The sequence below is a fragment of the Quercus robur genome, chromosome 2, assembly GCF_932294415.1.
Source record: "Quercus robur chromosome 2, dhQueRobu3.1, whole genome shotgun sequence".
In the NCBI taxonomy this organism is placed as follows: domain Eukaryota; kingdom Viridiplantae; phylum Streptophyta; class Magnoliopsida; order Fagales; family Fagaceae; genus Quercus; species Quercus robur.
In genome coordinates, this window is record NC_065535.1 from 3,535,093 (window position 1) to 3,607,181 (window position 72,089).

The 72,089-nt window shown below is 36.0% G+C and overlaps 1 protein-coding gene across 2 annotated transcripts; it reads left to right on the forward strand.

Annotated features, from left to right (window-relative positions):
• Nucleotides 1-21,008: 21,008 nt before the first annotated feature.
• LOC126709934 (putative receptor protein kinase ZmPK1) lies at nucleotides 21,009-46,605 on the forward strand. 2 transcript variants are annotated; one of them, XM_050410317.1, is made up of 2 exons: nucleotides 21,009-22,682; nucleotides 45,694-46,605. In XM_050410317.1, exons 1-2 carry the CDS (start codon nucleotides 21,128-21,130, stop codon nucleotides 46,449-46,451), a joined length of 2,313 nt encoding a protein of 770 aa, XP_050266274.1. In that variant the 5' UTR covers nucleotides 21,009-21,127; the 3' UTR covers nucleotides 46,452-46,605. The 2 variants fall into 2 exon arrangements, with proteins under 2 accessions (XP_050266274.1, XP_050266268.1); XM_050410311.1 differs by lacking the exon at nucleotides 21,009-22,682 and having other exon boundaries at nucleotides 44,014-46,605.
• The last annotated feature ends 25,484 nt before the right edge of the window (nucleotides 46,606-72,089 follow it).

Consider the following 72,089-nt stretch of genomic DNA (forward strand, 5'->3'; position numbering starts at 1 on the left):
TTGGAATTTTCTCTTATCATCAAATTTTCCATTGTTTTTGAATTTCAAAAACTTTCTGAAATTTTTAACAAGATAGGCTACATCCTTGTCCACCATATCTTCTCCCGATGAGCCTTGATCTTCCACCTTCTCATTAATGGTCTTTAGAGCAAGGGATTTACTCTTCCGTTGATTTGGCAGCGACATCTCATAAGTCTGTAGAGAACCAACCAGCTCCTGTACCTTGATGTCGTCAAGATCCTTGCTCTCTTCAATAGCTGTCACCTTAGCACGAAAACTTTCCGGCAATGATCGAAGGATCTTCCTCACAATCTTTGAGTCCTCCGTTTTCTCCCCCAAGTTAAACTTACTAACAACCACCTCATTTAGCTTCCCATAGAAAGAGTCAAAAGACTCATCCTCACTCATTTTAAGTTCCTCAAACCGAGTGGTCAGCATTTGTAACTTGGTGTCTTTCACTCTCTTCGTGCCTTCATAAGTTGTTTCCAGAATCTCCCATGCTTCTTTGGCAATGGTAATGTGAGAAATCCTGTGAAATTCATCTAGAGACACACCACAGAAAATAGCATTTAGTGCTTTACTGTTAGCATTAGATGCAGCAAGTGCTGCCTTATCCCATGTGGATTTGGCTGCCTCAGGTTTGGTCCAACCAATCTCAACAGCATCCCACACGGATTCATCAATAGAGCATAAAAAAGCTCTCATACGAACCTTCCAAAACGCATAATTACTTCCATCAAAATATGGAGGTGCATTAAGGGATTGAGACCTATCCATCTCAAAAAGGGAGTCAAGGATCACACAATGGTAATGAAACCAAACAGCTGTGTACCCGCTCTGATACCAATTGAAAGTTCAAAAACGTGTACAAAAACACTTTTGAAAGTTTAGACCCCCAAAAACCAACTTAACCAACACAAGCAATATGTCAAACAACTAGTGTGCGGAAACTTAACATATGCTATAATACGAAATTGGTTAAACAACTATCTAAGCCATAACAAAATAAACCACAGCAGATAATGTAAAGGCAGAGATAGAGAGGAAGGAAGATGCAAACACAGAGATAACACCCGATGTGTTATCGAAGAGGAAACCGAAGACCTCGGCGAAAAACCTCTCTGCCGCCCTCCAAGCGGTAATCAATCCACTAGAAAATACAGTTGGGATACAAGGACAGCAATAGACCCTCCAAGCCTAATCTACCCAATGCACCTAAGCCCTCCAAGCTTCTTGCTCCAACGAGGTTGCGCCGAACCTTTTTCTTTTCTAGCTTTCCGGATTCCGCTACTACACCGTAGCATCAACCAATGAAGATTGGCTCCTTCCTAACTGCTTCCCAGAACTCCAAACGACTGTCTCACAGAGATGATGATGGTGAGAACCAGGTTTGGTATAATGCCTCTCAAGGATTTGACAATGGAGAGGAAGAGAGTGAGGGAATTTGATGAGACTCTAAGGTAGAGATTGTGGGTGAAACAATCTGGTTTTTCTTTAGGGTTTCTCTCTCAAAATTCTCTCTGGGAGCTCTCTTTCAATCGTGGGTTAAAAGGGTATTTATACTGGAGTGAAGAGGAATGTGAAACGTCAGGTTTTTCCAAAACAGGGGTGGCTCGCGGCTTGACCTCGCGGCTTGACCAAGTCGCGAGATCCAGTCGCGAGTTAACCGTATGGCCAGTTGTCCTGTTTTGTCCTGTAGTGCTCCAGCTAGCATGACTGTTCATCTTCCAGCATGCTTGGCACGTGTGCAGCTTCTGGCGACTTGCAGCCGCGAGTCCACCCGCGAGTCCCAGCCGCGACACTCTGTTTTCTTGCACACTCTTGAGCAATCTTCACTCTATCTCACTCACTACCCTTACAACAATCCCACCTAAATACAGGGTTACTAAATGCTGAATTACAAGCAAATTTGGCACGAAATAAAGCCAATTAGATGGTTGAATAAATTCAACCTTACAGCTTTGTTGTTCTCGTCGCATCGTGTTTATGTGTTGGACATGCATACATCCTTATGCTATTGTGCTTTATTGGTTGCATGTTCGGATGATCATTTGCTTTACTATATGATTATTGTTGTCATTTCTGTCTGACTATTTTTTGTTTGGTTAAGTTGCTCATATGGTTCACAACTTGTTTACTTGATCATTTTTTACTTGTTAATATTATACTTGTCCTTTTATTACTTGTTTTACCTTGAGGGTCTAATGTATTTTGTGCAAGTGTTTCACGATACAAATATTGTGTTCCAAGTTCATCACAGGTTTTAGATTTAGGTGTAAGTGAGTTTTGCCATTGTTCCTAAACTCATGTTTAAGTCTAGAGTCTGTTATAGAGTATTTTTGTCGTGGAATAGCCAAAGGGGGAGATTGTAAAGTTGTGATTTACAACTATGTTTTATGTTGGCTTTATTTCATGAAAAAAGGTATTGTAATTGCATTATTTTTGTTCTTTGTATTTTGTGAGATTTTATTGTATTAGGTTTAGTATTAAGTTGGTGAAGAATCAAGCATGCAATGAAGATCAATGCAGTTTCGTGACTAGCTCGTAAGAAGCTTGCAAGTAAAGGTTCCCATGAAAAGGCCATGTGAGAAGCACATGCTGGAAGCTGAAGAGCCAAGTGTCAAGTTACATTTCGCAAGTACTTCGCGAGAAAGGCCATCTCGTGAGTTACCTACGAAACTCTTTTCCTAAAGGAATTTAAGTACCCATATTATATATACTCTCATTACCCACAAAAGTAAACGAGGCTATTTAGAGAGAAAACCCTAGATAGGTTTCCTACAACATAACACATCTACCTTTTAGAGAGAGAGCTACTTACCCTTTAGTGAGAAATCATTGTGGTCTCTTCTCTTTCTTTCTCCCATTGTTATACCTAAACACAACCCATGCCTATTCAGAGTATAGAGAGTGTTTTGAAGTTTGGGAAGTTTTAGGGATTTACCAAAAGAAGCCGGTGAGACTTGGTGGATGCAATCAAGCGGTATTGCGGAATCCGGAAAGCTAGTGAAGACAAGACTCCGAGAAGTCCGTTGGTTGCAGGAGCTTGAAGGGCTCAAGTATATTGGGTATACTAGGTTTGGATGGTCTTTTGTTATTCGTGTACTCCAACTTATTCACTAGTGGATCGATTTCGACTTGGAGGGTTGTGGAGAGGTATTTCACTGAGTTTTTCAATTTCCTCTTCGATAACACATCTTGGTGTTATCTTGTGTTTGCATCTCTCTTCCCTTACTCTTTGTGCTTTACATTTATTGTTTATTGTTCATATTCGTGCATTAGAGTAGTTATGGTTTATTGTGCTTCATTTACTCTTGTTTCGAACTTAGATAATTTAGAGTAAAAGCAATTAAGCCGTAATTTTAAAATTGGGGGTCTAAACAAGCATTAGTGTTTCACACTAATTTGAGCTTTCATAGACTTTCTTGGACCAATTTTACAAGTGGAAGACCACTACAAACTCCTTTAATATAAAATTTAGAATTGAAGTATCAGTATGAAACAATTATGTGTGACAACAAATGACCTAATGGATGAAAGTGACATTTCATGTGTTCCTCCATTAATGTAATTCTTGAAACTCTAAAATGGGTTCTAGTTAGCTTAACTAGTAAACTCTGATGGTTAAATAAGAGATTTGAGGTTCAATCTCCACCTATACCAAAAATCAATTGGTGTCGTAGTCTGATGATAAAGAGCTATCATCAGGAGCGGACGCCATAGGTTGAAACTCTCTAAAAAAAGGAAAAAGAAAGAATCTCTAAATTCTAAGCAGGTAGGAAATTTTTGTATGGTACCAACTGTTAGGGACATATTTTACGTAATTGGCTAATCCTTTGAAAAAACGTACTTTACTTGTAATTAGATAGATCTAGGATGGGTTTAGTATTTCAAGAAATAAGTGTTCAAGTTAAGTATTGAAGCCATGAAGATTTGACCAAGAAACAAATGAAGAAAGCGCTATTCACTAAAACTCAACAGAAGTCTCGACATAATCCTTTCTATCGAGAATTAATGTTGAAGCTCGATAGATTCTTGACACAAGTTGTATTTGTCAAGAATTACAAAATTGGACTTTTCAAATCTGATTACACACATATTCCTATGTATCTGTATAGGGTTTCTTTTCTCACAACCTTAGACATATATATGGATTATTTTAAAGGCTGTCACAAAAAGATAATACGAAAATAATACATGCAGAAAGTGCCCTAGTTCATCATTCTCTCTAAAGAAGCTACTGCGTCTTTATGCCAAGGGTTTTGTGACCAAGGAGCTTCTGGATCTTCATTGTTGATGAACTGAAGAATTTTGCAGCCAACAACCTCTTCAAGTTTCTTGACTTAGTCATGTATTGGGATCCATGCATCATTGGTTAGTCACGTATTGGGATTTGTGCATTGAACAAAAAGATTGCCGATACAATACAAGTCCAATTGGGTATTAGGGTAAGGGTTCAACTGTAGGTTGGTATTTCAGGATAAGCCAAAGGTTTTGGTAAGATTCCTTATACTTGTAATTGTTTGTAATTAATAATAATGAATTATTGGAAGTAGTGACCTTAAAATCACCCGGTGGGGTTTTACCTTAGTAGTTTTCCCCATTCGTAAACAAATTACCCATGTCAAATTTATTTTCCGTTGCATTTAGTATGATTGGTGATTTGTTTGTGCTACCACATTATTGTATGTAATTGAACCTGATTAATTAACTTGGATAATTAATTAATTAATTGCAAGGGGTCAATTCATTTTAACCCAACACCAACATTTAAAACAGATGATAAATGAGAAAAAAAAAAAAAAAAAAACCAAAACAAAACAAGATTACCAGTGTTGTAGAGAGATAATTGAAAATTAAGACAAAATAACTTTTCTATTCTCTTATTTTCATTCTCAACTAGGGGAAAATATATATATATATATATATATATATATATTATCCAACATTTTACTTTCCGTCCTTTATTCTAAATATTCACGGTTTAAAATTAAAATAATTTTAACTTTTCTTTTCTCTAATCTAAACGGACTCTTTCTGACCGTATCTTCCTCGATAGGACTACTCTAACCTCTAAGGTGTCTTAGAACCTTTAGACAATTAGCCCACATCCTCAGCACAGTCACTGAGTCACATTTCACTCAACAAAAACATGTAACATATGGTGTTGGTGTGTGCTTATATTTAAGTTACTATTTTATTTTGACGTGCACTTGTCCAGCTTCATTAAACTCATCTCCCTTTTTCTTTTTTCTTTTTTGCTTTAAACTTCACCCGTCTCAGTATCTCACAGTAGTGAAGTAAATCTTAAGCATCCTTTGCAACTAGACACAACGATGATAGGAAGTCTAAATACAAAGTTGGAAATATCCAAAATTGACTTTCAACTTTCAAGCATATATTTTGGTTACCTACCCATTAGTAGGCAACATGTTATACCAGATTACCAAATCCTCACATTTGACGGTTCCATCCTCACATTGTGCAATTCCAACATCTCATGTGATAGTTCTTTTGTTACATTTAGTGATTCCCTTATTTTTTTTCTCACATTTAGTGGTTCCCTTTTTTTTTCCCCCCTCACATTTGATGGTTCCATTCTCACATTGTATAGTACCAACATTATCTCATCAAAACTCATGGTTCAAGCTCATGGCACATCATCTCATTTTTAGCTCATGATCCTAAACTCATGAGTCTCATCGGGAGAATTTTGGGAGTCGTGATTTGGAGGGCCAAGAAGTATGTTCAGTAAAGCTCCAACGATTCAAAATTGATAAAGGAAACATGTTGCTTGACATGTCTTCCCCAATTCCTTGAACTTTGACGAGTCAATGTGCAATAGGTAATATCTAGTAAGTTTCTCATATCACATAACACTTAAAATGATAAAATTCATCATTGCTCTTCACCTGAAACTTAATTATTTATGATATAATATAATTATATTATTTCATATAAATTATATAATTATAATTTTCATCAATCCCAAACACATGCCTAAAAGCTTATTGGCTATCTCTAAACATAAGATATCTATTTAATATTTCATCTAGCATTAAATGCCCTCCTTGCTTTCCAAGATTTGGTCATAGCACAAAGAGACTATAATTATATCTCTAAAGTTTCATCAAATATCAACCAATTAGTTTATTACATACCAAAATTACATTGTAATAAAACCATGGATTAATTATAGATTTCCAAGAAAGGAAATCTGTCTAGTTGAACATCAACAGTACCAGCATCAACTCCAATAGAAGCTATAGTAGCTCCAACAACAACTGCAATAGTTCTAGTAGCAACTTAGCTAGTTGACACATGTCCCAAAATGACATCATTAGCCCATTAATGGTCAATCCCAGCAACTACCTACTATACCAAAAGAATTAAGGATCCCATAAAAGAAATCCTACCATTTTAAGCCAAATCTTTAGTCTCCAGTTGCAATACCAAAAATAGGAGGATCCTATAAAAGTTATCTTACCATTTTCAACCAAACCCTTGAATTTAATGCTGAACATTTTCTCCAGCAGAAGACATCACCCAACTGAGTTGACATCATCCAGCTGTGTCAGGACAACTATTGCCATACAACTGTCAACTGTAGCAACTACTGTTGTACTGCTATGTCAGCTATTGTACAACTATAGAAGTAGACATAAATCTTCAAAATTCTTCTTTTGACTAAAAACCAAAAACCAGCTAAAGAAATCACTCATATTGCTAAAGATCTTTCCTTATTTGCTAATTTTCCCTTCAACTAATTCTAATCTAGTTACATACTTGGCTCTATATAAAGAGGACCAAGCTATGCACAACCCACCATCACCCATCTCTCCCACACTCTATTATTCTGAAATATCGTCATCTTGTTGCCCATAAACACATCTCCATATCTTTCTTCATTTCTTTTACAAAATCTCTCTTCTTAGAAAGTAACATAACTCATGATATAATATGAAAAACCACTCTAGCAGTAACTATAAGTTCATATATTTACTTTACAAACACATTCCTCACAAACTATTCATACATATTTCTCACATATATTTCTAATATATCTTACAAACACCATATCTCACAAAACATATATATTTTTTACCATCTCCATACATCTTAAAACATAGTAAACACTCTTCCAAGAACATTTAATCAAAAACCCTTCTCATGGAAGATATATAATTATAATGCTAAAAATCCTTCTTATGAAAGGTACAAACTTATAATACTAAAAGCCCTTCTCATTGAAGGCAATATCACTTATATTTGACTAAAAACTAAAAGAGCATTACATAAGGAAAATCATTTAAGTGCATGATAAAGGGGATAAATTTAATCAACCTATGCACACTGTTAGACATATTCTCTCTCCCTCCAATTGCTCCCATTTTCCCCTTCAATCACGAAGTCACCATGAAAAGACTCATAATATCATACTGTACTGCTGGACTCATTTTATTATGCTGCTGAAATGTTACAAGTCCACTGATGTTATACGGTTGGAGCCACAAATCGCATAAAGTGACGCTATACGACTTAAGCCACAAATTATATAAAGTGATGCTATAGTTGGAACCACAAACCATACTAAGATAAGTCAACGTTAGTCTATCTTTGAAATCACATTATTAATTATATGTTAACTCATTATCACTATACTACTAAATGCAAGTTACTCTAATAATATCTTACTATTTAACAAACATGAATTCACTAATATTTCACTAATGAATATAAAAATATTGACAAATTGAATCCATCCCGTTATACATTATTTGGACATAGACCATTACTGAACATACCATATCATGTTGAACATGAACCATGAACCACAACTGGATATGAACTATTTTGGACTCATCCCATTATTGGACATATGACATTTAATTAATTATTCTCCAATATTGGATATCACTTAACACACATAATAATAATGTTCAACACATCATTTAATCAAAACTATTCAATTAAACATATTATTTATTTATTTTAACCGTCATCATGATTCTTAGACTTTGGGCTTTATCTATTTTGTAGGCTTAAAAATGCAACGGAAGCCATTGGTCCATGCGGCCCAATATTGAGTTTCGGATTGAACTCCCCAAAACAAATCCGGCCCTAGCAAAGGGATTTTTTTTTTTTTTTTTTAAATAACCCTTATGTTCAATTATTTCATTAGTTAACAATGTTTCCAAACTATTTAGGAAACTAAGCAAATTGAGTGTGAGAGAGTCGAATTCCACAGAAGTCGAGTATTGGAGATGCGATTTGTATGGAAATCAAGACCTTCAGACTCAAGTTCCCTAAAGCAGATCCGAAAAGAACGCAGCAACTCTAGCAACCTAGCACGCAACAAAAAACGCAGCAACAATGCAACCTAGAAAATGCAGATTGCCCACAACAAGAACACAGTAACGCAGCCTAGAAAACGTAGCAACGGTTTAGATTCTCTCTCTCTCTCTCTCTCTCTCTCTCTACCAGATTTGCAGAAACCCTAGCCTTTGGGTTTTGGGTATTTTCGTGATTTTGATTTGGGTAGAAAGAAAATCATATTCTCACTCTTTCTAAACCAGATTTGCAGAAATAGAGCCTTTGAGTTTTGGGTATTTTCAGAATTTTTGATTTGGGTCTTTGAGTTTTGGGTATTTTCAAAAAATTTTATTTGGGTCTTTGAGTTTTGGTTATTTTCTGAATTTTTTATTTGAGTTTTGAGTGGACTTTTCATAAGAATTGAGAATGTACTGTACTAGTCAAATTAAAAAAGTTTTTTATTTTTTATTTTTATTTAAAGCAAACCACAGTGTATGGTGGACTGGGGTTAAGAAGAATAATCCCTCACCAAATAAAATTCTTTGGACACCAAAAAAAAGTACGAATATTTGACTGTTAAATCTTTGGACACTAGAAAAATATCGGACATTTCAACTTTCCAATTAAATAAAAATATCATTGGAAGCTCAAAATATGAAAATATATGACAAACTCAGACTTATCTAGAAAAAATACCCTTGAATATTAATTATTTATTAACGTTTCATTTGTTACAACTTAACGAAGTGGTCAGAGAATGTTAAACCTCTCCCGGATTTTGCTCCGCAAAAGATGTTATGGGTAGAGAATGCTCATGTGGTTGAGAATTAATACTTAGATGTGTTTAGATACCGTTGATTTTGCTGAAAACTAAAAACTGAAAATACTGTAGTAAAATAATTTTTAAATGTGTGAATAGTACTGTGAGGCACAATTTTAAAGTTTTTTCCTGAATAAAGTACTTGTGGGTCCCATGAACAGTGCATGAGACCCATTGAACAGTACATAATCATGTGAAATGCTCTTTCCTAGCAAAAAGAAAAAAAAAAAAAGAAAATGCCAAAATGCAGACACTGGCAGCTGTATCCAAACGGCTACTTAGAGATTAGAAAAATCAGTGCTTTGCTTGGTCCAAAAAAGTATCTAGAATTTGCTTGGATTTACTATGGAAAAAATTAAAATAGACAAAATTCCCATACCAATTTCGATCATTCTTGCCAACCATGACTTATCAAAGTTTGTAACAAGTCACCAAAAAAAGAAAAGAAAAGAAAAGAAAAAAAAAAAAAAAAAAAAAAAAAAAAAAAACTCAAAATTTGATAGATGCATAATATTTTTGAAAAAATGGGTATAAAGCTACTACAAATTTATTATAAAAAACTTATAAATTGATGCAGCAATAAATTTAATTAGTACTGATAATATATGAATGTTTAAATTACTTTTATGTTCTGGACATATTAGTTTGCATGATTTGTATAATAAAATTTATAAGTTTTTAGCATCATTCTATTAAAAAAGAGTAATGTTACTTGTAGGGATAAAGGCCCAAGATCATATATTGGGCCTTGGGCTTTATTCGAGGACATTGGTAGGTCCGAGGAGGAACAAACAGCTATTAGGAGTTCCTAGTTAAAGTCTCATAAGTAGGGGACGAGTGAAGGGTGATCCAAGGAGGAACTCCTTCTCGGATATGATGAATGCAACTTAAGTATGTATTTCGGCAATTAGAGTGACCCTCCAAGAAACTCCCATGATAGGAATGTGCCTTACGAACATACTAGAAAGAAGGAAATCCAAAAATATTTAAGGGAAAGCTACTGCCACCACATTAAATGCACTGCAGCTACTTTTCTGGCAACATTTATGTGGAGAAGACCTCTGAACAGTGCTGTCTTGGCCACCACAACTCACAAAAAGCCAAAGAGAGTGTCTGATGGGATGGGTACTCAAGTAAGGGATCAGATGATCAACAAGTATAAGACTAAGATGACCTAATGGGAGCTATATAATGTGAGAAACCCTCCATGAGAAGGGGATCGGAAAAATAAAGAGAGAGCACTGTAGTAAGCTAAATTGTCTTTGTATCCATCTGTGATTAACTTATACAAAGGTAACGTCATCGGACTGAAAGTCTATTGAGATCAGAATCTATTACTCGTGTTTGATTGTCATTCAATTCAGTATTAGCCATTGTTCAATTCATTAGAGCCTAGTTCTTCGACCCATTCTCTATAAATTTATTGTATTGGGCTAATTGGACCAATATCCTATACGTTTTGGGCTTGGACTGTAAATCGAGACCCTACAATTGGCGTTGTCTGTGGGAAGAACTTGTGTGATTGTGAAAGCAACGGTCAACTATGGTAGGTTCAGGTTCACACCAGACAGAATCCATAGCATCCTAACGTGAAAATCCTTTCACCAACCTTGAACGTAGGAGAGATCAAGAGGGTAGCATGCACGCTATGCATGCAAGCAAAAGCCACTCTCGAGTTGGGAGTCATGTCTCTCAAGAGCAACATAATAAGGCTATGCAAAGGGAGATCGACCATCTAAAGAAGAAGTTACACCATGCACAACGAAGAAGGACTCCCACCCCATCTAATTCTTCTTCCGACAATGAGAAGGATAGCGATTATCGACATAGATCAAGGACTCCACCTAGTGAATCCTTCTCGTATGAAGAAGAGCACCACCGTAAATGCAGATGCAAGAGCCCAACTCACAGAGGGTTGGGAAATGATGCTATGAGCAAAGCTTTAAACCAAATTTCCAAGTCACCCTTCACGCATAGGATTGAAGAGGTGACTCTTTCTTGACGTTTCCATCAGCCAACATTCACAATCTATAATGGGTGAACGGACCCGGTGGAGCATGTGAGCCATTTTAGTCAGAGAATGGCCATCTATTCTAAGGACGAAGCCTTGATGTGCAAGGTGTTCGGAGTCTAGGACCTGTGGCAATGAGATGGTTCGATGGTCTAAGGGCAGTTTCTATAGGTTCCTTCAAGGAACTCACTCGGGCATTTGGCTCTCGTTTTATTACATGTACCAGGGTCCCTCAACCCTTAGACTCCTTACTGTCTTTATCCATGCAAGAAGGGGAGACCCTGAAAGCATACTCAGATAGGTACTGAAAGACGTATAATGTGATAGATGGTGACTTTGATGATATCGCCATTAGTACTTTTAAGAGTGGCCTCCCAATCGAGCATGGTTTAAGGAAGTCCCTAACAGGAAAGCTTGTCATCAACCTGCGCCAACTCATGGACCGGATTGACAAGTATAAAAAGGTTGAGGAAGACCAATAACTGGGTAAAGGAAAGGCTAAGGTTATCCCTCAGGAGAGGAGGGATTTCAGGTCAGACCAATTCAATAACAACCGACCTTGGAGAGATTTTGTTGGGCAATCAGGGTCTACCAACACCCAGACTGTTAATGCAGTATTTCGAGAACCGGTGCATTAGGTTCTAGAGAAGATTAAGAACAAGCCATTCTTCAAATGGCCGAACAAGATGGCTGGAAACCCCATAAGACGCAACCAGAGCCTTTATTGCCAATATCATCAAGACCAGGGGCACACTACAGAAGACTGCAGGAATTTGTGGGATCATCTAGACCAGTTGGTCTGAGAAGGGAAGCTGAAGCAGCTGTTGCACCATTCCAGTGGCTAAGTGGGGCAAACAGGTTCGGATCCTTGGAGAAATGCTTCTTCAAGACCTCCTCTAGGAATGATCAATGTCATCTTCGCTACCCCTGGTATGACCGATTCTTGTCCCTCCAGAGTGATGTATGTGGCTCGGCTATCCATCGAAGACAGCAATTCAGAGCCAAAAGAGCCAGAATAGAGGCCCCACTAGTTCTAGGCTTCTTGGCCGACAATAAGATCGAAACTATCCAACCCCATGACAATGCTTTGGTGGTCACACTCAGGATAGGGGGGTATGATGTGAAGAGAGTGTTGGTAGACTAGGGAGGTGCTACCGAAGTAATGTATCCTGACCTATACAAGGGGCTGAATTTGAAACCCGAAGACCTAACGGTGTACGATTCTCCTCTAATAAGTTTTGAGGGGCAGACTGTTACTCCAAAATGTCATATTAGATTGCCCATACAAACCGGTTCAGACATGGTGGAAGTGGACTTCATTGTAGTGAACGCTTATTCACCTTACATGGCTATTATGGCTAGACCTTGGCTTCATGCCTTAGAAGCCGTTTCTTCTACCCTGCACCAAAAAGTGAAATCTCAATCCGATGGCCAGGTTAAAGAGATTGTGGGGAATCAGTCTATGGCTAGGCAGTGCATGGTGGCTGCGATCTTACATCAGCCCAATGCTGAGTCCTCGGGCCTTTACTAAAAGGGGCTTATAGTAATCAAAAACTCTGGTATTGCCCAATAATGGATCAACTGAGGAAGTAAAGTACGAAGATTTAGAAAAGGTCATTGTTGGCAATGATCTGGAGAAGTTCTTCCAGGTCGGCTCCCAGATACCTCCCCAAGAGAGAGAAGAACTAATTGAGTTCCTCAGAAAGAATGTGGATGTATTTGTGTGGAGTGCTTATGAAGCTCGGGGGTGGACCTAAACTTCATTTTCCACCATTTGAATGTCAATCCATCTAGTACCCCCAAAAAACAACCTCCTCAGCGCTCATTTAGAGATCATTCTGATGCTGTCAAAGATGAGGTGACAAAGCTTAAGTTGGTAGGGGCTATCAAGGAAGTTTTCTACCTTGAGTGGCTGGCCAATACTGTGGTAGTGAAGAAAAAGAATGGGAAATGGTGAGTATGTGTGGATTTCATGGATTTGAACAAAACTTGCCCAAAAGATCCCTTCCCTATGCCTTGAATAGACCAGCTGGTGGATGCCTCTGTTGGCCATCCTCGGATGAGTTTCTTAAATGTCTTTCAAGGATACCATCAAATACCACTAACCTTGAATAATCAGGAAAAGACAGCCTTTGTCACTCCCACTAGAAACTACCATTACAAAGTAATGCCCTCTATTTTGAAAAATGCGGGATCCACTTATCAAAGGATGATGACTAAGATGTTTGAACCGCAGTTGGGCAAGAGTATTGAGGTATATATAGACGACATGGTGGTGAAGAGCAAGGTGATGTCTGAGCACGTGAGAGACCTCGAAAACATTTTTGAAATTCTGAGGAAACACAAGCTACACCTTAACGCTTCCAGGTGCTCTTTTGGTGTGGGATCAGGTAAGTTTCTAGGCTATATGGTGTATAATAACTCTCTCTTGCTGATACTTAGTTAGATTTCTTGAAATGTCAATAATTAATTACTGTTAGAACACATTGGAAATGGAGCAACAACAGTTCAAACTTGTTTGCAATAATAATAAGCATGAAAAGCATATAAAGTAAAGAAAAAATGAAGAGCATAAAAAGTAAAGACCCAGGAATAGAAGGAAAAGTTCATTCCTTAATTCAAAGGAATATATATTACAAGCAGTGGTAGAAGCCACAGGAAAAGAAAACAAAAGAAGGCACATAAAAGAAAAATCCTACAACTACTTCTTTGTTGGTTGAGGATCCTCCTTAGTATCAGCGGCCTTGGACTTAGCACTCCCAGCCTTGGTCTTCTCAGCTACCTTAGCCTGGGAGACTACATCCTTGATCATGAGGGTGTCCTCAGGCTGAGCATCTTTGGCAGGGGGCAGGTCCTCCTTGCCCTTACATGCCCCTATGGAAGCCTCAGCATCAAGAGTGAGATCTTGAATGCTGGAAACCTGCTCAGAAGGGGGCAGGGGTAGGGCAGTGGAGGGAAGTCAGTTGGAACTTCTCTGATGTGTTCAGGGAAAAACACGTTCTCAGCCCTCCTCAGCTCGGAGTTCGCAAGGACACTTGCACTGTTAAGAGCCTCCGTCCAAGTTATAGTGTAGTAATCCCTGCATACTTTGGCTACCTCCTCGGCTAGCCTTTGCTTTGTCTCAAGCCCCCCCCCCCCCCCCGGTGCTCATAGGCTAATTCCTCCGTGACTTTAGTAGCTTCCCTGGCCGTTTGGGCTTCATCTTTAGCTTTATGTGGTTTAGCCTTCTAACTTAGAACCATCGCTTTCTCAGTGGCCAGGTTCAGCTTAGTTGTGTAGAGTAGCTTGCGTTGGTCCTCGACTTGGGCCTTAGCAGTTTTGAGCCCCACCACAACATTCAAACACTCATGCTCTGATGTCTTCAGCTTCTTGGCTAGTTGTGTCTTCTCCTCCTTTATGGCCCTAAGCACTTTCTCAACCTCACGTCAAGAGTGGGACTCAGCTTCAAATTTATTATGGGCATTTCGAACCCACTCCTTGGCCACATAAACTTGTTTAGTGACCTGCATAAAAGTAGTGCAGGGGTTACATTTAAAAAAAATATATGAATGAAAAAGGCAATGAATTAAGGTATTGCTAGAAGCTTACTTACCATAGCAAGGTCTCTCTTTAGAGACATAAATAAATTAGGTTGCCTTGTCCACCTGAGGGCTTCCATGTCCCTAAGGAGGAGGAGAGGCTGCTCCAAAGCTTAAGCTAAATGGGTGGCATGCCCTCTGTTGGATTCCCTTATGGTAGAATCATAGGGGACGAGGGCTCCGTCCATCTCAATCACGGGAGCCCATGTGCGCTGCTGTTGGGGCACCTCAGCGTCATCCCTGCTATCAACAGACTTAGCCCTCTTATCCTAAGGGTCTTAGGTTTTTTGCTGTTTGGTGCCCCTCTTCGGGTGCACCTCCCCCTCTTCCAACTCTTGCATTGGCCTCTTTTTCTTCAAGTCAAGATTAATGTGCAATCCAAGATCGACAGGAGGAGGAAGAGGAGGAAGATTGGCAGAAACTTGGGCCTTGGGGATTTTTGTTGGAGTTGCCCCTTTGTTCCTATTGGCAATTAAACCTCTCAAGCTTGACCTCTTCTTCAGGTCCATCTCCTCTCCTTCTTTGGAGCTTGTATCAACTAAAGCAACCGTCAGTTCTGGCTAATGAGCTATGGAAAGTTTGTCGGACTGAGTCTCAAAATCCGAGAGCTCCACAGGCTTCACTAGGGTTCTTTCTTCCTCTTCAAAGCAAAATCTGTCTATCTCCTCTTCAAGCGATAAACGTGAGGAAGAGGCTATCTCTTCCGCTGCTGCTACTGCTGCTTCAAACGGAACCTGCCAAAATGGTATCGCGAACTGTGGAGAGTTCTATTGAATGGGCAATACCACAAGTAGAAGATCCCACCACGCCAAAAACCTAGGTTTCGAGACATTTATCCGAGCGAGCTTGGGGTTACCTGCTTTTAGTGCTTGGCCTGCGTCTTGGTATGTGCGCAACAAAGGCTCATAACCCAAGATAAGGTGAGCAGCCCGCAACTAGTTATCTTCGTTCACGAATATTTTCAACTTCAGCAAATAGTTGAGTCCGGGAACGTTGACCAGACTAAGCTTCGGGGCGACGTGATCTTTATCTAGCAAAAACATCCAAGAAGGGAATTGTGGTTAAGTCAGTGATAAACACTATCTGAGAAGACAAATTGCTAAAATTAAGTAAAGGGAGAGCTCAGAAAACTAAGGTCCCGGCCGAGAGACCTAATCTTAGGGTACCCCACCTAGTGTTCCTGCCCTAACTGGGTAGTGAAGACCGTCGTGCCATTCCCCGAAGACGACCAAATAATCGTCCTTCAAGCCTTTGTTGGACTTAGGAAGGCAAGATATCAATCTCACCTCGTCGGACCAAGATTTGAGGTAATATCCCCTGGTAAGGGAATGACACTCGTATAAATGAGGGACGTAGTGCCATGTAAGACCGAGGTTCATCTGGTCATTTAGAGTGACTACATACCCTAAGACTCTAAACATATTAGCGGCACACTGATGGGGGCATAACTTATGGTTGAGCAAATAATCTCTAGTTATCCTACCTATCAGAAACGTCATTCCTCCCTCCATAAAGGTGATCATTCGAATGACAACTTCACCCACCTCTCTATCCGTGAGTACATGGTCTAAGGGACAGTATTGTAGGCCTACTTCTTAGGGGATATGGAACTTAGCCCTAAAGCTCTCCATACTAGCCAGAGAGTCTACTAAATGCTTGAATTTACCCATCTAAATGAACAGAGATGATGCAGGAAGAAGTTTCTAAAAAAGAAAGAAAATCGAGGAGGAAGGCAGAGAATGAAAAGGAGAATATAAAGAAATAAGGACTTACGAGAATAAGTATGTTTATTTTTGAAGCTTTTAAAAGATTTTCGAAGTGTTCTTAAAGGAGAGGTTTGGGAAGCTTTGTAACTTAGGAAGTTCTGTGAGTTGGAGTGCTTGAAATAATTAGAGAGCTTAAAGATTGATAAAGTAAAAGGAAAACAAGTTCCCTCGAGGCTTTATATAGGAAATGGAAATGGGTGGGAGTTATCCCACTCAAATTTCCAAGAAAAGGCTTAATCGTTGGATCTGAGCTTCGTCATTGGATCTAGGGAACAACATGCCGCCTGGAACAATTAATGATGCTTTGTGGGCTGCGAAATGTCAGAAATAATCATGAGGCACATAAAATGGTACTCCCACATGCACGAACAACGGAGTCAAATGGTGTTAACTCTTAAAAAAAAAAAAATCAAAACCTCACTTTTCTCCTCGGATGAGAGGGAAAAAACCAGAGTTTTGAGGGGCTATTGTAGGGACAAAGGCCCAAGATCATATATTAGGCCTTGGGCTTTATCCGAGGACATTGGTAGGTCCGAGAATGAACAAACAGCTATTAGGAGTTCTCAGTTAAAGTCTCATAAGTAGGGGACGAGTAGAGGGTGATCCGAGAGGAACTCCTCCTCGGATATGATGAATGCAACTCAAATATGTATTCCGGCAATTAGAGTGACCCTCCAAGAAGCTCTCATGATAGGAACGTGCCTTACGAACATACTAGAAAGATGGAAACCCAAAAATATCTAATGGAAAGTTGCTACCATTGCATTAAATGCACTGCAGCTACTTTTCTGGCCGCATTTATGTGGAGAAGACCTCTGAACAGTGCTGCCTTGGCCACCATAACTCATAGAAAGCCAGAGAGGGTGTTTGATGGGACGGGTACTCAAGTATGGGCTCAGATGATCAACAAGTGTATGACCAAGATGACCTAAAGGGAGCTATATAATGTGAGAGACCCTCCAAGAGAAGGGGATCGGGAAAATAGAGAGAGAGCACTGTAGTAATCTAAATTGTCTTTGTATCCATCTGTGATTAACTTATACAAGGGTAACCTCCTCGGAATGAAAGTCTATTGAGATTAGAATCTCTTACTCGTATTTGATTGTCATTCAATTCAGTATTAGCAATTGTTTAATTTATTAGGGCCTATTTTTTCGACTCACTCTCTACAAATTTATTGTATTGGGCTCATTGGGCCAATATCTCATACATTTTGGGCTTGAACTGTAAATCGAGACCCTACATTACTCTATTAAGAGAAACAGTGCTATTCTTTGATAACCTTAGGAGAAATGTTAGAAGTACAACTATCACAGTTTGCACACATTACAAGCTGTGAGTGGTAAAGTAAAAATAATGATCCTTATTTTCTAGTGTTGGACATCTCATTTCATTGAACACTTTCCTCTCCATTTCAAGTCTTTTAAAATTTTATTTTTTGGGTATAACAATGTTTAGAGACTGCCGAATCACTTAAACTTTTGAAATAACGTGGTAAACATCTTTAGTTTTGTAAAATATAATCTTAACCATGAAAATGATCTATTTCAAATAAATAAAGAGAATCTTTTTCTCTGTTTCATGGAGTTGTCTTTTGTACTATTGCATATTAGGTCTTAATTAAGTTTGTTCAATTAGGGAGATAATACATTGAGAAGACTCCAATTGACGAATTAATATAACATATAAAGACATCATTTAATCCTACAGTTAAAGTCAAAGGTTCAACTATATTTTATTAACTACTCACTTTTATCATTATTAATTTTAAGTGAGACTTCACTCACACATGTATATTCGAGTGTGGGATGGATGATTTTAAATAATCTAAAGTTTTGACTAAAGTAGAAAACTGAAAACTTAGTGTGGGATGGATGATTTTAATTGATTGGGTGGATCCGATTCTTGATCAACCCTAGTCATCATAACAGACACATTTCTTGTTTTCAATGAAAAATAATGCGCATCTCTCGCGTGATTGACTAGAACATCTTGCCTTTTTTCTTTGCCAAAACTGAATAGACTTTCTTGGACCAATCTTACAAGTGGTAGATCACTACAAACTCCAATATAAAAATTAGAATTGAAGTTTAGGTATGAAACAATTATGTGGGACAACGAATGACCTATGGATGAAGAAAAAAAGGCAAATAAAGAAGAAAAAAAAATGAATTATATGAAACTTTGACCATTGTTGTTGTAGGGACATGATTTTCGTTAACCCGGTCCTGGACGATCAGGCCCTGGCCCAAGAGGTCCCACACAATGAAGTTTGTAGAGTATGGGCTGAAGAACTCGGTTCCAGTTGGCTCAGACGGTTCGTTGCATGTCCTTGGTGGATATAGAAACGTAAATCAAGAAAATGGATGTGAAGGTGGAAGTTTTATTCATGGACATGCTTTCATACAATGACTTCTTGCTTTTCTCTCTTCTCTCCTCCCCTTTTTTTTTTTCGTCCCCCTTTCTGGGGGGCTCTTACATATGATATAGACCCTCTTTTATCATCTGGGTCCTACACTTATTGATCATCCAAACCCCCACTTGAGCACCTGTCCCATCAGACGCCCTTACCAGTTCTTTGTGAGTTGCAGTGACCAAGGTAACACTGTTTAGGGGTCTTCTCTTCATTAATGCAGCTAGGAGAGTAGTTGTGGTGCATTTAATGTGGTGGTGACAGCCTTTGCTGGGATATTTTGAGCCTTATTTCTTTTTATGCGTTTGGAGTGAGGGCTACAGTAACTGGGATGCATCATTGATCTGGACTTTGGAATGTCCGAGGAGGAATTACTCCTCGGACGTGTTTTCTTCGCCCCAGTTGGTTTGGGCAGGGATTATGGGCCGCGACGTCTCTTCGAACAGGATCGTCCTCGGACGGGCCCAAAGCCCAGCCAACTGGTTATTCTGGGCCGGTCCCCACAGTTGTCTAGTAGAATTTTTTTGAAAACGATATTCTAGTGGAAAATAATGTATCATCGTGTGCTCCAGCTGTTATGTTGAAATTTGGCAAAACTATATTGCTAGTCCCAAAAATTTACCTATTGGGTGTTTTTGGTTCCTCAAGTTTCAAATGAGCTCTACTAGTTTCTAAAATTCAAAAAATGAGCACTATTGGTCCATCCGTTAACTTCTGTTAGTTTTATTGATTATGTGTCTAACGGAATAATAAGGTGACAAATGCTAGAGATGACACATTAGCTTTTTAAAAACTAAATTGCCAAATCAAATTTATTTATATTAATTCATCTTAGTTTAAAAACTAAACAAAAAAATCATCAAAAATTAAAATATAATAAAATAATTATCTTCAAAAATTCTCAATCTCATCATTCATTTCTAGATTTCCTCCTCATTGCTACACCAATCTTGAAGTACACTCAGATTAGGGATTGGGCATCATTATCTCCTTTAGCTACTTCCCAATTGTCAAGAATAATAGTCACCAAAATGATAGTAAGTCATGATCTTAGAACCAAAATCGATTTTTGGGCAGCATCCATGTTGGTTTTTATTCGCATATTATGTGCTACTCAAAAGGAAGATGAGTAGAACTTGTTAATGAGAAAGCAAAATGGATGGCACACTTTATAATTAGCATCTATCCTTGATTTTCTTGGTTTCTTTCCTCATCTTAATGCCTTTAGGTACTTATATCATCTAAACACTTTAAAAAAGTATAATGGCACATCAATGAGATTAACAGTGCGATTCAAGGTTAAGGTTGACGATGTGAAAGAAATTGGGATGGACAATGAGAATGGGGATTATTGAGAATTGGCTGTTTAGGTTTTAATCTTTTTTCTTTTTAATTATATTTAATTTTAAGTTTTCAAAACAAAAATGAATTAATATAAATAAATATGATGTGGCAATTTTTTTTTAATAACTAATATAGTATTTGCCATGTCATTAAAGAAATGCCACATCATTATTCTGTTAGACATATGGACAATAAAACCAACAGAAGTTAATGAAAGGACTAATAGAGCTCATTTTTTAAAACTTTAGGAACAAATAAAGCTCATTTGAAATTTGAGGGATCAAAAGCGCTTAGTAGGTAATCTTCAAGGACCAACATTGTGATTTTGCTTTGAAATTTATTCTCTTTTTTTTTTTACTCCCTCATTTATGTTCACATTTATTCACGTCATCCATTGGATTAATTCAGTCTCATTTCAATTCTATGTTTTTATGCTTTTGAACACGTGTAAAATTTCGTGATAATCAGATATTGTTTCCTATTTGATTATAAACTCTTTTTTTTTTAATGTATAGTTGTATAATGTAAAAATTTAAATTTAAACATTTGAATGATAACTATTATTAGTTTTTAATATTCTTGAAAATTTACAAATATAAAGAATATGAAAAAAAAATATATATATAATCTTATAATGAATTTGTCAAAGATATAAACAAAATTACTCTGGAGTAGGATGGTCATTGAGAAAACCATGCGTATGTAGCGGCCCTACCCAGACTAATTTTTTATTCTTTCCGCACTTGTTTATATATATGATATACTGGTTGCCCGAGTACAAATCTTGTTGTAGCATTCACGCATGAAGTCCATGGCTTCGCCTGTTTTGTATCTTATACTATAGCCTTTTCTTTCCCACTTTCATCTTCAACACTAGATTCTATGAGTAGAGGCACATCCCTTTCCATAGAGAAACCTGAAGTTTTGATATCACCTAATGGTGTTTTCTCTGCTGGCTTTTACTCTGTGGGTGATAATGCTTTTTGCTTTGCCATATGGTTTAGCAACTCACGCACCGTAGTTTGGATGGCAAACCGTGACCAGCCAGTAAATGGAAAGCGCTCAAAGCTCTCCCTCCAAAAAAATGGCAATATACTCTTAACTGATGCCGGAAAGTTCACTGTTTGGGCCACAAACACTGTCTCACTCTCCTCAGTACAATTGTCTCTCCACAACACTGGTAATCTTGTTTTACGTAATTTAGAAGGTGTTATTTTGTGGGAAAGTTTTGACTTCCCTACAGATACCCTTCTTCCTAAACAACCACTCACTAGAAACACAAAGCTTGTCTCCTCAAGAAGCCACACCAACTATTCCTCTGGTTTCTATGAGCTTTTCTATGATAACGATAACCTTCTTAGCCTTCTTTTCAATGGTCCTGATGTTTCCAGTATTTACTGGCCTGACCCATGGCTTGTAAGTTGGGAGGCAGGAAGAACCTCGTATAACAATAGTAGAATTGCTGTCCTAAATTCCTTAGGGAACTTTAGTTCATCTGATGATTTTAATTTTATGTCAAATGACTATGGAGCAATGGTTCATCGAAGATTGACACTTGGTTACGATGGCAATATTCAATTGTATAGTTGGGAAGAGGAGAGGCAAACTTGGGTTGTTTCATGGCAAGCCATTCAAAGACCTTGCACAATTCATGGTGCTTGTGGGGCAAACAGTTTGTGTAGTTATGTTATTGGTTCTAGTAGGAAATGTTCTTGTCTTCCGGGATACAAGATGAAAAATAGTACTGATTGGAGTTATGGGTGTGAACCAGAATTTGATATCTCTTGCAACAAAAATGAGTCTAAATTTTTGCTGCTATCCCACGCTGACTTCTATGGGTACGATTTTGGGTTCTTTCCCAATTACACGTTTGATCAATGTATTAATGTATGCTTGCAAGCATGCGATTGCAAAGCATTCCAATACAACTTTCATGAGGATACTAGCTCTTGGAATTGTTACCCTAAAACATTATTGTTGAATGGATATCATTCTTCATATTTCATAGGAGACATCTATTTGAAACTGCCAAAAAGCAAATACGATTCATACGTCAACCACGCAGAACAATTCAGTTTAGTTTGCTCAAATAAAGGTACGATAGAGTTGGCTAGAACGTATGTAGATAGTCGTGTAAATGGGACAGTGAAATTCATGCTCTGGTTTGCCTGTGGAGTGGGAGGACTTGAAGTTATATGTATCTTTGTGGTGTGGTGTCTTTTGATCAGAACCCGGAAAAGTTCAGGTGCAGACAAGCAAGGCTATGTTATTGCTGCCACAGGATTCAAAAAATTTACTTATGCTGAGCTAAAAAGGGCCACAAAGGGTTTTACTGAAGAGATTGGAAGAGGTGCATGGGGAGCTGTATACAAAGGAGTATTGTCTGATAAGCGAGTTGCAGCAATCAAGCGTCTCAATGAAGCCAACCAAGGAGAAGGTGAATTTTTAGCCGAAGTAAGCATCATTGGAAGGATTAACCACAAGAACTTAATAGAGATGTGGGGTTATTGTGCTGACGGAAAGCATAGGCTTCCGGTATATGAGTACATAGAGCATGGTTCTTTGGTTGAAAACCTCTTGGCCAGCACACTTGACTGGAAGAAAAGGTTTGAAATTGCTCAAGGCACTGCAAAAGGCCTAGCTTATTTGCACGAGGATTGCTTGGAATGGGTTTTACATTGCGATGTAAAACCTCAAAACATACTTCTAGATTCTAATTATCATCCAAAGGTGGCAGATTTTGGTTTGTCTAAACTGCAAAATAGAGGTGTCCTTCCTAATTCAACATTCTCAAAGATAAGAGGAACTCGAGGTTATATGGCTCCAGAGTGGGTTTTTAATCTTCCTATTACCTCCAAAGTAGATGTTTACAGTTATGGAATTGTTATATTGGAGATGGTGACCGGAAAGGGTCCAACTAGAAGTGTTCATGATATAGATGGAGGTGTGGAGATGGAACATGGAAGACTGGTCACATGGGTCAGGGAGAAAAAGAATGGAGAGGTTGCAAACTGGATTGAAGATATCATAGACCCCACAATGGTAGCCGGATGTGATATGGGTAAGATGGAAATTTTGGTTCAAATGGCTCTGCAGTGTGTAGAGGAAGACAAAGACGCAAGACCCACCATGAGCCAAGTGGTTGAGATGCTTCTTCACCATGAAAATGATCGTCACTAACATGGCATGACGGATGTGGTCTTTTCATATTATGCTTAGTTTGATTTTCTCATTTGTATGTTCTCCTATCTATTTGGTCCTGGACATCTCAGTTTATTGAACAATATCCTCTCCATTTTAAGTGTTTTAAATTTTATTTTATGGATTTAACAATGTATAGAGACTACCACATCATTTAAACTTTTTAAATAACATGGTAGTTCGTATTTCTTTAATTTTGTAAAATTTAATCTTAACTATGAAATTAATCTATTTCAAATAAAGAGAATCTTTTTCTCTATTTCATTTTTATGGAGTTGACTTTTGTATTGGATCATGTATCTTTTGTGAAAGCTTAAGTATTATGCAACTCTTTTGTCTTGTAATATATATTTTCTTGTGTTTTAATGCCATAACCCATAAGTCACACTATGGGTCCGTTTGGATTGAGCTTATTTTTGCTGAAATTGAAAATTGAAACTGAAAACATTGCAGCGAAATAATTTTTAAATGTGTAAATAGTGCTGTTCACAGTTGACTTGTCAACCATTGCAAGCTGAACAAAAACAAAAACAAAAAAAAAAAAAAAAAAAAAAAAAAAAAACAAAAAACAAAACGCAGAACAAAAACGCAAACGCCATAATCATTTGAATCCAAACGGGTACTATGTAACAATTTTTTTCCCCCCTCATATCTTTTATTAATTGCATATTCCCTCCTAAATTGACAAGTGGTTTTTTTCTTAGTCTTCAAAAACCACAAACAAGAGCCATCAATATCTATTATTGGTGGGAGATTGAGAGTGATAGGGAGAAAAGATAGACAAAGACAAAGTAAGGAGTAATTGTGATTAAGTCTAGTGGTCGTCTACAGTAGAACCAAAAAGTCTTGAGCGACTGCATCTCTATGATTGTGTGTAATAATTTACCAAATATAGGAAATATATAGTAATTATCTCTAGGTTAATTAATCCTAGACTAAACATACATAGAATTGTAGCACTTCATTACAATTAAGCTCAGGATTATTTTTGGATTACATTACTTGTTACAAAGGCCTACAATAAATTTGGCCGATTCGAATCATAATTTCTCTAATATCAATCAAATTATAGCAAACAAAAGATATAGTATCTAAAGAACTATAGTAGAGTTTTAGTGGAGAGATGTGTAGTGTGCAATGTGTCTTCATCTTGGATAATCCTACGATAAATGTAGCTTGGAAGTTGGTTGTCCAAATTTAAATGCCGGGTCAAATGGGGCATATTACCTTGTTGGGTTGGGCCCACTATGGGCTCTCGTTTGGGCCAAGCCCAGCCATTGCCTTAGGGTTAAAATTCCGAAACAACAAATACTCGTCAAACCTTGTAAAAGTATACAAGTGGGTTTTATAATTCGTGAGCCCTTTGTTGTAAACCGGTTAATGGGCTCGCCTAATCAGCATGAAGTCAATTTTACTTAGTGGACTAATAAAATTGGCTGAAAATTAATTTAATTTTTGGTCAAATCTGCTCCACTCACCTTTTATCAAAATTGACAAATAGAGTTTGCTTCCAGATAAGAGTAATGAATATTGTTGCATGCAATTCAACCCTAGCTTCAATTATCAATGGGTGTTCTTAATAAATGATTATCAATATAGTTTTAGTCTTCTAGGGATTTGTTGCATCAAGGAAATAACAACCTAATGAAGTGATCACACTAAAATGGATCTTTGTTTTTATCCTTTATAGTTTATAATCTCCTATTCAGTCAGAATTTAGCCCTGCATATATATAGCATAATTATGTTTAATGACGTTCAATTATCCGTACATCACTGTGTCTTGGTTAAAGTTATCTTACTTTTAGCCAAAAAAAAAAAAGTTGATATAATATCAAACCCTTGAATCAAACTCACTATATCGTTTCTCACCAAAAAAAAAAAAAAAAAAACTCACTATATCGAGTCAAAATAATAACTTTTCAGTTGAAAAAGAAAAAAGAAAAAAAAAAAGATAACAATCTTCTAAAGCCTAAAGGAGTTTATAGTGCCATAGTGTACCATATATTTTTTGGGATAAGACCAAAAAAATATATAGTTTCACTGGAATAATTCATAATAAATAGCCAAAAGTTTTATAATTTAACTGATTTTTTCTTTTTTTTTTTGTGTGATTTCAATTAATCTATAATAATAATAATAATAATAGGTGAAATTGAGAGAAACTCAAATTAGAGTTACAATTTTGTGCCATATGTCCTAAATTATTTATTCTCAAACAGTTTTATTTCTTAATTTTTAAATAAAATGTGTTACTATATTATAAATATTCATTCAAGTGAGTTATTAAGTACAAAAACCAAAGAGTTTAGAATAAATGAATCTAAAAAAAAAAAGAAAAAAAAAAGGAAAGAAGTGCTTCACAATAATAATAAAAAAAATTGAACAATTTACATTTTATACTTAATAATATTTGTTAGGTTTTAAAGACTTAGGATTTTATGTATTTAGAACTCTAATGTGTAAAGTTGGTTCATTTATGTAAAGTTGGAATAAGCTGATGCATAATTTATTTATGCTTTTCGGCCTGGTTCGATCGATTGAAGCTTAGGCTCGATCAATCGAAAATCAGGTCAGATGCGTTTTCTGCAGAATTCCAACTTAGCCCTAGTTTTGTTTTAAAATGTTTAGAGTTTTCTAATTTGCCCTAGGTATAAAAGGCAAACCCTAGCTACGTTTTTGGATTGCTCATATTGCTATTTGTGTAAATCTCTTGTGAGATCTGTGAAGAGCTTTCTTTTACACAAGCTTAGGATTATCAAGAATGAGATTTCTTTAAGAGCTTGATGATCATTCAATTGCTGCCATAAGAACTTAAAGAAACACAAGCAGGTGTGCTTGTACTTGCTGGAGAATCCAAGAAAGAAGGAGTCCGTGGTTTCGGAGCTTGCACGTGGTCGTGTCAGTAAGTTTCTACTGGTGGGTAGTAATAGAATGTTAGTGGTCTAAGTCCTATTGAACAACTTCAATTCTTTCATAGTGGATTCAGGTTTACCTTGAAGATAATTAGGTTAAATCCTCCTCAGGTTTTTACCGATTTGGTTTTTTGGGTGATCATATCTTTATGTTATTTATCTTTCCGCTGTTTTGCATGATATGATTGTGTTGATTATGATAACCTAGATTTGTTAATTTGGACTAAGTAACAATTTCGCTAATTACCTAGGTTAATCCAATTGTGTTTTTAAGGGGTCTAAAAACTATCAAGTGGTATCAGAGCAGGTTGCTCTCGTGTTGTTGATCTATTGATCACCGAGCTGATCCTTGACCCCTGTTGTCATGGAACATGGATATTCTCTTGTTATTCCTCCTCACTTTGATGGGAATAAATATGCTTATTGGAAAGTAAGGATGAAAGCATTCTTAAAACCAATTGATGAGAGAGTCTGGAACTCCATCGAATACGGATGGGAGAAGGCTGCTACTCCTGTTAGTGAATGGCAAACTTCTCAAAAAGAAGCAGCCGCGTTTAATAGCAAAGTTATGAATACTATCTTTAACATTGTTTCTATAGAGGAATTTAAGAGAATCTCTAATGTTGAGGTTGCTCATACTGCTTGGAATATTCTCCAGACTGTGCATAAAGGCACAAAGGCTGTCAAAATCAACAAATTGCAGCAGTTAACTTATAAATTTGAAAGCATTAGGATGTCTGATGATGAATCTTTTGATGAATTCTATACTAAACTTAATGATATTGTTAATTTTACATATAACTTGGGGGAAATCTATGATCAACCTAAAATTGTTTAGAAGATTCTTAGATCTTTGACTAAAAATTTTAGACCCAAGGTGACTGCCATCACTGAGAGTAAGGATGTGGACTCCATCCCTATTGATGAACTTGTAGGATTTCTTCAATCCTATGAATTGGACCTACCTAAGACTAGCAAATCCAAATCAATGGCTCTTAAGTCAGTTGATGATGTTGATGTTGGTGGATTTGATGATGAGCTCTCTGCTACAGAGATTGCTTATCTTGCCAAGAACTTTAGGAATTTCCTTAAAAACAACAACAGAAGGGCAAGAGATAAGAACACTGCTAAACCTAGAAACTTTAGGAAGAATGATCCCACTAAGGTTAACAATACTGATAAACCTAGAGAAAAAGTAGGTCAATCTTCAAATAATTCTATGGGTCCTCAGTGTTTTGGATGTCAAGGGTATGGTCACATGAAATCTGAATGTCCTACCTACTTAAAATCTAAAGGTAAGGTTATTGCTGTAACCCTTAGTGATGGTGAAGTTTCTGATGATGAGTCTGGTTGTGACGGAGATGGAAACTTTATTGCTTTCACTGCTATTGCTGTAGTCAATGAAAGCATATCTACTGAAGAGAACCCTTCTGATGGGGAACTCTCTGAGTACGCAGATCTTCAAGAAGCCTATAATAAACTTTGCAAATTTGCTGCAAAGGATGCTATGAATGTTAAATTAAGTTTGAAGAAAATTGCATCTCTTGAACTTGATAAGAAAAATTTACTTGTTAAATTGTTTGATGCTACTGAACTTTTGAATAATGTGAAGACTGAGAACATGCTTTTAATTGATAAAGTTAAGAATTTGGAACATGAGCTTTCAGTTGCTAGAGAACAATCTAATAGGTCTGCTAGTTCCAAACTTGATCATATGCTGAGTGTTTAAAAGTCTCCTTCTGACAAAACTAGGTTAGGTTTTGTAGAAAGCATCACTGTGTCTGCTCCCAATTCCACTGTCTTTGTTCCTTCATCTTCTTCTGAACCCCCTGTGAGTGAGGTTGTCAAGCCCTTAGAAGTTACACCTCCTAGGAAGATTAGGGTTGATCTGAAAGAGTCTAAACCTAAGCAGCCTACCCTTTCTAAGGACAAGTCACATGATAAGTATGCATGGGTTTGTCATTTTTGTGGAAAGTCTGGACACATTCATCCAAACTGTTACAAGCTACAAGCTGCTAAGAGAGCAAACAAACCAAAAGTATTTGTGTCTCAAGCACAAGATCCTATGGTACTCATTGGTGAATTGGTAAAGGCTTTAAACCTTTAATCCAATCTTGGAGTTGGTAATCATTCACATATGAATAAGAACTCCAATGCTCGTGGTTCATCTAAAAAGTTTTAGATGCAAAAGGCTCAATCTAATTAAGTCCTTCTGACATGGTCCTTGTGCATCATTGCTATTCTTTGTGACCATTGTTCTTTGGTTTTTTTGTTTTCTCTGTTTCTAGGATTTGCATTGCATAACATTCATGCATTTCATTTTAAGTTGTTTTTGTTTATTTTTTTAATTAAAAAAAGAAAGGGAAAAAGGAACCAAATTATGTTTTGCACTATTTTCTTGGTTTTTGAAAAAAAAAAAAAAAGGTTGGTCATTTTATTTTCACATAACATGTCTTTTGTACCTTATTTAGCCTTGATGAGATTACTCATTGCACTTTACTAGTTGAAGCTTTGTGGTGCATGTTGTGTGGGAAAGATGTTTATGGTTTTGATCACTTTGGCTTGATCTTGAAGTCACATATCTTTGACTGTCGGACTTGAACCTTTAGAAAAAGGCATAAATAACCATCTCACCACTATTCACTAGCCAATCATGAACACCTTAGTGCATATCATAAGATTTTGTGTTCGAGAAAGTATAGCACATGCACAAAAAGATCATAAGGTGTAGCCTTGGTTTAAATGCTAAAATTGGTGTGTACATTATTGGACTTAATGTTAAATCCATCAAATAAAATTGGTGTGTACATTATCCCGTCTATTTTAATAAGTTTCTGAATAATTAAAACTTGTGTGTATAATATGAGGCAAAATCAAGAAACTTACATGATTGCAAGCTTATGATCTAGGAGATGTGGGAGTTATATGATGTAACTCTTTAGGTGATAGTTTCTTTCAAATTCTATGTGATGAATTTTGTAGACTTTGTGATTGATTTCTATTCATTTATCACCTCACATGTATCTCAAGTTTTTGCTAGTTGCACACACTACACAAGTTACTTTTTACTAAACATTGTATATGTTATTGTGTGTGTCATTGGTTTGACCAACCAAGTTTGCAAATACTTTGAGTTTTTGTGCAAAACAGATTTGATGATTGAGAATTTATGGAGAATGTAAGAAATTTTAACTTTGAGAAAATTGGGCTTAAATCTTTGATTTTTGAAACACATTTCATCACATACTCATGCATTTTGTTCATCAATTTCAATGCTTTAAGGCATTTCTAAAATGTGTCTTTGGTTTTTTTTTTTTTTTAACTGTGTTTTTTTCTCAAAAATTTTGTGAGCCTCTGTCTGTTTCAATTGATCCAATCCGTTTTTCGATCAATCGAAAGTGTTTTAAAAATTTTAAAGGAGCCTCTGTCTGTTTTGGATTGATCCAATCTGTTTTTCGATCAATCGAAATTGTTTTGAAATTGTTTTAAAAATTTTTAAGGAGCCTCTGTCTGTTTCGATCAATCAAAACTGATTTCAATCAATCGAAACTCGTGAATCAGGTTTTTTTAAAAAAAAATCAGATTTGACTTGTTCAAACCACTTTTTCAAAACTTTTTTTCTCTCTCTCTCTCCGACTTGGCAAGGCTCCATAACAATTTTGTTGTCGTTTTCCTCCAAATTTCTTGCAAGGTTTCTCTCTCCATAAGCTGGTATGTCCATATTACCCTTCCTTTTGAATTGTTTTTCATGTTTTCATGCATTATTTCATGGTTTTTGGGTAAATTTTCGAACTATGCACAATTTGGGATTTTTGATAAATCAAGCCTTATCTTGTGAATTTGATCAATGGGTTTTGTTGCTATATTGATATATTTATGATCTATAATGGTTAATTTGATCAATTTGGGGATTTGTGAAAAATTAAAAATTCTAGGGCTTGTATTGAACCCGAATTGGGGATTTTGTTCAAATTGGTTTCAATTGATGAAATTGGCTTGTTGAATTGATGTAATTGATCATTATTTTATGTAATCTATCTTGTGTGATGATCAATTGGTCAATTTTTACAAATTGAACAAGTGGTTTTTCAAATTTTTGGGGTTTTTGTTAGAAGCTCTATGCTCAAGCCAATTTTGTGAACTTGAACTTAATTTGAACTTAATTTCACTGCATTAGGGCATGCATCATGACATTTAATCTGTTCATGCATCATATAGATTTTTGTTCTATATTTTTTTTTGCTAACTTGCAGTTTGCCCTTGGTTTTTGTTTTTTTCTTTCGCTTTGTGTCTTTGTCCTTATCCTAGCACCATGCCTAGGAAGACTAGAGCCCATAGGACCCCCCCCCCCCCCACTTCCTTTGAGTCTCCCTCTAGGAGTGAGGTGTTTAGGAATGACAAAAGCAGAGAGGTTTATGAGAAGCTGAACTGTAAGCGTAAGATTTAGGCTGAGCGTTCTGTGGTTTTAGATGAGATTGATCCGACCATTAGAGCAAACCTTGAGTCTAGAGGTTGGTTTTCCATGTTAGAGATAGATCATCCACCTCCGATCGCCCTGATTAAAGAGTTCTTCTCGAATCTCTCTTGCCACATCTATGATTCCAACACCCTTATTAGGAGTTGGATACGAGGTGTTGAGTTCACCATTACTCCTCGGGTAGTGGCTGATGCTCTTGGGGTTCCGGTCGTTAGGGAGCCTGTCTATCCCTATGAGGAGTCTCCACCCTTAGATGACGTCATGTCATACATCACTGGGTCTTCTATCCAGTGGGGTTCTGATCATCGGATCACGTCTGCTAAGCTTACTGAGACTACCTATCTTTTCTTTAGGACAGCATGTCATTCTTTGTGGCCTATTTCTCATCTCTACACCATTCCTCTTGAGCGAAGTGTGTTTTTGTACGCATTTGTTTCTGGTGCGTCTATCAGCTTTCCTCATCTATTTCTTCAATCTTTGAACGAAGTTCATAGGAGTTCTACCGTAGCGCATGCTCTTATTCATCCTATTTTCATTCATAGGATTTTGTTGTTTCTTGGTCTAGCTGATTTCCCTTCCGGTGAGCCCGTTCATGTCATTGCTCCCATAGGTGCCACCTTCCTTAGCCAGAAGGCTGCTCACTTGAGAGTTGGTCCTACGCGTCCTAGAGGTGCGTCATCTGGTGTTGGTCCCCCTCCTCCTTCTTCTATAGGTGTTGATACGGCTGAGGCGTCTGGTGCTGCTGCTGCTGATGCTGATGTTCCTCCGCCGACTACTTCGAATGATTCAAACATTCGACGTACGTTGGATCATGTCTTGACCGTTCAGGCGGCTCATAGACAGATTTTGGTGGACGTGCTTGATGAGATCCATGCTTTGCGTGTAGAGTTGGCACAGTTTCGACGATCTTCACTGCCACCTCCTTTTGATGATGGATTTTGATTGCCCTTGGGCATTCTGTCACAAAAAGGGGGAGTACATATTTGAGCTTGTAGAGTTTTTGTTTTCAGGGGGAGAGCATTTTTGGTTGGTTGGAGCTTGTGGAGTTTAGATTGTATCTAGGTGCTTCACATTGTATTTTACCTTTTTAGCTCTTGCCATATTTTTGTTGGGCTATTCATGTTAGGGGGAGATACTTTTATTGCTTTTTATGTTTCTTGTTTCGACTGCTTATTGATTTATATTTATGAGTTATTCATTGATATATGTCTTTATTGTGTGTTGTTTGAAATTAAGAATTTATTTTGTTTACTTGTATTTTTCACACATGCGGTTATGCATTTTGTTTAGTTTTTCAGGAAATATACAGGTTGATTCAATTGAGCTGCTGTCTACACTTGCAATTGATGGATAGTAGTTAGGATTGAATTTGTTTTTATGAGCATTATTTTTGTAAAGGGCTTTTCTTTGTAAACTTTGAGTTTTTAGTTGTGTTTTGTCATGGATTGCCAAAGGGGGAGTTTGTTAGGTTCTAAAGACTTAGGATTTTATGTATTTAGAACTCTAATGTGTATTGTTGGTAAACCATCATCAAAACAATATGTTTAGTCGTGTTTAGACTTGCTCAAAGTTGGTTCATTTATGTAAAGTTGGAATAAACTGATGCAGAATTTATTTATGCTTCTCGGCCTAGTTCGATCGATCGAAACTTAGGCTCGATCAATCGAAAATCGGGTCAGATGTGTTTTCTGCAGAATTCCAACTCAGCCCTACTTTTGTTTTAAAACGTTTAGAGTTTTCTAATTTGCCCTAGGTATAAAAGGAAAACCCTAGCCACATTTTTGGGTTACTCATATTGTTATTTGTGTAAATCTTTTGTGAGATCTGTGAGGAGCTTTCCTTTACACAAGCTTAGGATTATCAAGAATGAGATTTTTACAAGAGCTTGATGATCATTCAGTTGCTGCCATAAGAACTTAAAGAAACACAAGCGGGTGTACTTGTACTTGCTGGAGAATCCAAGAAAGAAGGAGTCCGTGGTTTCGGAGCTTGCACGTGATCGTGTCAATAAGTTTCTACAGGTGGGTAGCAATAGGATGTTAGTGGTCTAAGTCCTGTTGAACAACTTCGATTCTTTCATAGTGGATTCAAGTTTACCTTGAGGATAGTTAGGTTAAATTCTCCCCAAGTTTTTACCGATTTGGTTTCCTAGGTGATCATATCTTTGTGTTATTTATCTTTCCACTGCTTTGCATGATATGATTGTGTTGATTGTGATAACCTAGATTTGTTAATTTGGACTAAGTAACAACTTGGCTAATTACTTAGGTTAATCCAATTGTGTTTGCAAGGGGTCTAAAAACTATCAATATTTTAATTTTTTTTTTTTAAAGAGTTAACAAAATATAAAAATGACTATCAATAGTATTTCAATTATATATATAGGAATTATATTATGCACCTTATTGTATATTTTTAAGTGTATCCATACAAGTTAATATGTTTAAAATTCAAACATTTTCCCTCATTGTAATTATCAAATTATCAAAAACTTAAAAAAAAAAAAAAAAAGACTCATAACTCATTTTATGTAACTATTTTATATAAATAAAAATGTTCCTTTTTTTTTCCTTTTCTTTTTTAAATAGTGGCATATTGTTAGAATATTATGTTATAAAAATAAAAACATATTAAAAACAGATCTATATTGGCGTTCATAAAACGCCACTATAGCTCCTTCAAAAAAAAAAAAAAAAAAAAAATCCCAGCCGAATTTTTTAAAATAGTTGATATTCCTATAGAATATTCAGTTATAAAAAAAAAAAAAAAAAAAAAAAAAAAAAAAAAAAAAAAAAAACCTATAGTGTCATTTTTAAAACCCTGCTATAGGCCCTTGGAAAAGCTGCTATAGGTCTAGTGTTTTAAATCTCCACTATAGAGACCCAAACGTGGCTATAGATATGCCTATAGTAGCGTTTTTTGCTAACATCACTAAAAAAAGCCACTATAGGCAGCTTTTTTTGTAGTTATATTATAATATCTACAAAGAAAATAAATTAAAAAAAGATGTAATGTGAAGAATTATTTTGTGAATTATTCATATTAAGCTTTTACTTCTCTTATCAGTTAAAGAAAATGATAAGAGTTGAAAACCTATTTGGATTAGAAGTTTTTTTTTTTTTTTTTTTTTTTTTTTTTGAGTAAAGATTAGAAGTTTAAGTGTTAGAGTTCCAGCCTATTTAAATAGATAAACCTTAATTTGAGGTTAATTGGGAATTAAAGTTTCGGAAGCATATTTAAGTTTTATGGGCTTCTTGGAGACTAAAAAGATAAGTTTTAGTGGATTTTAAATTCCAGCCCAAGTAGGAAATGTATTTAATGTGTAAAGTTGATTCTATTTAAGAGTACTAATTGGAGTGAGATTGGTCTTCCTAGACTGAATTGGAGTGTTATTTGAAGGACAAATTAGACATTTGAGAAGCTTAGCTAAGGTTGTTTTAGTAATTGTCGTTAAACCCTAGCATATACCTGTCGTTACATATATATATATATATATAAAATATATATATATATATATATATATGAGTTGGGTTCAAGTTACATTAGGTGTAACTCTAAGCAGTGTTACACCACTCAATATTTTTTAATTGGATGCGAATTTTAACAAATCAACTATTGGATTACATTATCTTTGTATATTCTCCATGTTTGCAAAGTTTCAAAGTAATCAAAGATCAACAGTCATGTCATCAATCAATTGTTTAAATTTAAGTTTTTGTAGTTTACAGTATTGCATAAAATATGAGTTTATGGATCGAATAGTAAATAACATCTGATTGTGTTGGGTTCTAAGACTTTAGGTTTAAATGTATTAGAATTTCATTTTGTAATGTTAGCAAACCATGATCAAAACGTTTAGTCTTATTTTAGACTTGCTTAAAGTATTTTTATGTGTAAAATTGGAATTGAGTGTACTGCAGGATTTACTGTGTAAATCTGCCTGGCTCAATCGATCTAGAATTAGACTTGATCGATCGAAGCCCATGTAGATTGTTTTTCTGCAAAAATTTCCAACTCAGCCCAAGCCTGTTTGACGTGTAGGGTTTTATGTTTTGCCTTAAGTATAAAAGGAAAAACCTTTGCCATGTTTTAGGTTGGTTGTTTATGCTGTGTATGTGAATCTCTTATGAGATCTAGAAGTGTTTGCCTTCACATATACTTAGGGTTATCAAGAACCAAGATTATGTCAAGAACTTGATGATTAGTTCGGTTGCTGCATAAAGAGCTTAAAGATACACAAGTGGGAGTACTTGTGCTTGCTGTGAATCCAAAAGAGAAGTAGTCTATGGTCGTGGTAGTAAATTTCCTACTCGAGGTAACAATAGGATGTTAGTGGTTTAAGTCGCTATTGTGTAAACTTCAATTCTCTATAGTAGATCTATTTCACATTGAGAATAGTTAAGTTAAATCCTCCTTAGATTTTTTACTGGTTTGGTTTTCTTGGATTATCATATCGTTGTGTTATTTATTTTCCGCACTTTACAATGATATGATATATTTGTGTTAACCTAGATTTGAATAAGTTGACTAAGTAATCACTTGGCTAATTAACTAGGTTAATCTGGTTGTGTTTTAAGGGGTCTAAAAACGTACAGATTGATATAAAAATTGGCATGTATATTAAAAACATATATAATATGTAATCCAACAATGAGATTTTCAAAATATGAATTCAATAACAAGTTATTGGGTGGTGTAATATTTCTTAGAGTTACACCAAGTGTAACTTAAACCGAACCCTTTATATATATATATATATATATATATATATAATTACTAGATCTTTTTAAATCAGCCACGTGAAAGGAAATTTTCTTTTATTTATCTAAAGAGTGCGACTTGCTATTCCTTAATTGCTAAGCTTCATGAGGAGGAAACCGTAGAGGTAATCGCCTTTGTTCGTTAAAGTTGATCATTCAGTCTATTATAGCATGTTAATAATAATATAGATAGATAATATACTTAGTCAGCTAAGGTGGATGATTGTTAGGGAATATCATAATGGGTCCACGTCCCATAGATTTAATTCAATTGAATAGTACATTGAACTTTTCTTGGTTTTCTATGTACATGTTTACCATGTACTGAGGGTGGTATTGTATTGGTTACTCGTTGGATTTGAAGACCTTTGGTCTAACAATGGTTTAGATATATTAGATTAAATTTCTAATAACCAGTACATGATTTCCTTGGGTTGCCAATAGATTCTAATATATACGTGGAGTAGCATCACATTCTATATAAGTTTAGCACTTATAGACGTCCTAGGGTGGTGTTCAGGTGGTCCACATGAAAATAACACCTTAAAACTATGGTCAGTAAATGAAATAGACATTCTCGTACACTTTACCTATCTCAGGTTTGACTAAAATTTAAGTTGCTTACTTATAATTTGAAATCTCATGATACAAGTGTCAAATTTCAAATCACTAGTAAGTTACTTAAATTTCAACTAAACCACATATAGGTAAGCTGTAATTTGCTCTAAATAATTTTATGTTTTGACTAATGATAAAGTTAACGTATGTTTTAAAGGTATTGGTTTATGATATATTTTTAGAGACTTTTTATGATAAAAGTAAAAATCATTAATTTTTTTGACAACTTTTTATATTTTTCATAAAAGTGATGTTAAATTTTTTTATTTTAAAAATAATTTATTAATAATTACTCTAAAAGCACGTGTTAACATGACTTTTTGACTAAAATAGAAAACCGAAAAGTTGATGTGGGATTAATTTTTAATGACTGGGTTGGCGGATTCTTGAACAACCCTAGTAACAGACCCATTTTTTTTTTTTTCTTTCAATGTGCATCTCTCGAGTTATTGACTAGAATATCATGCCTCTTTTGTTTTCCAAAATTGAATAGACCTTTTTTGCACCAATCTTACAAGCGGAAGATCACTACAAACTCCTTCAATATATAAAATTCAGAATTGAAGTATTGGTATGATACAATTATGTGGGACAACGAATGACCTAATGGATGAAAGTGACATTTCACATTGATGTAATTCTAGAAACTCTAAATTCTAAGCAGGTGGGAAATTTTTGTATGGTACCAACATAAAAAATAAATAAAAAAAAAAAAAAAAAAAAAACAAAAACAAAAACAAAACAAAAGAAGATTACCCAAAGATTACCCGTGTTATAGAGAGATAATTGCAAATTAATACAAACTTTCTATTCTCTTATTTTCAGTAGCAAAGTCAAAAATTTTTCTAAAGGGACCAAACTAAATATGATAAAAAATTGAAGTGAATAAATTATGATTAAAAAAAAAATGCTTTTCATGAATGCTTTTTCTAGCTAATTTATATATATATATATATATATATATATATCAACATTCAAGTATAAACTACTAATAGAGTAAAGATAAACCCAAACAATATATAAAGCAAATCTCAAAACCAAATATAAACGTATCAACTTACGATAAACAACACTATTATATGATATAATATTCACTTTCAAGTTTTAATACCACCATCGTTTTAATTGTCATGCATCACTCAACAACACACCAAGTAAGAGATTTTTAGTAATGTTGTTTTTATTTTTTAAAAATATATAATGATGAAAAAGTGTGTGAAAATATGTATAATATTATTTAAATACTGAAAACTATTGTTTAAATACTGAAAACTGTTGTTTAAACAACTATAACAAACAAGCCTTTGTTTGCCAAAAATAGAAAATAAAAAACAACATACTAAGTTCAAAATTGTAACAAAATTTGACAGCCACAGGTTTTTTTTTTTTTTTTTTTCCTTAATAAATATTGCAGTCACAGACAGCCACAAATTGAATCTCAGCAAGTTTAGAATTGCCTTACAGCTGTACAACACTATTTTAAAACAAAAACAACAATACAGTAAACTGAAATTACACATCTTTATCAGTAAAATACTTTACTAGCAGTAGCATTCACACAGTAAATACAAAGAGAGATAGAGACAGATACCAGTTGGTATTGCAGGAGACGGAATTTGGAGCCGCCGGACATCCACAGAATAAAGTTGAGGGAGGCAGCCTGATGGGACAGGTGCACACTGCGGTGTGTGTAACTTATTTTTATTTTTATTTTATTTTTTTGAGATCCAAGTTGGGATATTTGATAATTTGAAAAGTATTGAAGGAAAGTTTAGGTGCTCTTTTGGTATGGCAACTAAAATATATGTTTTTAATTTTTAAATAATATTATATATATTTTTATATATATTTTTAAATAATAAAACATATAGTTTTAAGTGCATATACTAAACATCCTTTTAAGTTTCCTTTTAGCATTGGAGGGTCATAGGCTTAGGATTGGGCCATTTGATTTTCTTTTATAGATTTAGATCTTCTAAATTTACTACGGTACTTTAATAAATAAATTTCCTTAAATCTTAATTATTCTTTAATAATTTAATTGTCAAGATTTTGCTATATCAGCATTTCGCTAACAATAATCTTAATTATTTTGTTTGCAACATTATTTTATTATTTTAAGAGTATTGTTAGTGGGATGCTGACATGATAGAATCTAGACTCTTAAATAATAAAAGAATGGTTAGAATTTAAGGAAATTTATTAGTAGAATACTCTAGGAAATTTAGAAGATCTGAGTCCATTTTTTATTAGGTCTTTTTTGTACCAATTAGTAGTAATTATTATTTGGGTTTTTATTGGACTACAAAAATTTGAAAGATTATTTTGAAGGTCCAAATTTTAAATTTTGTGGGGGTGAATTCTGAATTTCAGGGGAGGCCATTAAGTAATTTTATTTCATAAACTATGATAATATTACCTCTCTTAATGGAAAATTAGAAAAGCTAGGGGGCCATGGCCCCCCTATCTCCGTCTTTGCTTATTTTCATTCTCAACTTATATATATATATATATATATATATATATATATCATTTTACTTTTCTATTCTTTATTCTAAATGTCCATTTTAGGAACAACTTATTTAGTTGAAATTGAAAACTTTTTGTTGAAAATATTATAGATAAAGCTAAAAGTTAATTGAAATAGTACAGTGAGACTCATGAATAATACCAAAAAGTCGAATGGGATCTATAAAAACTGATTTTTTCAACAAATGTCAAACACAACCTAAATATTCACGGTGAAAAAATTAAAATAATTTTAACTTTTCAATCCTCTAATCTAAACATACTCTTTCTGATTATATCTACCTAGATTGGACTACGCTAACCTCTAAGGTATCTTATAGTCTTTTGGACAATTAGCCCTCATTCTCATTACAGTCGCATTTCACTCAGTTTGACGTTCACTTGTCCAACTTCATTAAACTCATTTTTTTTCTTTTTCTTTTTTTTTTCTTTTTTTTTTTTCCCTTTTTTCTTTTCTTTAAACTTCACCCATCTCACAATAGTGAAGCATATCTTAAGCATCCTCTGCAACTAGACACAGCAATGATAGTGAGTCTAAATTACAAAGCTGAAAATATCCAAAATTGACTTTGAAGCTTATAGTTTTAGTCATTTATTAATTTCTATCTATTTAACTGTCAAAATTGGCCAAATTATCATGAAGCAGAACTTCATGAACAAAAAATGAGAGTTTTTTCTTTTTCTTTCAGATTCAAAAACCATATTTATTACAAGTATTAATGCTATATCGATTTATATTTTTGTTGACAAAGTCAATAGGCATATTTATTGTCCTTTTATTCGAAAAGTCGTTTGATTTTACGCTTTGATATTTGTGAATGAAAGAAAATTTAATGGTCACATTCTAATATGAAAAATAAATTCGGTTTGTCTTTGTTCTTTGTTAATGTAGGCTTTGGCATTCTCAAATTTTCATGATTGCTTCCTATGTTTTGAAAATCATTAGGATATTGAGAATAAATTTTTAGATAAGTTAGTTTATCATTTTATATCATGGCGGGTAGATTTATGAATCATGATTTTTTTTGCTTAACATTTCCATGATTTTAATAACATTATCTCCCTCTTTGATCATAATTAAAAAAAAAAATTTGCATCTTTTTCTCGACTAATTCTTAGGTATTTTCGAAACACGGAAAATGGTATTCCCTCCTCTCATATTTATAATGAAGTCTGCTCATTAAATTCATGGTAGGATCTACCATGAATGTGAAAGGAGGGAATACCATTTCACTATATTCTGGGACTATCTAAGAATTTTCCATTTTTCTCCCCCTCCTATTTAGATGTATTCATATAGCTCTCATAGAGCACTAGTATTGGTGGTGTTAAAAAACTATATTGCTATTTTTAGCACTACCAAATACCAAAATGTGGCTACATTGGTGGAGCTAAAGTCATATTTTTGGCTCCACAGTTACAATGCACAATTACTTTTGGTTGTGCACTAGAGATCACATGTAAAAAAAATAATAATAATAATAAAATAATAATTGTGTCCACACTACTTTTAAATTAAAAAAATCTCTTTTGGTTGTGTTCATATTGCTTTTTAATGAATTTTTTTATATTATTTTAATCAAATAGCTAAAAATATAAATCATTAATGTTGGGTGTATTGTAAAGTGAAAAGGTAAAATAGATAAAATAACTTTTTATGGAGTCAAATTGCTAAATTTATGACTCCACTAATGTAGATGCTTTAACAAATATAATAGTATCAGTTATAATGGTCGGTTTGTATCCACCAACAATATTCAAGTGCATTTGCAATTCATTAATGTTGGCTAGAAGCGAATAAAAAAGAATGAAAGGAAACAATAAAAGCCCTCAAAGCTAAGAATGATTAAAAAATAAAAAACTTTGAATAGGCTAACAAATTAAACACAGGAGTTTCAAAAACTAAAAAATTAAACTTCATAAATAAAAGATATATATAAAATAAAATTATAGTCTCAAAAAGTAACAAGTTAAATCCTGATATTTCCAATAGTAATAAATTAAACTCTTAACCTATACAAAATCTCAAACACCATGCATGGACTTCTCAACTTTATATATAATTGCAACTCACTCTCTCCCCTCCAATGACATTCCAATAATGCTATAAACAGAAAATTTTATAATTTTTTTTTTCTTAATATCAGAAGTGGTAGATTGTGATTAGTGTGCACCATTACTTTTATCTTTTATGTAGGACCGTGGTTAGCATATATTATTTTTATTATATATTAATTACAACTTATCACTTCATTGTAATAAAATTATAAAATTGGTTGTGCATTTTGACTATTTTGACTTATTGTAAAACTGTGTGCTAGGGTGTGTTAAAAATGAGTAGGATGATAGAGAAATAACAACCTACCACTCGAAAAATGAATGCTTTTTCTTTCATTTTCCTTGTCATTTTCCTATGCTTTTTCGTTGACTCAGTCAATGCCAATCCTTGGAGAGAGAGAGACAAAAAAATAAAAATAAAAAAATAAAAAAAATCTGGTTCTGCTTGACTTTAATTTGGAAAATAATGTAACCAACAAAATTCAATATCAAATTCTATCATTCATCTATGGCTTTATCACTTAATTCGTTTCAATCCCCCCACCCCACCCCACCCCCCCCCCCCCCCCCCCCCCACCCAAAAAAGAAAAAATAAAAAAAATAATATATATATAATATAACATTCCTTTTCTTATGAACAAATTCTTTCATTCCAGTGAAGAATGATGTGGCCTTCTCTATATCGATTTATGAAAGTTTACAAGAAGCCTTCAATATATATATATATATATATATATATATCATATCATATTATATATAATAAAAGTTGGGCTTAGACGCCGTGGTTGCGCCAAGTGGCTTCACCAAATTGCAGAAATTTTAATAAATTTTTAGATTTTAAGAATAGATATATACATATTTTTTGGATAAATATGACAAATCAAATAATGAAAGAAAGTAATATTTGATTTACAACTATAGCAGTTGTGTTTATCTAAAATGTTATCAACAAAGTCTAAAATCAATAGACTCTTCATCTAATCCTTTTTTTTTTTTTAATTTAAATTATATTATCACGTGTAACAAAAAAACAACATAGTACACATAAAAATAAAGTATTAGATGAAGATTTTGGATAAACATACATCCTGTAGTTGCACGATTTTCCTAGCCCAACTTCTATTGATCTGGCCTTGGCCCAAAGCGCAACCCACAATAAATATTTGTAGAGGATGGGTCAAAGAACTTGGCCTCAGTGAACCTATTCGGTCTGATACATGGACAGTATTGTTTGCAAAATAAAAACACAAGAATGGATCTCTCCTGTATGATTCTATTTCTTCAGTTCTTAATACAGTTTTTTCCGTCCCGTTCTTTGAGGGACTCCACTACATTATATAGTTCTCCTCCTCTCATCTCAACCTTACACCTGTTGATCATCTAAGCATCTACTTGATCACCTGTCCCATCAGACGCCCTCATCAGTCCCTTTGTGAGTTGCAGAGGCCAAGGTGGTACTGTTCAGGGGTCTTTTCCTCATTAATGCGGCCAAGAGGGTGGTTGGGATGCAATTAATGTGGTGGTAGCTTTCCATGAGATATTTTGGATTTTATTCATTTTATATGTTGGGAGGATGAACTGAAATGGCTGGGGAGAGTTCCTCGTCTGGGCTTCGTGATGTCCGAGGAGGAGTTACTCCTCGGACAGGTTTCCTTGGCGTTAGTGGGATCGAGTAATGCTTCATATGTGGTTTTTCTTCGGACATGACGCTCTTCGGATGGGCCTGAATTTGGAATAGCCCATTATTTTTGGGCCGGGCCCCACACATCCTATGTTAATTCTTCTTCTCTTATAATTCCTAAAATGATTAGAAATCTAATTTTCACACAATTGAAAATTCTTTCACTCTCCATCAAATTACAGAAATTTTGTTAGATTTTTTTTTAAAAAAAATAGACATTTCTTTTGTTCTTAGCTTCTTTTCCTATAATTTCTAAGTTGGTAATTTGATTACAATTCAAATTCTTCATCTAATAATTTTCTTATTATAATTTATAAGTTGATAAATAATATCAATTTGATTACAATCCAAAATCTTCAACTTATCCTTATTTTTTAATTTAAATTATATTACTACGTGTATAAAAAAAAAAAAGCAACATTGTACACTTTAAAAAATCAACAAGGTAGTACATGTAACTAAAAACAGCAACTACTCTTAGTATTTAAATAAAACACTAAATTCTTTGAATTTCCTCTTGCCACCTTTTTTAAGATTTAGACTTCAACTTTACACTCCCTCAAATTAGACTAACATTAGACTTTTTATTCATATCAATTTCTTCAATGTGGAGTGTATATATACTAAATAATTTATAATGAATATGTACTATACGGTTCTTTTTCTTTATACTTCTCTTCTTCCACCTACAACCTTTTAGGTATGTATTTGTTCGGTCTAATTTTTTTTCATTAAATTGAATAGGTTTTGTGTATTTTTCTATTTTTTTGTTTAACCTAATTTGCTTATGATTTATACAATTTATATGATTATGGTTTGAGAATTAATCATTAAATATGCTTTGGCATGATTTTTTAAATTATTTTTTGTTTTATGACATGGGTTCTAATGGTGATATGTTTCTTTCATCCTCCCAATTTTGATTTAGAGAAAAATCTTCTTTTTAGCTTACAATTAAGCCTGTTTTGATATAAATTTGATTATAAACTGTTCATAACAATTTGATTTTTTTTTTCCCGATTGAAATAGTTTTGGCTAACTATTAGAGTTGTACACTTTGATCTATAAAAGAAGTCAATCTATCCATTTAGTTTTTATTTTTATTTTTTTTATCAATCATTAAATATGATTCGACATGATTTTTTACCAATCGTAAAATTTTATAATAAAGAACAATGACAAACAAGAACAAGGATATAGTGTACAAAGAAGCATTCAACAATCTCCAAAAGATACAAAATTCTCATTAGAGTACAATTGGTAGGTTACAAAAAAAGTAATTTTAATAGGTGTTATCATTTTATATTTGATAATTATTATACCAAATTTTTTTTCCTTTTCTTATTATAATAATTATTTGAGAGATTATTATTTATCAAATAAAATGTATATTCTATAAATTTATGATAAAACTGTGTAACACACATGCCTTTAACTAGTATATATATAAAATTGATGCATGATAAAAGCTTTGACTACCTGTCCACAGCATTGACAGAAGTTTCAAATAGAATCTTGCTTTCACACGTATCTTTCACCCTTAAATAAAGAGAAGCACGTCTTTGTTTCCCAACTCGTCCCAAACCCATCTTTTGTTCATGACTACCATAATCTTGTTGCTTCTTTCTTTGACATTCATTGCTCCATTCTCATCTTCAACATTTAGCAAAGGTTCATCTCTCGTCAGTGAGAGACCAACATATGTTTTAACTTCACCAGATAACGTTTTCTCTGCAGGCTTTTACTCCGTTGGTGAAAATGCTTTTTGCTTTGCTATATGGTTTAGCAACTCAAGCACCGTAGTTTGGGTGGCAAACCGTGACCGGCCAGTTAATGGAAAGCGCTCAAAGCTCTCACTCCTCAAAAATGGCAATTTGATCTTAACTGATGCTGGTAAGTTCACTGTTTGGGCCACAAACACTTTCTCACTCTCCTCAGTAGTACAATTATCTCTCTACAACACTGGTAATCTTGTTCTACATAATAGGGAAAGTGTTATTTTGTGGCAAAGCTTTGACCTCCCTACAAATACACTTCTTCCTCAACAACTTCTCACTAGAAACACAAAACTTGTCTCCTCCAGAAGCCAGACAAACCATTCCTCTGGTTTCTATGAGCTTTTCTTCGACAATAATAACGTTCTCAGCCTTCTTTTTAATGATCCTGAGGTTTCCAGTATTTACTGGCCTGAACCGTGGCTTGTAAGTTGGCAGGCTGGAAGGTCCACGTATAATAATAGTAGAATTGCAGTGCTGAATTCCTTAGGAAACTTTAGTTCATCCGATGATTTTTCTTTTTTGTCAAATGACTATGGAGCAGTGCTTCATAGAAGATTGACACTTGATTATGATGGTAATATTCGATTGTATAGTTGGGAAAAAGAGAGGCAAACTTGGGTTGTCTCATGGCAAGCCATTCAGAAACCTTGCAGGATTAATGGTGTTTGTGGGGCCAACAGTTTGTGCAAGTATGTTGTTGGTTCTGGGAGGAAATGCTCTTGCCTTCCAGGATACAAGATGAAAAATGGTTCTGATTGGTCCTATGGGTGTGAACCCGAATTTGATCTCCCTCACAACAAACACGCGTCTGTCTTTCTCCTACTATCTAATGTTGAATTCTACGGGTATGATACTGGTTACTTCACCAATTACGCCTTAGATGACTGTACAAATTCATGCTCGCAGTTGCACAATTGCAAAGCAGTCCAATACGCCTTTGAAAAAGGTGATTGTTTCCTTAAGTCACTGTTGTTGAATGGATATCATTCCCCAGATTTCCAAAAAGATATCTATTTGAGACTCCCAAAAAACTATAGCTTTTCGTACAATAGTTCTGTAGAAGAATTCAGTTTAGATTGCTCGAGGGATGGTACAATACAATTGGAAAGAACGTACGTAAAAAGCCGTGTAAATGGGATTGTGAAATTCATGCTTTGGTTTGCCTGTGGTGTGGGAGGACTTGAAGTCATATGTATTTTTGTGGTGTGGTGTCTTTTGATCAAAACCCGAAAAAGTTCAGGTGCAGACAATCAAGGGTATGCTCTTGCTGCCGCTGGATTTAGAAAATTTACCTATGCTGAGCTAAAAAAGGCCACAAAGGGTTTTACTGAAGATATCGGAATAGGTGCATGGGGTGTTGTATATAAAGGTGTATTGTCTGACAATAGAGTTGCAGCAATCAAGCGTCTCAATGAAGCCAAACAAGGAGAAGACGTATTCCTAGCAGAAGTAAGCATCATTGGTAGGCTTAACCACATGAACTTGATAGACATGTGGGGTTATTGTGTTGAAGGAAAGCACAGACTTTTGGTGTATGAGTACATGGAGCACGGTTCTTTGGCTAAAAACCTCTCTTCTAACGTACTTGATTGGAGGAAAATGTTTGAAATTGCTTTGGGTACTGCAAAAGGTCTAGCGTATCTCCATGAAGAGTGCTTGGAGTGGGTTTTACATTGCGACGTGAAACCTCAAAACATACTTCTTGACTCTAATTATCATCCAAAGGTAGCAGATTTTGGTTTATCCAAATTACAGGACAGAGGTGATCTCAACAATTCCAGCTTCTCAAGAATGAGAGGAACTCGTGGTTACATGGCTCCAGAATGGGTGTTCAATCTACCCATCACCTCCAAAGTAGATGTTTATAGCTATGGAATTGTTGTGTTAGAGATGGTGACTGGAAAGAGCACAATAATGGGTGTCCACACTATAGTTGCTGGAGTTGAAGCTGAACATACAAGGTTGGTTACTTGGGTTAGGGAGGCAAAGAACAGAGAGGCAACTACAACTACTACTACTTCCTGGATTGAAGATATCATAGACCCCACAAAGGAAGACATATGGGATATGGGTAAGGTAAAAATCTTGGTTGAAGTGGCTCTGCAGTGTGTAGAAGAAGACAAAGATGCAAGACCCACCATGAGCCAAGTAGTCAAGATGCTTGTTCATTGTGAAAATGGATCTACTTAAAATAAAGAGGATCCTAATACCACTATACCACCAACATGGCATGATGGCTCTTATATTTTGCTTTGTTTTGATTTTCTCATTAGTTTGTTCCCCTGTTTTCTGTGTGTTTGAAATAAAATTCCAAATATATAACTGTTTGTTACTTTTTTATTAATTATTATGATAAGCCAAAAACGAATTGATCCCTTGTGATGAATTAATTTATTAATTAACCAAGTTTATTAATTAATCAAATTAACATGCAAAGCGCGTGGTAGCACAAAAAAATTACCAAATAACTAAATATGCAGCGGAAAATAAAAGACACGGTGATTTATTTACGAATAGGGAAAACCTAACGGTAAAAATCTCACTGAGTGATTTTCAGGTCACCACTTCCGAAACTCCACTTTTATCACAACAAGCGGTTATAAGTAAAGGAATCCCAAGCACCTTACCAATCTACAGTTGAACTCTTACCCCAATATTCAATTGGACTTGTTCTGTAGTGACAGTTTCCCTTTCTGATGTACGGCTCCCAAGTACGTGACTAACCAATTTCGTGGTACGCGACTTCAATCACCAACTAAGAAGGTTGTTGACTGCAAAGTTTTTCAGTTCATCCACATGATGAAGATCAAGAAGATGCTTGGTCACAAAACCCTACGGTGCACATACACAGCAACTTTTTCAATAGAAAGAGATGAACTAGGGCAAGAATTTTGTCTCCGGTCACAATTTGCTTGAACAAAGTTTTCTAAAATGCTTGTGCAACTTGTGAACTCTTTGACGACCCTTAAAATAATCATTTTATATGTTTAGGGTTAGAAGAAAGGAAGACCTAAACACATAATCACGGATTCCAAGAAATCATATCAGAATTCTAAATTTCTTAAATCTCGATAGATAAGCTGTCGAGAAGCTGTCAAGCAAGTGTTGAGCCACGGGCTAAACAGCTTCCTTAAACCTCAATAGATGCAGCTGTCGAGTTTTAATGATTTTGCACTTCTCAGCTTGTTTCTTGGACAAACTTGATGACTTCAACACTTGATCTTGAAACTCTGTTTCTTGAAGTATTTGAACACATCTTAGAACTACCCAATTACAAGTAAAATGCGTTTTGTCAAAGGATTAGCCAATTACATAAAATCATGACATATGTTCTTCACATGTGACCACATATGTCCTAACAAATTAATTGCATCTTTCCCCTAATAAAAAAAAAAAAAAAAAAAAAATTCTCTTAGAAAATGGTGACTTCAAATTCAATTCACTGTTTTCAGTTGCTTTATGTGTGTGTAAAATCCATGATGTTTTGTCCAATTAAACATCCATATTACCATTTTGGGTTGGACTCATGCCACTATGGGCTCCCCATTTAGGGCCGGGCCCAGCCCAATCCCTAATAGTTAAAATTCGAATCTAACATTTACCCAAACTTTATAATTTACTCTTTTGACTTTAATAACCACAAACAAGACTCGGAGATATTTTTTTGATGATGCAAAGATAGCTTAGAAAATTCTTACACTTATCCAAACCTTATAAGTTATAACCTACTGTTTTGGTTTTATTCACCTCAAACAAGGCTGGGAGATACTTTAGTATCTTAGGCTTAGAAAATTAAAGCTAGTTTGGAAAAATATGGAAATTATTAGAATAAAAGTTAAGTTATTCAAAGTTCAAATGCCTAAAACAATTTTACTTAAACTTTTTTATTTCTTTTGATTGACTAGGAATGATCCAAAAAACCTTCAACAGATGAAAGACAAAAAATTTTAACTCAGAAAAGAGGAAACCTACATCTAAATTCTAGAGTTTAGGGGTTAAAACAAATTCGACCCCAAAGTTTTAAAATTGACAAATCAAACATATCACTATATGGAATTTAATTGTCCTAAAAAAAAATAACAATATTTATGCTACATTGGTCTATACAGCTAAATATTTGAATTTAATTAGAAAACATAAGCTCTAGTATCTAAAAAACTATAGTTGATTTTTATCTTGTTTAATGATCAACTACATATGAGAATAATGTAACGTAGGCTACTCTCCCATCCCAAAACAGTGAATAATCAAGTATGATGTTTGAGAAAATATTTAGTACCATAATGATATATTAAATCTCTCTCACAAAATTGTGAATCCCAAAATATTCGCGGGTGACATAAATTAAAAATTGCACAATGCTCACCGTAAGAATAATACCATTCAGACTTCAGAGAGAACCACACCTAAACCATAGTCTGAAAGCCTACCATAGAAATAATTTGAGACTAGTGGAGAGATGGGCAGCGTGCAACGTGTCTTCAACGTGTGGAAGACCCAAACTCCAAACTTAAACGCCAGGTGAAACGGAACATTTTACCTTGTTGGGTTGGGCCCACTAAGGGCCCAGTTTGGGCTAAGGCCAGCCATTTCCTCACTTTTAAAATTCGAAACAACTGGCCGAGCCTAACTAGCATGAAGTGTTTAACTTGGTTGAGTAACACCTGAGGTCTCATATCTGATACGCCATTCTATATTATTTTACTATTGCTTCCTTTTTCTTTTTCTTTTTTCTTTTTTTCTTTTTTCTTTTAATGAAAAATTTACAATTTTTTTTTAGATTTTTTTTTTTTTTTGAGATAAAAGAAAATTTTACTAGTACTATTGCTACCTCACTTTGTGTGGGGGTGAGGTCCATTAATATTATCAAAGCACTAGCTGCATGCGTAATAATAGCTACTACTTAAATGATTTTTCTATTGTGGTGTGCTTCTCTAACGGATAATTGCAAGTATTTCTTAGACAATAATTTTGATAAAAGAGGACTTGCATTAGTTAAAAAGAAATAATTTGTATAAAATAACCACTGACCTAATTTTGTAGGATTTTTATTTACAGCTAGGAACATACCTCAGCATGCATTCAGTGCATTTGTTAATTCTTACTTTGAATATTAAAGAACCTCAAGTACATTGTTGTTCCCTTTTTTATCATTGATAACCAACTACCTGGTGCCTAATGTAACTACCTGTTAGAACGAGACAACTATTGGAATTCTAACTAGGAGATAAATGAGTTACAGGGGACTGATTTTCATTGTCATTGTTCTAGCCATACTCTGCTTTATCAACCAAAGTTTTTTCTAAATAATCTTTCTTGGTTCTTACATGGTTACATCACTGCTATAGGGGATTTATGGAAGAAAACTTTATGACATGGTTTGAGCATATTTTGCATTATCAAGCGCATTTCATATATTCGTAGTTGTGTTACATGTTTGTTGTTTGGTTTCATGACTAAGGATTTATGGATGAACATTTCATTATTTTGATAAGTATGGAAGAACATTTTATAATATGAAATACCATATGTATGCAATGAGTTTCATCATTAATTAAGCAACTAAATATGTTGCAAATGACTAACTAAGCATTACCAGTTAATCATTATTTTAATTTCTAGTTTATTTTTATATATTTTGGTTTTTTTTTTTTTAATGTATTTATCAACTGTAAAAGATTTTGGTTTATGTTCTCTCTTGCAGCTTGTTAAACTTCCACGTGCCCCAAATGCTGATGATATATTGAAGAAGTATCTTGCTTACAGGATGAAGAAGGATGACTCGTAAGTTCATTCCCTTTTTTTTGGCCATTTCAGTCTTTTACTTTTTGGCTTGCTAAATTTAAAGTTTTTCTTGTATAGTGAACCATAATTTACAGAATTTATTTTGTTGTAATGTTTACCTGGCACCTATTTCTTTACCTGTAATATACTACACTAGTTTTTTATTTTTTTTGCTGGTTTTCCACAAAATGCATCATCAACTGAATTATTCTTCAAAATAAGTGGTTTTTGATTTTTGTGTGGTTTCTTTTTATAGAACTAGCCTTTGAAGACTCAACCCAACCAAGCCTTAATTTGAATCAAATTGGGGTTGGCTATGAACCTCTTCAACTAATCTGGGTGTTCCCTATTTAATAGTACTTCTTCACTATTTTACCTGGCACCTATTTCTTTACCTGTAATATACTACACCAGTTTTTTTTTTGTTGGTTTTCCACAAAATGCATCATCAACTAAATTATTCTTTAAAATAAGTGGTTTTTGATTTTTGTATGGCTTCTTTTTATAGAACTAGCTTTTGAAGACTCAACCCAACTAAGCCTTAATTGAAATCAAATTGAGGTTGGCTATGAACCTCTTCAACTAATCGGGGTGTTGACCACATGTATTGTTTTTTTGCCATACTGTAGATTCTTTGTCAACTCCCTGTTTAATAGTATTTCTTCACTATTTATACCCGTGCTATTTTATCCTTCCTCTACTTAATTTTCACTCCATCAAAATGAATAAAAACATTCTTTTTAACATGTGCATTAATTAGTCTCATGCACATGGCCAAACTGTCTTTTTTTTTTTTGGGTTAAAAAAGCTTCATTACAAACTAAGCAGCAACAATACAATCAGAACAGATTCTATTACAAAACACCCCATTGAGGTCATCCTCAAAAACATCTAAAAGGTCCACAGGCGGACTATCAAAAGTAGAGAAATCAACATCTAGACAATAGTTTAATCTAGCAAGACTATCCGCACACCTATTCGCCTGACGGAAGCAATGTTGAATACAAAACTGCGGAATGCGCGAAATCAAAAGTTTGCAATCATCCAACAAAGGCGATATGACATTATTCACATAAGAAGGATTATCCAAGGCATCCACAATAGCCTTGGCATCAAGTTCAACTTCAAGAGCATTAATGTTAAGGTTGCTGCATAAAAGAAGACCCTCCCTTAAACCCCATAGCTCAACGGCAAAGCTGCTGGTCATGCCAATACTCCTACTAAAACCTATAACCCACCTACCTGCATCATCTCTAATCACCCCTCCACAACCTGCCATACCAGTGTTACCACAATAAGAGCCATCTGTGTTAAGCTTCCACCATCCTTGAACCGGCTTTTCCCACCTAATCCTCCTTAAAATTTTCCGAGTCATCAGCCTTGGAGAGGAAAGGCAATGAAAAAATTCCACAGCTTGGTTTATAATCACCAAATCAAGCTTCGGGTTCCTACTTTTACCATTGAAGACCGCATTGTTTCTACTCTTCCAGACATTCCACACAGCAAAAGGAAAAACAACATTCCAAGGAGGGTGGTTAGCACCTAAACTGTGCTTAAATTTACTATTTAACATCATCCAATCCTGAAGGTTGCTACTCCAAAAGGCTTGATTAGAAGGTAAAATCCCCAACTGGTTCCACAGGCCTCTTAAAAGAGGGCAATCTCTCAGGGCATGTAAAATGCTTTCAACTCCTTCCTGGCATAAAGGGCAAGTAGTATCATGACTAACACCTCTCCTCTCAAGGCAAACCTTAACTCCAATGCTATTATGGGCACACTTCCAAAGAAAAGTTCTAATCCTTGGAAGAGTATTCACTTTCCAAATCCAACGAGCTGGGAAAAGATCTATCCCTTCATCCCCCATGGCAATCCTATAAGCACTCTTCAAATCAAAGGTGCCTTTAGGAGATCTCGACCAAGCCAACTTATCAACACCTCTACTCAACAAAGTCACTGGGGTTGCTTGAATCAACCTTCTAACCTCAATAGGAAGATCAAAGGGAATCTTCCCCCAATCCCAACCAATGTCTAACATAAAGTCTTTCACTTCTAGTTGGCTAGCCTCCTTCGTGATAGGACCCTGAATCAAGCCTCTAAGAGAACCTCCATTAGTCCAATTGCTTTGCCACACATTAAGCCCACTATCCCTACCAACCAACCATCTGCTACCCTTATTGAAAGTGTCCATACCTTTTTTCATCGCAGCCCAAATGTGAGAACAAGGAAGCCTATTAGCATTGGTAGCAACTCTTCTTCTTGGATTACAATAGTTCATATTCAAAACTCTAGCCCAAGGGGCCTGCTTTTCAGTATGGAACCTCCAATTAAGCTTAGAAAGGAGAGCTATATTCTTCCCCTTTGCAGATTGCAGCCCAAGCCCCCCTTCCTCCTTAGACTTTATCACCTTATCCCAACCAACCCAATGAATCTTCTTGGCAGCCTCAGAAGAACCCCACAGGAAATTTCGATTCAATCTATCTAATCCATTCAAAATTCTACCAGGCAACAAGTTACATTGCATGACATACGAAGGAACAGCAGCTAAAGAGGCTTGAATGAGAACATTCCACCCTGCAAGAGAAAGCATGTTAGCCTTCCAACCCGAAAGCTTTTGTTTAGCTCTATCAAGGATGAAGTTGTACTCCTGAGAAGAAGATCCAGGGTGCTTGAGAGGAAAGCCAAGATACTTCCCCAAGAAAGGAGTGGAAGCAAAACCCAGAATGTCACAAAGAGATTCCCTTGTGTCATGGTCTACATTTGGGGAGAAATACACCCTCGACTTAGCTTCACTCACAGATTGCCCCGATAACTCACAAAAATCATCAAGAACATCTCTAATGGCGGCACAATTAACCCAATCTGCCTTAGCAAAAAGGATGAGGTCATCTGCAAAGAAGAGATGAGAGAATTCAGGACCACTTTGAGAGGCTTTAACTGGTTGCCAAGTCTTCATATTGCACTTCTCTTCTATTAACTGACCAAGAAAATCCATGCAAATGATGAACAGATACGGGGAGAGTGGGTCACCCTGTCTTATCCCTCTAGAAGGAAGAATCGGATCCAAGACTTCCCCATTAAACAAAATGGAGGTGGAGACCGTCGACACACAACTCATTATAATATCTATGAGCTGTGTGGGAAGGTTAATCCTAATAAGCATGTTCCAAATAAAACCCCACTCAAGCTTGTCATAAGCCTTCTCCAAATCAATCTTTAAGGCCATGTACCCCGTCTTCCCTTTCTTCTTCCCAAGGGAATGGATTATCTCTTGGGCAATGATGACATTATCAATACCCTTTCTACCTGGGACAAAAGCTGTCTGAAGGGGAGAAATAAGCTTATCCAGAAAAGGTCTAAGCCGCCACAATGATCTTGGTCACCACTTTATACACCATATTACACAGGCTAATAGGTCTGTAATTACCTAAAGTCTTCGGACCTTGGATCTTAGGAATCAAAGTAATAAGAGTCTTATTCAGATGCTCAGGCACTTTCCCACTCCTAAAAATCTGCTTAACTTCCTCAATCATAGAGTCCCCCACAACCAGCCAAAATTTTTGGAAGAAGCCCGCATGAAGTCCATTCGGACTCAGGGCTTTAAATGGTTTTAAAGCCCACAAGGCAGCCTTGATTTCTATTTCAGTAACCTCTTCATTGATGCTCTCCTTCTCCCCATCTGATAGGCTGGCCTGACACTGGACAAAGCTAGTCTCATCCCTTAAAACAGCCTCATGAGATGTTGTGTATATCCCATTAAAACCGCTTCTAATAAACTCTTTAATATCATTCTCCTCAAGGATCCATTTCCCCACTAAATTCTTAATAGCCATGATTTGATTCCTTTTCCTCCTAACCAAAGTTGAAACATGGAAGAAAGCTGTATTACGATCCCCTTGAACCAACCAATCAACCCGAGACTTCAGAGCCCATAACTCCTCTTCTTGATTGAGAACAAGATCAAGATCCCTAAGGAGATCCACTTCCAGCTTGAGAAGAAAACTAGAATGTTTAATGGCAATAGCCTTCTAAATACCATTGATTCTAGCCATCAAAATTTTCTTCCTTGTAAAAATATTCCCGAACTAATTTTTATTCCAATCCACAACATTCCTAGTAAAGCTCTCAACGGCCTCAGCAAGATTATCAGCACCTCCCCAAGCTTGAGAAACAATAGCAGGGAAGGTAGGGTCAAGCAACCAGCACGTTTGAAACCTAAACGGCCTCTTCTTCCCCCTGCTTACACTTGGTTGCATCTCTAACAGAACATGGCAGTGATCAGAGTGGTATCTAGGAAGAAGGGTGACTTTAGCATCCGGATAAAGCAAACACCACTGAAGGTTCACAAAGAACCTGTCTATTCTCTCCTCAATCAAGGCTTGAATTTCCCTTCTATTGGTCCAAGTGTACCGAGGACCCGCAAAGCCGATGTCTATCATACTACATTTATCTAAACACTCCTTAAACAAAAGAGAGCTATTCACACTAACCGCTCTACCACCAAATTTGTCATCATTAACCAAAGGTTCATTAAAATCCCCTGCTATAACCCAAGGCATATTATGAAGGTTTGCTACTTTCATAATATTATTCCATAAAATATGTCTTTCAGCACACCTAGGACTAGCATACACAGCAGAAAAAAGCCAAATAACATTTGAACTGCGTACCTTAACCATAAAATGAATTTCTTGTTCAGTACTGGCCAAATGGGCAACGTCAACTCTTTCAGAATTCCACAACACCCATATTCCACCAGCAAGCCCAACTGCATCAGAGCGAATAACTCCATCAAAAGGGAGTCTTCCAGTGATTTCCCTAGCTCTATTAACCCTAACACGAGTTTCCATTACCACCAAAATAGCCGGATTATACTTCTGCACCATCTCCCAAACACGCTTCTGAAAAGAGGGCTTTGAAGCACCTCTACAATTCCAAATAATGCTATTCATAATGACAAATAAAGCTGGGACAAGACAAAACTCAATGGTAAGACCCACCATCACATCTTCCTTCCAACACCATCAGGTTCGCACCAAGTGCTATACATCCCCCATTCTCATCACATAATGAGCCATGATCAGATCGAGCTACCTGAAAACCCTCTCCAAGGCCGGTACAAACACTAGGACAGCCTAACATGTCGTCATTGCCGCCAGTCAGCTCTCTGTCCAAACCTTGATCTTCACTTGGTCCAAACCCATGATCCCAGTTCATACTCCTTGCCTCACAACCACTCCAATCACCAAGATTTTTCCCGAACCCGCCTCTTTGAACCAGACCCATCTCGGACTCGTCTAAGGCAACGAGCTGAAGCTCTCCATCAGGCGACGGCGCATTGAGTTGCGCCATATCAATCTGCCTCAGGTCCGCCCTTCTCGCCTCACAATCACTCCGAACACCAAGCTTATCCCCGAGACCACCTTTTCGAACCAAACCCATCTCAGTCTCATCGACAGCAGCGAATTGAAAATCCCCACCAGGCGACGACGTACTGAAAAGTGCCATACCGATCTGCTTCAAGTCCGCCCTTGCGACGGCAACGACACCGGCTTGGCTCGTCCTCTGAGTCGGCGAGTTGTCCCTAGAGGTTTCTTTCCCAGCAGCACCGACCAATCTCATGCTTCCAACCCTTGAACGTGCCTCCATCTTCATTGCTTTGACTGAACCAGCCTTACGGGCTTTACCATTTTTTGGAATATTCACTTTCTTACTTGCATTGTGGGCCGAATCATCTTGGGCTTCCTTCCCAATTCTATGAATGGCTTGCTCCAATTGGGCTTTCTCCAGAATCCTTAGAGGGGCCAGCTTCCTTTTAGCCTCCTTGTTAAGCCCGTTGGCATCCTCAGGCTTCTCCACACCAATCCAATTTCTCCTATTATCTAGTTGAAGACTGTTGCTTCTCTGCTCCAAAGCATGACCGTGGCCAGGTAATGACCCACCACTCCTCTGGAATTTTGTCTCTTTCTTCCTACGTGCCACGACCACCCAAGGTCCATACGATCCCTCATGCACATCCTCTTGCACGACATCGTCCTTTCCATGTGGTCCCAATTTTTTTCCAACACTGTCAGCATCATGCACAACGTGTGTGCTTGCCCCTGTATCCCCTGCATCTTCCTTCTCCACTTCCTCACACGGTGGCACCGGCCTAAACTGTCGTCATCTACTATTTTGCATATTAGCCAGCTTTACCTTTGAATGTATAGCATCATTCTTTATCTTATATTTCCAAGTATTTTTTCTTATCCATCTTAGCATTCTAATTTCAACTATACTTATGTATGAATATGTTGCTTTTTAACCATCCAACAATTTGTAGCATAGACCTTAGTGAGTTTTATAGCAATCTTATAGCCCTTCAGTTGATACAGTATTCTTGATATACTCCTCTCTCATTCACCCTATTCTTATTCAATGAGTCACATCCTCCTCAATCATCCCATCCTTAAAATTATTGAACCAAGATATTGAAATGGATCAGTCTTCTAACCAATTTAATCTTATAAGAAAATTTTAAAATAAAATACAATAATGGTTCATTTAGTAAACATTTGGAATAGAGTGTTTAAATAGAGGTTGTACATTGATATAGTCTGCATTACTGTATCTAGTTATGAAGGCCAGAGAAAAGTGAAAAAGAGCACCCTGGTGTAAATGCCCTCAAGTGTTAAACTTACTATTGATGCATCTTGCAACTTCTGTATTTAGACATTACTTTCCTATGCCATTTTTGTTGTGTGTGAAGTTCTTAGCATCATATTTTTGGAATTGATGCATTCGTGTCTTGGTAATTACTTATTGTTAGTGTTCTGGTGTTCATGTTTTTGTGTGTTGTCATTTTTCTTTCTCTGTAAAGTAATTAAATGGATATAGGATAGCTAATTCAGTGGGAGAAATTCTGAAAGGATTACGTTGTTACTTCGACAAAGCATTGCCAGCAATACTTCTATATAAAAGTGAGCGTCGGCAATAAAAAGAAGCAATTTCAGTTAATGTCTCTCCTTCAACTGTATATGGTGCTGAACATCTATTGCGCCTCTTGGGTATGTTTATCCTTTTATGCTAGAAGTCAATTATTTTCTTGGGAAAATTTGTTACGTTTTCTGTGTTTTAAATAGCAATAATCTTGATTTATTATATTTTAAATAAATTAATCAACAGATGTTGCGTTTCTTTTGTGAAGTTTGATTTGTAGGATGATTCTAGTTTTTTTTACCTTAAATATATTAATGCTTATTGTTTTCATGACCAGCCACATCATAATTATGTAGAATGTGGAAGTTTCGACATTTATTAAATATGTTGAGGGTAAATGAGTAATTCTTCCTGCCATGCCCCTATCAAAATTGACTGGCTGGCAGAGTTCTACTTCTACCAGGATAAGTTTTTTAGACAACTGTCTGGTCTGTATATTTTCTACTAAATTTATATATATCAGGGGTTCTATATAAATAAAATGATGCAGTGCAAAATTCTTAAAGGGAAATGAGAATAAACAAACGAATAGAAAAATAAAAATAAGGATAAATTACACACACCACCCTTTTGGTATACCCTTAAATCATGAAACTATTCTATGGTTTATTTTGTAACACTTACCCCCTTTGAGGTTTGCTTTATGTAAAAAACTCGTGCTCTCATTCTAAATAGAAATTGAACCTTTATTGATGAAAGAGTAAAATGAATACAAGTGAGTATACATTATAAACCTTGATCCTATATATATACAGAGACTAAAGCAAGCAAAGAAAACTGTCAAATAACTAACTCCCTAAAAGAGGGAAAATCTGTTACAGTCCATTCCAGCTCATGCACACGTGTCCAATCACCTTCCCAACATCCTTGCATACGTGGCATCATCTACTGCATTGAGTACAACACTTGATCATAGTGAGGCATTACTTCAATCACAGCCATAGCAGCTGTTTGATCAATGCCTTTGTCATCTTGAAGTTGTGAGCTGATCTGATTAGCACAATGGACTTCTCCTTGATGCAAGGAAGCATCCTGCTGTGCTATTTTAACACTTTATGAGGCATTTCTACTAATTTGAAAGAAATTTGATGATATTGCCAGTGGCAACAACACCCATTGGAAAATTGCAATAGAAATTTTAAATCAAGCTTGTTTCCGTTGGAGTACATTAGCTACTTATATAGACTACTGGGATTCAACCTTAATTCTAACTGACTTGGGCCAAAGCCCAATTATTGAATTCATAAATAACCTTTACTCTAGGAAATTAAGTAAAATGCCAATAACTTAATAAACTAATATGACCTAAAATAAAATCCAATGGACCAATAGTAAAAATAAAATTGACTTCTAAAAATAAATAAAACTACATTAAAATAAAATTGTTTTTGTGCTCCCTGCATCATAAAATATGCTAGGAGACCATGAGTTATATGGAAAATGGAAATGACTGTTCTATGCTAGTACATTTTCTGGTAGTCTATGGTAGCACTTGTCCAATAATCATCAATTGCATTGAGCTGATCTTGAAACAGTCCTAAAAATCCTTCCTCTTGCCCTTTTGTGACTGATTTCTATCAAAATTTTCTAATTCATTTAGTTTTGAGTGGTTTATGTGTAGATTTTTTTTCTGTTCTCAGTTTAAAACCATTTTTGTATCTAATGCTAAAACAAAGAAGACGTGTGAAATGTTTGGTAGATTTACCCTTATTAGCTTAATTGTGTGTTTGTCCTAGCTGATCAATGTTTCTATGCAAGTTTTTAAATATTCTTACATGTTACAATGGAAATTATTGTTAACTACATATTCTTAAATTAATATTTATAACTAGTTTAATTTTGTAATGTGAGGAAGTAGCCTTGTTTGATAAATTTGTTCTTACTTATCAAAAAGAAGAAGATATGGTGCCAGCTAATCTAGGATATTTAGTTTTAGACTTGTTTATTACTAAGTACAAAAGCTTGTCTATTGCTGATTTTAAATGTGTAGCTCGAGACATAAAAGATGTCAACTCATATGATATCAAATTGATTTTTTCTTTCTCAAAAATTAGTTAAAAATGGAAAAAGAAATATTGGCTGATGACTGATCTTCAAGATATACCTGTGTATGTCATATATTGATTTTGGACCACTAAGACATTTTGAATATTTATTATATTGCCTAGCAAATATTGTGGTGCTTGTTGGATTTGCAGAGTAATTAATGACTGTAAATGTGGATTGCTATGTGGCTGGACATGTGCTATTGTTTTTAATTGTGAATATTCCTAGACTAAAACTGCTTGATGTAGCATCTTTTGGCCTATGCATTTCCTTTTGGTGTTATAAAACCTGCTAGCCATCTTTACTTCGTGTTTGTAATGTCATTCTTTTGGTATTTGCAGTTAAGTTGCCTGAGTTATTGTACTATGCCAAAATCGAAGAGGAGACATTGATGGAGCTGCAGTAAGAATTAGTCGAGTTTCTCAAGTATAACTTCTTATCACCATTCTAACATGTGTCTGTGAGGAAAGCTCAATTGAGAGTATAAGAAGAATACAATAAACTGTGATGAATGGTGACATTTATGAAACAACTTGCACACTTAATGTTGCTTATATTTTTTCTTGGAAGTTTGTGATGATTTGGCTGTCTGGAGCACTAAAAAGTGTTCATTTAAATGTATCTAAAGTGTCTTTAGAGTGAAGTGCGTTACATTATTTAAACTTCTAGGTCTTTGTTTAGGGGAGAAAATTTTATATAACTTGCCTCAAACATGTCATTTTAAGGAAATTTTCAAGAATGACATTCCATCATCATCATCATTATATTCATCTTGTGATTCAGGTTCTTACAGAAGCATCGGAGTGCATTTTTCCTCTCAACTTACCATGTACCAGAAGATATTGAAACCAGCACCAACAAGTAAGATGTATTGGCAACAAATTATGCACAGAATACTACAGAACTAGAGCTTTAGGTTGATGTATAATCATCTTTTAGATTTGATATTTTCCTGGATTCCAAAATTTGAGAAACCAGATGTCTGTGTTTCATGTCATTAGTTTTGAAACGTCTTTGTAAACGAGGGTACATTGCGGGGCAATGTATACGGAAGAAACATGCCAGACAAACGCATAGCCCTGTAAAGGTCTGTAGTGTACCCCAGATATATGTCATTATCTAACAGCCCTAGATAGCAACAGTATGAACAATTGTACATAGTGGAAATTTGATGAATGGAAATGAGACTACCTGACTGCAGTGTGTATTAGGAAGTTGCATGTGATTTAAGTTTTGCTTTACAGAATGCTTTTTATTGTTGGAACTATGTTAACACTATTTCTCCTTTGCAATAAAAACGATTTTTGGTGCTTAAAAGAGCATTGTTTCAAATTAACTTAGGTATAGATCTTAACTAGTTTGGAGTTTGATGGATTTCTCCCTAAATTACTTTATCTCAAAAAGTATGAATATTTTACTGCTAAATTAAATCTGCATATCTTCCATACTACCATTTCATTTGTTACAACTTAACGAAGTGGTCAGATGAAGTGTTCGACTGATCTTTCACATGGAATGTTATGAGTAATCATTAAACCTCTCCTGGAATTTGTTCAGCAAAAGATGTTATGCTTAGAGAATTATTACGTGGTTGAGAATTAATGGTTAGAGACTAGATTCCTATTCGTTTTGATCTGTCAATGAATTTGTGATCCATCCTTGGTCAAAAAAAAAAAAAAAAAAAAAAAAAAAAAAAAAAAAAAAAAAAATCTAGAATCTGCTTGGCTTTACTTTGGAAAATATTATAACAAACAAAATTCCAATACCAATTTCGATAATTCTAGTCAACCATGACCTGACTTGTTCGTTTTTAGACCCCTTAACACAAGTTGTTTAACCTAGTTATTTAGTCAAGTGATTACTTAGATAAATTATTCAGTGTAAGGTTGAATTTAATCAACCATCTTGTTGGCTTTATTCCATGCCAAATTTGCTTGTATTTCAGTATTTAGTAACCCTATATTTAGGTGGGTTTTGTTGTAACGGTAGTGAGTGAGATAGAGTGATTGAATGCTCAAGAGTGTGCAAGAAAACAGAGTCTCGCAGCTTGATCTCACGGGTGACTCGCGGCTGCAAGCAGTTAGAAGCAGCACACGTGCCAAGCATGCCAGAAGTTGAAGCGTCATGCTAGCTGGAGCACTACATGACAAAATAGGACAACTGGCCGTTCTGTTATTGCGCGACTGGAACTTGCGACTCAGTCAAGCCGCGAGTCCAAGCCGCGAGCCACCCCTGTTTTGAAAAACCTGACGTTTCACATTCTCTTCTCACCCCAGTATAAATACCCCTCTTACCCACAAATGAAAGAGAGCTTCAAGAGAGAATTTTGAAAAAGAAACCCTAGAGAAAAACAAGATTGAGTCATCCACAATCTTTACATAAGAGTCTCTTCATATTCCTCAACGCTCTTCCTCTCCATTGTCAAATCCTTGAGAGGCATTTTTATCAAAACCTTTTTCTCACAATTTCCATTACTGTGAGAGGACTGTTTGGTGTTCTGGGAAGCAGTTAGGAAGGAACCAATTTACATTGGTTGATGCTATGGTCAAGTAGCGAAATCCGGGAAGCTAGAAAAGAAAAAGGTTCGGCCCAATCTCGTTGGAGCAAGAAGCTTGGAGGGCTTAGGTGCACTGGGTAGATTGGACTTGGTAGGTCTATTGCTATCCATGTATCCCAACTACATTTTCTAGTGGATTGTTTACCGCTTGGAGGGTGGCGGAGAGATTTTACGCCGAGGGCTTCGGTTTCCTCTTCGATAACACATCGCGTATTGTCTTTGTGTTTGCATCTTCCTTCCGTTTTATCTTTTCCTTTTATTATCTGCTGTGGGTTGTGATTTTAATTTGGCTTAGATTGTTTACCAATTCTGTTTTATAGCTTTTGTTCATTTTCCGCACACTAGTTGTTTGACATAAAGCTTGAATTGGTTAATTTGTAAATTGAGGGTGTAAACGTTCAAGGGTGTTTTTACACTATTTGAACTTTCAATTGGTATCAGAGCGGGTGTACTTGTTGTGGTTTAATTACCCCTTTGTTTTGGTTACTGTTATGGAAAATACCATGCTGAATTGTAGTTTAAGTGTTTGTGAAAATGACTCTATGAGTATGTTTGAAGGGTGTCTTAACAATGAACTTGTAGAGTTTTTAAAAACAAAGAAACATGCTAGGATATTTGTTCACATGCTGGAATATTTTGAAAATCAGAATCACATCTTACACAGTAGCATATCTGAATCTAAATCGTTGATTAAGAAATACAAAAGAAAGAATAGAATGTTGTGTGAGATGATTGAGAGTCTGAAAATGAAAGGTCAATCTAACAGAAGCATGAAAACTGTTGATAAGTTTCTGTTTGAAGGTCAAGAATGTTTGTCTCATGTGAGCTTATTTGTGCATACCTCATTGAAGGTATTTAATTCATGCTTGTGGTATCTTGACAACGGTTGTTCTCGTCATATGACAGGGGATAAGTCACTGTTTAAGACACTCAAAGAAAAGGTTGGTGACTATGTGACTTTTGGTGATGGAAGTCATGCTCAAGTTCTTGGCAAAGGGACTATCGAGATACCTGGATTACCTCTGTTGAAAGATGTGTTATACATCAAAGGGTTGAAGGCAAATCTTCTGAGCATCACTCAAATATGTGATGATGATTTCCTGGTACAATTCTCTAAGAAGGGATGCTTAATCATCAATGAAGAAGGGATTCAAGTCTTGGAGGGAAATCGGACTACAGACAACTGCTATGGAGTAGTTCCCACGGCACCCATTTCGTGTAGAAGTGCTCGTGTTGACATGTTGGAACTTTGGCATCACAGATTTGGGCATGCGAATTTCAAACAAGTAGCTAAAGTATCCAAACTTAAAGCAGTTGAGGGACTTCCTAAGTTTGGAAAGGTGAAGAATACTATTTGTGGTGCATGTCAAATAGGAAAGCAAACAAAGGCAAGTCATCACAAGGTGAATGTGATTGCTACTTCTCGGTGTTTAGAGTTACTTCATGTTGATCTAATGGGGCCTACTAGAATTGAAAGTCTAGGAGGAAAGAGATACATTATGGTCATTGTGGATGATTACTCAAGATACACTTGGGTTGAATTTCTTAGAGAAAAATCAGAAGCATGTGAAAGGTTGGAAATTCTGTGCAAGAAACTACAAAACGAGAGAGGGGTCCCTATTGCTAAGATAAGAAGTGATCATGGGAGGGAATTTGAGAATGCAAGCTTTGAGTCTTTCTGTGAAAAGAATGGAATCAAAAAGGAATTTTCAGCCCCCAAAACTCCATAACAAAATGGAGTGGTAGAGAGAAAGAATCGGGTGATTCAGGAAATGGCAAGAGTCATGTTACTTAACAAGCAAATACCTCAAAAGTTTTAGGGAGAAGCTGTCAACACCTCGTGTCACATTGGCAATAGAATATTTTTCCGAGTAGGAACAAAGAAGACCGCCTATGAGATTTGGAATGGAAAGAAGCCTAGAGTAAAGTATTTCCGAGTGTTTGGAAGCAAGTGTTATATCCTAAATGATCGGGAGAATCTTGGGAAGTTTGATGCAAGAAGTGATGAAGGTATTTTTCTTGGGTACTCTACTACAAGTCGGGGGTATAGAGTTTTTAACAAGAGAACTAAGACAATGATGGAGTCCATCAATGTCAAGATTGATGATGCCTTATCTAAGGTGGAGATGATTGATGATGGAGAAGGGCCGAGCACCAAAGAACCCGAGGTTGAGGTTGAAGCTCTTGATATAAAGTTGAAGAATCTACACCAGAAAAAGAATCAACTCCCTTGAACCCAAGAATGGAAACGAGATCGATGTCTAGAACATCAAGTCCTCTTACTCCTCTGGAAGTCCATCCTCCCATCTCATGGAGTGATGAAGTCTCCACGTCAAAGAAGCCATCTTCAAGAGTAATTAAGAACCATCCGGAAAGTAACATCATAGGGTCTCTAGATGAAGGTCTTCACCTCAGAAAAGGAAACATCCTTTTGGCCAATCATGTAACATATCATTGCTACCTTGCTCAATTTGAGCCAAAAAGGGTAGAAGAGGCTCTTCAAGATGAGAATTGGGTTAAGTCAATGCATGAAGAGCTGAATCAGTTTGTAAGGAATGATGTGTGGGAACTTGCTTCAAGGCCTGAAAATGTTCATGTCATAGGCACGAAATGGATATTCAAAAACAAAACCGATGAAGATGGAGAGATAATACGGAATAAATCTCAGTTAGTAGCTCAAAGATACACTCAAGTAGAAGGAGTAGACTTTGATGAATCCTTCGCTCCTGTGGCAAGACTTGAGTCTATTCGAATTCTCATGTCCATTGCATGCACTATGAACTTCAAACTCTATCAAATGGATGTAAAATGTGCATTTCTAAATGAATACCTGAATGAAGAAGTGTTTGTGGAGCAACCAAAAGGATTTGAGGATCCTCACTTTCCTGATCATGTGTTGAGATTGAAGAAAGCCCTTTATGGCTTAAAACAAGCACCTAGAGCTTGGTATGATCGGCTTACACATTACCTCCTAAATAGAGGATTCAAAAGGGGATATGCCGACCGGACTTTGTTTGTCAAAAATGATGAAGATTATCTCCTTGTGGCACAAGTTTATGTTGATGACATAGTGTTGGGGACTACCATTGAAGATCGTGAAATTTCTGAGGAGATGAAGAAAGAATTTGAGATGAGTATGGTGTGGGAACTCACATTTTTCTTGGGCCTTTAAGTCAAACAACAGAAGGAAGGTATATTTGTTTCACAAGAGAAATATGCTAGAAACATTGTCAAGAAGTTTGGACTAGACTCCAAAAAACATGCCTCCACTCCCATTAGCTCGTCTACTAAACTGAATGTTGATTCTTTTGGAGTAGAAGTAAGTCCTACCTTATATAGGAGTATCATTGGGAGTTTACTCTATCTTACAGCTAGTAGACCGGACATTGCATTCAGTGTTGGTGTTTGTGCCAGATATCAAGCTAATCCAAAGGAATCTCACCTGACTGCAATTAAGCGAATCATTCGATATATTAATGGAACTTCAGATTATGGTCTGTGGTATTTAAAAGACTCAAATGCTTGTCTTGTCGGCTATTCCAATGCTGACTGGGCTAGTAGTGTGGACGATTGGAAGAGTACTTCAGGAGGTTGCTTCTACCTTGGTAACAATCTTGTCTCGTGGATGAGCAAGAAACAAAATTTCGTATCTCTCTCTACTGCTGAAGCAGAATACATCGCCGCTGGAAGTTGCTGCACTCAGCTTCTTTGGATGAAGAAATTACTTCATGATTATGGAATTCCTCAAGAGACGATGTGTGTCTTCTGTGACAACACCAGTGCCATCAATCTTTCCAAGAATCCTGTCCAGCTTTCAAAATCTAAACACATAGAGATACGTTAACATTTCATTCGAGATCTGGTAGAGGAAAGAGTTGTGTGTCTTGAGTTCATACACACCGACAATCAAAAGGTGGACATCCTCACCAAGCCTCTCGATGGTCCATGGTTTGAATCACTCCGTAAGACCATTGGTGTTGGTACAATTACTTGACTCTCTTGTGTGATGTGTGCTTCACATATTTACAATGTGTTAATTCTGTTTGTATTGGGGCACACACTACTTTGTTGGCTTTTTGTATAGCATGATTTTGTTTTTTTGTTTTTGTTGTTTTTACACTGTTGTCTTCGATCAATCTTTTTCTTCTTATGTGTCAAAAATCCAAAAATCACATAAAAAATAGAAAATCAAAAAGTTTGATTGACATTGTTGAGTTTTGTCTCAAAACTTGTTTTGTCTTCTACTTTTGTGCTAATGGCTTTGTGCATTTTCGAGCATAGCTTGTTTCTTTGCACTCTTATCACTGTGGGAGAAATCTTGAAATCTATGTGATTGTTGTAAATAGATCTTCAAACTTATCATGAATGATTACTGAATGGTTATGTTGATCTTGAGACATGCATAGAATTGTGTCTATATATCTTCCCACTCTTTATTTTTGTTTTGCTAAAAAGAGCTCACCAAATGTAAATCTCCAAATGAAAAGAGATATTGAGCTGCAAAAGCCTGTCGCACATACTAGTATTCGACTAGGAAAAAGGGAAAGCGACCAAAAAATTAAAAAGTGAATGTTTATTCAAAAAGCCAAAGGGTATCTCTTTAAAGTGAAATATCAAATATCACTCTCACAATGAGAGGTGATTGTCTCAAAAGGATCAAAAAGATCAAATGTTATGATTGAAAGTGGAGTCAAATGTAAAGCTCTAAGTTATGTTATCAAGTTTTGTGGGAAGTCATATATGCATACTTCTATAATTGAGATGTGTCCCATAATCTAGTACTAATTGTGTATGCCTTGGTTGAATTGATCATTGAAACTTCCCATTAGACTAAGGACTATCTCATTGTTGATATCCACACACAACACACAAGTTTATGTTCAAACAAATGCCATATTCATTTGTGTGATTGTACTTGATAAAATGTGTTTTCACATGCTTAATCTTTGTTGATTCAAGCACAAAAAGATTTTTGAGTGTTTTAGATGTTTCTGGAAAGTATTTTGTTCTTCAAAAACTGAAAATTTCAAAAATCATTTTTGCCCTGTTTTGGCGACTCAGTCGCGGGTAAATCAAGTCGCATGCCACAGTTGCGAGCTTGCGTGTCAATTTTGGCGACTTGTTCGCGAGTGGAAGGTCCAGTGGCGAGGGTTACACAGAGATTTTCGCGGCTCAGGTCGCGACTCCCTTGCAGGTAGACCCTCCAGTCGTGAAAAACACTTAGAAAATTTTTCAAAATTTTGTCTTTGAGTGTTTTGGCGGCTTATCCTGGTGTCTTATCGGCGACTCATTTCAGTCGCGAAAATCGCGTGTTCTGCAAAATGAGCTCATTTTCAACACTTTTCTCAAAAAGGGTTCTCATTTGCCTGTTTTGCACTCTGTGTCTGTTCACTTTCTGGTCTTACTTTCACTTATTCAACATCACTGTGATAATCTTCAAATTCTTTCACCAACTTGTTACCATTCAATCTATCTTCAAAGAAAGGTATGAGTTTTGTCCTCTACTCTTTGTTTTTCTTAGTTATTGCCTTTTCATCATGGTTTTTGTGTTCAACTTGGTATTCATATTTCTCTTACCCGTGTTTGGTTACTTGAGTGTATAATGTTCTCATTTTTGTGTGGTTTTAATCTGATCCACTCTATTTTGTAGCTACATTTGGGTCATTATTGTCCCTTATTGTTATTTTCTGGTCATTTCCATCTAGCTCTTAGGGTTTTCTTCATTATCCACTAACCCACTGCTAATAATGTCTGTTGGATTGTGTTCTTTCTTTTCCTCTATTCATGATACAGACTGGAAATGTCTCCATTCAAGAAAGCAGCTGTGAAAGGAGGTAATTCCAAAGGAAAGGAACCTGTCATTGATGTCGATGATTACTCTCCTCAAACAAAAGGGACTTGTTCTTCATCAAAAGGGTTCGATCCCAACAAGTTCAGATCCTATGCTGCCTTTCAGTCTCATGAGAATTATTTCCGAAATGCTAGACCATTACTAGAAAGACCTGTTGACCAATCATCACTTCATGACACTGACATTCCGAAATGGTTTGCTCACAAGGATTGGAATTACCTTATTTTTTATCTAGATGACGCGTATGAGGATTTGGCAAAGGAATTTTATGCCAACGCGATTGTGGAAGAAGATGAACTTAAGTGCTAGGTTAGGAAAAAGAGTTTTTTAGTCTCTCCTACATATTTGGCAGAGATTCTTCACATCAACCGACCAATGCTTCGACACTCACCGATTTATGATGATCTTTGTCCTGATGAGGAACTTCTTAAGGAAGGTCTTGGACAAGACTTGGAATTCTCATCCAAAGGAAACTCCGTCAGTGTTTCCTCTCTTCCTCCAAAACTGAAAGTGCTTACAATTGTGATGTTTCACAATTTGTACCCCTTATCAAGCACTAGGTATATGAACCTCGGACGTGCCTTGTTTCTTCATGACCTAATCTCTGATGTAGAAATTGACATCTGTGCTCATATCTTTCATGTCCTGTGCAAAATGGTTCTATGAACTGAGTCCCGAACATGTGTTCCTTTCTGCTGTCTCATTTCAAGGATTTTGAAACTTAAAGGAATTTGAAACTTAAAGGAATTTGAAACTTAAAGGAATTTATCCAACGGCAGATGAATCTCCTTACTCAAAACCGAGTCCAATCAACATGTGTACATTCAATGCAAGCATTGGACATAGTCGGAAGAGAGCCAAACCGGAAACTTCCACATCTCACAGTGGTTCACATTTCAGCATTCTCTCCCTTGATGAAAAACTTGATCACATTGTATCCTCTGTACACGAGTTGAATACAAAGATGTCCAGACTCACATCTACTCTACACCATCACAGCACTCGATGGGATATGAAGTTTACCTCACTCCAAACTCAATTGGATCAGATTCAGCGGAGGCTAGAAGAGAATGTGTAGCTATTCCATGACAAAAAAAGGGGAGTGATAGCCTGATCAGAGGGGGAGGATATTACCTAAGAGGGAGTGTTTCTGCATTTTTCTTCAAATTAAGTTGTTATATTGTATTTTGTACCCATGTTGCTTTTGTAAGCTTTTAGGGTTATGTTTTTATGCTTATTTGTAGGCTTTATGGTTTGTACCATGCTTTATGCAGTCTTTTATGCTTTGTTTAAATTAGTACTTCTATCTAAATGTCTTGCATTTCCTTATAAGTACTGTCACTCTTATGCCCTTGTAGGATTGTTCCTAGATGCATATACTTAGTGTATTATGCATTGGTTGAGTGTTGGGCATACAAGTAACTTGCATTGCTCTTGTTAGCTTGTATGTTCAAGTGTTCATTCCAAGTGTGAATGAGCACTGTGATCACTACCTTGTAAGTGATTACTTGTTTGATCAAGCCATGATTTGGTTCTTAACTCCATCTTTGCTTGATCACTTTATGCCTGTTTTATATGCATTTCATGCTTTTCTGCATATAATGATCATGTGTATTGTTGTGTTTCAGGAGTTTCTTGTTCAAATGATTCAAGTGCTTCACAGCTTCTAGAGTTAGGTGTGAGTGAGTTTTGCTCAACTGTTCCCAACTCACATGTTAAGTCTAGAGTCTGTTTTAGGGTTTTGTCACGGAATAGCCAAATAGGGAGATTGTAAAGTTGAATTTAATCAACCATCTTGTTGGCTTTATTCCGTGCCAAATTTGTTTGTATTTTAGCATTTAGTAACCCTGTATTTAGGTGGGTTTTGTTGTAAGGGTAGTGAGTGAGATAGAGTGATTGAATGCTCAAGAGTGTGCAAGAAAACAGAATCTTGCGGCTTGATCTCGTGGGTGACTCGCGGTTGCAAGCCGCCAGAAGCAGCACACGTGCCAAGCATGCCAGAAGTTGAAGCGTCATGCTAGCTGGAGCACTACAGGATAAAATAGGACAACTGGCCATTCTGTTATCGCGCGACTGGAACTCGCGACTCAGTCAAGCCGCGAGTCCAAGCCATGAGCCACCCCTATTTTGAAAAACCTGACATTTCACATTCTCTTCTCACCCCACTATAAATACCCCTCTTACCCACAAATGAAAGAGAGCTTCCTGAAAGAATTTTGAGAGAGAAACCCTAGAGAAAAACAAGATTGAGTCATCCACAATCTTTACATAAAAGTCTCTTCATATTCCTCAACTCTCTTCCTTTCCATTGTCAAATCCTTGAGAGGCATTTTTACCAAAACCTTTTTCTCACCATTTCCATTACTGTGAGAGGGTTGTTTGGTGTTCTAGGAAGCAGTTAGGAAGGAACCAATTTACATTGGTTGATGCTATGGTCAAGTAGCGGAATCCAGGAAGCTAGAAAAGAAAAAGGTTCGGCGCAACCTCGTTAGAGCAAGAAGCTTGGAGGGCTTAGGTGCACTGGGTAGATTAGGCTTGGAGGGTCTATTGCTGTCCATGTATCCCAACTACATTTTCTAGTGGATTGTTTACCGCTTGGAGGGCGGCGGAGAGGTTTTACACCGAGGGCTTCGGTTTCCTCTTCGATAACACATCACGTGTTGTCTTTGTGTTTGCATCTTCCTTCTCTTTTATCTTTGTCTTTTATTATCCGTTGTGGGTTGTGATTTTAATTTAGCTTAGATTGTTTACCAATTCTATTTTATAGCTTTTGTTCATTTTCCGCACACTAGTTGTTTGACATAAAGTTTGAATTGGTTAATTTGTAAATTGGGAGTCTAAACGTTCAAGGGTGTTTTTACACTATTTGAACTTTCATTCAGATCTAGGTTAACACAATAATATCATATCATGCAAGTAATGCAGAAAAAAAAAAAAAAAAAAAAAAAAAAAAAAAAAAAAAGAACATCACGATATGATGACCCAGAAAAACCTAACTAGTAGAAAACCCGAGGAGGATTTAACCTAGTTATCCTCAAGGTAAAAACGGATCCAATATGAAAGAATTGAAATTTTTACAATAGAACTTAGACCGCTAACATCCTATTGCTACCTCGAGTAGAAAACTTACTACCATGACCATGTGACAGCTCCGAGTCCACAGACTACTTCTTTCTTTGATCTGCAGCAAACACAAGTTCTCCTACTTGTGACTTTGAGACTCCACTCAAAGGTTTTAGATCTTCTCTAAAGTTCTTTACGCAATAACTGAAGCAACCATCAAGTTCTTGATGCAAATCTTAATCTTGATAGAACTTAGACCAACATCCTATTGCTACCTCGAGTAGAAAACTTACTACCATGACCACGTGACAGCTCCGAGTCCACGGACTACTTCTTTCTTTGATCTGCAGCAACCACAAGTTCTCCTACTTATGACTTTGAGACTCCACTCAAAGGTTTCAGACCTTCTTTAAAGTTCTTTATGCAGTAACTGAAGCAACCATCAAGTTCTTGATACAAATCTTGATCTTGATCTAGATCTCATAGAAGATTCAACACACAACTCTTCAAAAACTTCTAAAACGTAGCTAGGGTTTTTCCTTTTATACTTGAAGTAAAATACTTAACCCTACACATCATATGGGCTTAGGCTGAATTGGAATTTCTGCAGAAAATTAAATCTGCATGAGTTTCAATGGATTGAGTCTAATTTTCGATCGATCGAGCCTTGCAGATTTTGACCAATAAATCTTGCAATCACTCGATTCCAATTTTACATAAAACCACACTTTGAGTAAACCTAAATCTAGACTCTATGTTTTGATCATGGTTTGCCAACGTAATACATATTGAAGTTCTAATACATTAGTTGCCTAAATCTCCCACTTTGGCAATCCGTGACAAAACACATTACAAAAATGCAAAATGCTCAAAGTAAAAACAACCCAATTACAAAGTGAAACCCTAATTACAATTCAATCTAACCACTATCTATCAGTTGCAAAAGTAGACAGCAGTCACGACTTAATTAACCTGTAAATTCCTGAAACACTAAACAAAAACATAAACGCATGTGTGAAAAATACAAGTAAACGAAAATAAACTTCTTGATTTCACAAAACATAAAATAAAAAAAACATATACCATGAATAACCTCATAATATAAATCAAAATTAATATACCATATGTGAAACAAGAAACATAAATAAAACAAAAACACATAATGTCTCCCCTAACATATGCAATCCATAAGAATGTGTATCCTACATACAATCTACCCAAAAAAAAATCTCTCCAATCTCTCTCCCTATCTCTATGTACTCCCCCCTTTTGTGACGTATAGCCAAAGGGCAATCATGACTCATCAGGGGGTGGAGCCGGTGGAGTAGAACCTCTAGCATTCGCCAAATCTGCCTGTAAGGCCGAAACCTCATTGAGCAAATCTAACAAAAGTTGTCCATGTGCCGCCTAAACGGTCACAACTGTATCTAACATGGTATGCATAGAAGAGGCGCTTGATGTAGACGGTGGAGGATCCATGGTAGCTGTGAGGTCCACATAAGCCTCAGCAGAAGGATCACCTGAAGGAGGATCTCGGGATGCATCACCTGTA

Excerpts from the sequence above, each read along its gene's own strand:
- LOC126709934 (XM_050410311.1), top strand. The coding sequence starts at position 44,082 with ATGACTACCATAATCTTGTTGCTTCTTTCTTTGACATTCATTGCTCCA.